General features: G+C 49.4%; 3 protein-coding genes across 3 annotated transcripts in view; 2 read left to right on the forward strand and 1 right to left on the reverse strand.

Annotated features, from left to right (window-relative positions):
* The window catches only part of LOC134434107 (olfactory receptor 14I1-like), a 933-nt gene extending 391 nt beyond the window's left edge, over positions 1-542 (forward strand). The window contains exon 1 of the mRNA XM_063182801.1: positions 1-542. This exon is cut by the window's left edge and continues 391 nt beyond it. Within this exon, the coding sequence (XP_063038871.1) occupies positions 1-542 (542 nt within the window).
* A 31,240-nt stretch (positions 543-31,782) lies between these two features.
* On the forward strand, positions 31,783-32,715 carry LOC134434108 (olfactory receptor 14J1-like). Its single transcript, XM_063182802.1, has one exon. It carries the CDS (start codon positions 31,783-31,785, stop codon positions 32,713-32,715), a length of 933 nt encoding a protein of 310 aa, XP_063038872.1.
* Positions 32,716-42,363: 9,648 nt separating this feature from the next.
* Positions 42,364-53,271, reverse strand: LOC134434109 (olfactory receptor 14C36-like; the record flags this gene model as incomplete). The annotated part of the gene is made up of 2 exons (XM_063182803.1): positions 42,364-42,378; positions 52,807-53,271. Coding segments are annotated over 2 exons (480 nt in total), but the record flags the coding sequence as incomplete, so codon positions are not given.
* Positions 53,272-71,439: the final 18,168 nt, after the last annotated feature.

Genomic DNA, 71,439 nt, shown 5'->3' on the forward strand with positions numbered 1-71,439 from the left:
GGACCCTCCTGGGCAGCAGAGCTTGTGCCCACATGGCAGCAGCTGCCTGGGCCAGTGCCCTTCTCACTGCTCTCATCCACACAGCCAATACATTTTCTTTGCCCCTGTGCCATGGCAATGTCCTGGGCCAGTTCTTCTGTGAAATCCCACAGATCCTCAAGCTCTCCTGCTCACGTTCAAACTACAGGGAACTTGTGCACATTGCAGTTAGTTCCTGTTTAGCACTTTGCTGTTTTGCGTTCATTGTTTTCTCCTATGTGCAGGTTTTCAGGGCTGTGATGAGGATCCCCTCTGAGCATGGACGGCACAAAGCCTTTTCCACCTGCCTCCCTCACCTGGCCGTGGTCTCTCTGTTCCTCAGAACTGCTGTGTTTGCTCACCTGAAGCCCTCCTCCATGTCCTTCCCATCCCTGGATCTGGCCCTGTCAGTTCTGTACTCAGTGGTGCCTCCAGCCCTGAACCCCCTCATCTACAGCCTGAGGAACCAGGAGCTCAAGGCTGCAGTGTGGAGACTGATGACTGGATGGTTCCAGAAACAATAAACGGCTGTAAAATTCTTGTCAATCATTTGCAATAAAAGTCATCTTTCATACTACTTGTTTGTTTAATTTTGGACGATGTGTTTCTTTGTTTCACTTTTTTTCATATTGTCCACAAAGAAATGTCATTCCTTGTACCATTTCTCATTGTGTTTCTATCCAAATTCCCTGTAGCCCCAGACTGTGTCAATGATGGGCCGCGCTCTGGGTGACTTTAAAGGAAATGAAGGATCTCCCAGCAGAGTTTTCACCAGAGGTGCCCCTCTTGCTGCCTTCTCTGGAGCTGCAGCAGCAATGTCTCTGTGCAGAGCTGGGGTAGATCAATGCTGGCCCAGCATCTGTGCCCAGCAGCAGCAGCACTTGGTGTTGCCAGTCCTGCTGCCGTGGCCCTGCCCTGCTGCCCTGGTGGCCCTGGTGTTGCTGCAGGGCCTGAGTGCTCTCAGGGCCGGGCACAGTCCTGGGGGTGGCAGTGCCGGGGCTGCAGCAGGGACAGGCCATGGGCACGGCTGGGGCAGCGCTGACGCCTCAGCCCAGGGCCTGGAGGCTCCAGGCTCCTTGCCCAGGCTCTCTCAAGAACACGGCCAGGCCAATGCTCAGCACAGAAAACCCCCGTGAGCAGCCCCAGGCTGGCCGTGGGCAGGCTGGGGGCAAACAGCATGGCTGGGGCTCTGCAAGGGCCCTGGGGTAGACGGGAAGGAGCAGCAGAGCAGGGGCTGATCCATCCTCAGTGCACTGGACAGCCCAGGGCAGCGTCCCAGAGCATCCTGATGGAGCTGCCAACAACAATCCCCCTCTGCAGCCCTGGCCTCTCCTCCAGCTCACACAGGTGCCCCATCCTTGCAGGCACAGACACGGCAGCACTGGCTCAGCAGCCCCTGTTTGCATTGCATGCAGGAGGCAGGAGCACCCCCATGCTGTTGGTGTGGGGACATGAGCCTGAGGGAGCACAAATGCCATGAGGCCCTGGGAGGTTCCTGTCCCACTGCAGACGCGGTTGCTCAGAGCCAGGGCTGCCTGGAAGCCACCCCCAAACTTCCCTGAGCATTTCCTTGGCTTCATCCTTGTTTTCTTTATTCTTCCTGCTACAAATTTCTTCCCATTGCCCACTCCAGTGGGCCCAGAACTGGACACAGCCCTTGAGGTGCTGCCCAACCAGTGCCCAGCACAGGGGAAGAATCCCTGCCCTGCTCCTGCTGGCCACACCATTCCTGATCCAGGCCAGGAGCCATTGGCCTTCTTGCCCACCTGGGCACACTGCTGCCTCATGTCCAGCCTGCTGTCCATCAGTCCCTGCAGGTCCCTTTCTGCCTGGCTGCTGTCCAGCCACTCTGTCCCAGCCTGTAGCACTGCAAGGGTTGTTGTGGCCAAAGTGCAGGAGTCAGCACTTGGTCTTGTTCAACCTCACTGTGTTCGATTTGGGCCCTGGATCCAGCCTGTCCAGGGCTCTTTGCATAGCCCTCCTATGCTCCAGTAGATCAACTCTCACACCCAGCTTGGTGTCATCTGCAAATTTGCTGATGCTGGACTCAGTCCCCTCATGCAGATCATCAGTGCAGACATTGAAATCCACGCTGGCTGGCTCTGACCCCTCGGCCATCCTGTGGGTGCCCTGTGATGGCACTCAAAGTGATCTGTTCCATAACCTTGCCGGGCACCCAGGTCAGGCTGACAGGCCTGGAGTTCCCCAGCTCCTCCTTCCAGCCCTTCTTGGGGATGGGCTCACATTGGCACCTCCAGTGCTCTGGAACCTCCCTGCTGAGCCAGAACTGATGGTGAATGGTGGAGAGCAGCTTGGGGAGCTCATCCACAGCTCCCTCATCCCCCTGGGATGGATCCCATCTGCTCCCAGAGACACCTGTGAGCATCTGAGTGACTCAGCAGGTCCCCAGCTGCTTCCTCCTGAAATACAGGGGGCTGTTCTGCTCCCTGTGCCCATCCACATGCTCAGGAGAACTCTTTTCCTGAGGACAACCTGTCTGATTTTTGAAAATTAAGACAAGGAAGCGGTTAGGTACCTCAGCCTTTCCCTCATATTTGTAAACCATATGTCCCCTAATAATGAATGGATATTGGCCTTGTACCTCCTTTTGCTATTAATGTATTTATAGAAACATTTTTATTATCCTTCACAGAAATGGCCTGGTTAAGCCTTAAGCTTTCACCTCTCTAACTTTCTTTCTGCATGACCTAACAACATCCTTACACATTTCCTGAGTTACCTGCCTCTCTGTCCAAAGGTGATGCACCTTCTTTTTTTTCCCCAAGTTCCTGCAAAAGGCCCATCACGTACAGAACGTCACCTGTTGCCTAAGGTACACCTCACACGAGAAAAATACAAGAGTCTATAAAGTAAAAGAGGGAAAGCAATCTAGTAAGGTAAAAGAAGAAGAAGAGGCTGAGAAGGCTGACAAAAACTGGGATCCCCTTGACCACTTACTTCCTCCTACCCTTGCAGTACCTCAAATCCTTCCTCCAATTCCTCTTGCTGTGGACGCAGTTCCTTCTCCTCTCCCAGCCGTCATTCCTTTACCACCTCCTAACCCAGTTATACCTCCACCACCTTCCCCTCAACCCTCTGCTCACTCTCTTTACCCTTCACTACTGTTCCCTTACCTCAACCATTTCATGCACCCCAATTCACCAGCAAGTTCCTGCTCTGCCTCCCCCAGCACAAATGAGAAGCCAAACAACATCTCAGAATCTCATGCCCAAGAGTGAAGTTACCCAGTCAGCCTCCACAGCTGATGTTGTAACACCTGGTCCAAAGTGGGTAAAGTGGAAAAATTGTTCCCCCTCAGAGAAGTTCCCATGTGCAGGGTGGCCAGTGAGATTGGCCAGTAGGAATAGTAAATCAAATAATCCATTTTTAGCCCCCAATATTTATACATGGGGAGAATTGAACTCCACCTTTAACATCCTATTTTCCCCAGAAAAGACTCAATTAATAAGAACTGCAGGAATGAAAATTTGGGAGCAAGACAACCAACCCAGGCCCCCAGGTGACAAAAGAAATGCTTTTAGTGGAGCCTAGCTGGGACTCTAATCAAGAAGAGGGGAGAAGGAACATGAGAGATTACAGGTCCCTGATGACCAGAGGGATAAAACAATCAGTCCCTAGAGGGAGTAATACCAGGTTAGCGTTTGATGGCACCCAGGAAAAAGATGAGACCCCAGCACCATGGCTTAATAGGCTAAAGCAAAACTTCCAGATTTACTCTAATGTTGACCCAGACAGCCCAGAAGGCCAATCTTGGGTTCCCTGCAGTCGGGGATGACCCCAAGAATCCTTTTTTCTCAGCCTGATGTTTCCAAGAAGGAGTCTGAATTCTTTGGCTCTGGTTTCCAAGGTTGTTTATTGTTTCTTATCTATAACATTTTTTCTCTGGCCTGCCGAGATGCTTTTAGCAGGTCAGACAGAGGCACACTCCCCATCCCAGGGCTGGTGTCTACATTTTATACTATGAACTACGTGTACTTTATTTATCATCATTTCCCAATACCTATCACCTATGTTAGACAGTCTACTTCTACTCTAAACCAATCCTAAAATGCCACCACCACCAAGAACATGGAGACTAAGAAGAAGAAGGAAGAAGAATAGGACAACCCCCAAGTCCCTCCATCTTGCCTCCTAGACCTCTATATAAAAATCCCCAAAATACCATTTTATACCATGTGACAGATTCATTATCATTCTACTTAAATTTTGTGACTTGTAATTCTTCATACAAGGGTGGTAATTTGCTCCATGGGTTAAGATCAAAATCCCAGGCGTCTTTGGCTTCCTGCCAGGACTCCCCAGCCCCCTGCCAGGGATCCCCAGCCCCCTGCCAGGGGCACATGTCCTCCAGGGCACCCAGAGGTGTGTCCTGGGTTCCGACAGGCCAAGTCCTTCTCAAGGTACAATTTGTCACTACATCCTGGCAAGATATCAGATGAAAGTTAGAAAGAATAGAGGACTGGCAAGAAAAAAGTATTAATGAACTGCTGTGAGAAGCCATAACAGTATATATAGGAAGAGAAGAAGAAAAGACAAAAAATAAAAATTAAATTATGGAAGCCATGGCCAGTGAAAGTGTGGGAGCCAGTAGAAATACACGCCAGTAGAACCACTTAGAAGAGACAAAGGTTTTATTGGACCAAAAGGGGCAAGGTCTCTACTCAGTGACAAATATTGTTATTACTGTGGAGAGAAAGGACACCTAAAGAGAAATTGTAAGAAACTCCAATTAGATGAAGCCATAGCCTGGGAGCAAGAAACTCTAGAGAAAAACTTAAGAAGAGATGAGAAGTATGCGGAATAGGTTCTATGCCCTGGAGAATTTAATGTATCATCTAGAAGAGCCCTTTGTAAATTTCGAGATTGGTCCCCAGAATGATGAATTTGAATTTTTAGTTGATACCAGAGCAGACAAGTCATGTGTGACTAAAATACCAACAGGAATCACAGTTGGTAAAAATGTCTGCAAAGAATGAGGGGCCAAAGGAGAACCATTTGAGGCCCAGATTATAGAAGATGTAGAAATTAGATGAAATTCAAGAGAGTGTTGAGCTAAGTTCATTTACATCCCCAAGTTAGGTTGTAATTTATTAGGACATGATTTACAAATCAAATTGAGAACTGGAGTAATGCCAAAAGAAGGAAAAATGGTAGTACAAATAATTGGTCTTAACAAAGGGAGACATAGATGAAATCAACCCAAATGTGTGAGCAGAGGAGGGAAAATTGGTTGTTTGAATAGTTCACCAGTAGAAGTAGAGCTGCAGAAAGACATCTCCCCCATTTGGGTAAGGCGGTATCCAATTTCCCCAGAGGGAAAGAAAGGACCAGCCCCAGTAACTGACCAGCTATTAAAGGAAGGATTCAAGCACCATGCATGTCTCCACATAATACTCCCATACTAGCGTTGAGAAAAGCTGATGGAAGGTATCAATTACTACAAGATTCAAGAGAAGTTAATAAAAGAACGGTTGCGAGGCATCCGGTAGTACAAAACCCGTATACATCGTTTGAAGCCAAGTACCTGAGGAGCATGCATGGGTCTCTGTCATGGATTTAAAGGATGACTTCTGGGCATGTCCCCTGGCTGAAGAGTGCCAGAACTGGTTTGCCTTTGAATGGGAAGACATTTAAAAGAAAAGAAAACAGCAACGAAGGTGGACACATCTTCCCTAGGGGTTTAAAGAACCCCCAACCTCTTTGGCAAGCTTTAGAAGAAGTCTTAGAACACTTTAAACCTGAGAATGGGGTGCCTATTTTACAATATATTGATGATTTACTAGTATCTGGGTGAGAACAAGACAAAGTTAGAAGTTCTAACATACTAGCATCTAAATTTCTTAGGGGAAAAAAGGCCTAAAAGTATCACAAAAGAAACTGCAATTTGTGGAACAAGAAGTAACATATCTAGGACATATAATGGGCCAAGGGTATAAAAGGTCAAGCCCCAAGAGAATTTTGGGAATTCCGTCCATCCCTGCCCCAAAGACCAAAAGAGATGTTAGAAAATTACTAGGTTTATTTGGGTATTGCAGATTATGGCTTGATCAGTATACTAAAAGTGTTAAATTTCCATATGACAAATTGATAGACTCAGAGCCTGCAACCTGGACCTCAAATGACGAGGAACAGCTTCGGAATCAGAAAACTAAATTGTCTTCTGCCCCTGTACTGAGCCTACCAGACCTTATAAAGAACTTTGACCTATTGGTAAACGTGGAAGAGGGGATAGCTTGCAGAGTCCTTACACGGGATTGGGGAGGATGCAGGAAGCGGTCGCATCTCTCTCCAAGTTACCAGATCCAGTAGCCAGAGGGTGGCCAGCCTGTGTGCACGTGATAGAGGCAACAGCCACCCCAACAGAAGACACACAGAAACTAACCTGAAAGGGGAAGATCCAGGTTCATACCCCACACAATGTGAAAGATGTTTTAAGTCACAAGCCCCTCAGTGGCTAACCGACGCCCAAATACTAAACCATGAAGTCATCTTATGTTGTGGTGTGCTGTATTGTCCCATTTTGGCCTTCCAGGTCACTTTCCCAGGTGTGCCTATACTCTCTCCCTTCCCTCTTACCCCCATGCTGAGTGAGTCCTGTCAATCAGACTTAACATTCCAGCAAGGCGTCGTGTGGTTGGTCAAGTTCAAAGGATGCCACTCAGGCCCAGGGGTCATTGGCCTGTCTGGGTGTCATCTTCCCCTGAGACCCTGCCCCTCTCACCTGGTTGGTGGCTCACCTGTACCTCCCCTCCCCCTATCCCTGAGCTTAAAAAGGTCATGAGACCATGCGGTCCCTATTCTGTTGGAGCAGTTGCTCACGTTCAGACCTCTGTAACCATGGAATAAACCTCTGGACATTAAACCCTCCAGCAGAATCCATCTCCTTTTTCTCTTCACCATCGCCTGAAGCTATCCTCCTGAGGTAAACCGGGTTCCTTACAAGCCTGGACTTGTTCAGTGCCCAGCTGCAACCACCAGCAAGCCAAGGTATCTCTGGGGTGATACACCGCAGTTGCTGCCTTTGGCCCAGCAGCGAGGGTCAGACTGGCCCAGGCACAATCTAACTGGTAATATTGGGAGCCTTTTTTTCCAATAATCTTAATAAGTACCAAGGGCCTCGAATTAGTCACTTCAAAATGTTTAAATCCAGCCCAGTTCCTCATGGGAGAGCTGTAAACAGACCTGGATCGTGATTGTTTGGAAATTATTGAAATGCAGACTAAAGTGAGAGAAGATTTAGAAGATGAGCCCTTCCCATATGGGAGAATTTTATTTACAGGTGGATCATCACAAATGGTAGCCAGTAAACAGGTCTCAGGGTGTTCAATCATAAATGGGCAGAACATGCAAGTTGAGGAAATGGGAAAGCTACCCTCAAATTGATCTGCCCAGTGCTGTGAAATCTATGCCCTGAAGAGGCAGCTAGATTTACTAGAAAAAGATAAAGGAGCAATCTATACTGACTCCCAGTACACATTCAGAATTGTCCATACATTTGGAAAAATATGGGAAGAACAGGGGTACCTAAATTCTAAAGGCAAAAATTTAATACATTAAGAGATAAGAAAATTAGTACTAGAGTTCCTAAGGAAACCAATAGAGATAGCCAAAGGTCACATAGAAGGTCATCACAAAGGGGACACCCTTGAAATAAAGGGAAATCATTTAGCTGATCAAGTAGCAAAAGAAGTAGCCTTGGACCAAGGTAGACCAATTAAAATTCTTAAGATAGAGGGAACAACTAGTAGAGAAAGAAAAGAGGAAAGACCCATCTTTGACGAGAAAGAATTAAGAGAGTTAGAAAAGATGAGAGGACAGCAAAAAGAAAATGGAGAATGGTGGACCCCTGATGGATGGCAAATTTTAAATAAAGCTCTAGCCCGAAAGGTGATGACAGAATTATATGAGTTGACCCATTGGGGAATACAAGGATTATGTGACCCCTTTCCAAGGGATCAAATGTGCATAGGAGTACGTACCATAGCAAAGGCAGTTACCAAGGGATGTTTAACTTGCCAAAAAATCAATCAGAAATTAATGAGAAGAGTACTGTCTGATCTGGGGGAAGAGAGTTGGCCTTGCGGCCGTTCCAAAGCGTGCAGGTAGACATCACAGAAATGTCCCCTGTCCAGGGACACAGACACTTATTAGTGACCGTGGATCACCTCACCCATTGGGTAGAGGCATTCCTGACCAAAACAGAGACAGCCCAAGCAGCCACAAAAGCAATTCTAGAAAACATCATTCCCCAATATGGGTTGATAAATAATGTCGATTCTGACCGAGGTCCACATTTTGCTGCCCAAGACTTAAAACAAGTTGTTGAAGCCCTGGGAATGAAATGGAGGTTGCACAACCCATTGGCATCCCCAGAGCTCCAGAAGAGTAGAAAGAATGAATAAAACCATCAAAAACACGTTAACTAAATTAGTTACAGAAACCCAGATGAATCGGCTTAAATGTCTACCCTTAGCACTGTTACAAATTAGAACAAGGCCTCGAACAGGTATAAGAGTCTCACCTTATGAAATGATGGTTAGACTCCCCTTCTTGATAACCTCATAGAGCATAGGAATTTATCCAGAAGGAGAGACAGCCACCCAAAAATATCTAAAGGCTACAGGAAATATGTTAGAAGATCTTAGGAAAAAGGGCTTTCTCCCTCAAACCTCTCCCTTAGACACTAAGGGACATAACATCAATCCAGGGGACTGGGTGTTAGTTAAATCATGGAACTCTGCACCTTTAACCTCTAAGTTTGAAGGCCCTTTTTAGGTCCTACTCACCACCAATACAGCCATACAGACCCAAGAGAAGGGGTAGACACATATAACCCAGACTAAAGGACCTGCACCACCTCCCACTGAAGAGTCCAAACCAACCACATCCCCTACTAAGTCTTCTAATGAATGGATTGTGACCAGTCACGGAGACATCCTAAAGCTAACCCTCCAGAGGAGACCTAAAGACTATTAGAGAGTGTTAATAGTCAAAAACTTGTTAAGAACTGTTTAAATAAACAAAACTTGTTAGGAACTGTTAAAAATTGCAGTTAATGTTATTTATATTTTACTTTTGAGTTTGACAAGTAGATACTTTTCTGTTGCATTTATTATTAGTTAGTGTTTATTAATGAATGTACAGGTTTTAGTTTGTGTTGGAGCCTTTGTTTGTTTCAGCGTATATTGTGATTTTATAGGATTAGGCATAAGAGTAAATAACTCGTTATTTGTTTGGAGTATTTTTTCTATCATTTTGGATACCGATAATTCTTAAAGTCATCTGACCATTGAGTTCAAGGTTTTTAGGTCATGTTTTTGTGTGAAAAAGTTTAAATATCCCAGTTAACTCCAATCTTAGTGTACAAATCAATCTCCTATAAAACATCCATCAGGGCAAAAATAAATTAGTAAAGAAAAGTCAAATGTGTTGACACTGAGAGAATAAAAACTCTGTACTAAAACCAACGAGCTCTTCTGTAGGAGAAATGCATAACCAGGAGGCAAGGCTGGGTGAGTCTACAGTCTGCCTAAAAACAGCCACTCCAATCACTGGGTGCAGCTCAGTAGTTGTAGAGTTTAGGGGAATGCCTCATACCAGACTCCTGGGAATGCTCTTAGTGATCTTACTGGTTAACATCACGCTGGGAAGTCAGAAGAGCCCATGTGCTAAATGTTACTACCCCCTTTACAGAGGGGAAGAAACCAGATCTTTAATACGAGTACATACAAATTTAAACTTAAACTGTGTCAACCTCTCTCTGTTAGCAACCTGTCTAGGGGAAGGGAAGACTTATTGGATTTCACAAAATACAGCCACTTACCAGCAAGGACAGCCTGGGGAGTGTCCTATAGGAGATGCTTGGCTTTGCTTTGAACGTAAGTCCAATCAAAAAGGCACAGCAGACTTAATAAAAGAGAAAGAAGTAACAACATCAGTAAATGAGAAAGAAGACCTAGAAACATCTCCTGGGATAAACTTGTTCATAGATTTAGTGGAAAAGATCAGGAAAGAGTTACATTTAACTAATTGCTGGATCTGTGGAAATACACAAATGGCCAAAGTCTGGCCTTGGGAAGGGATCAGCTTAAGACCAATAGAAATCTTAAAATGGACACAAACAAAAAAAAAGGTACCAACTATTGGACAAAGAGGAAAAGAATGGTAGGAATTAAAGTTAAAAATAATTGGAGAAGAGTAGTGTATATCTAGGAAAGGGAAAATGTATAAAATGTATAAATTTATAAAACCCGAGAAGGAGAAATATCCTGTAAGAGATATTTAAAAATAAAATATCCAGTAGCTGGGTAGGTCGCTAGAGAACCCAATAAATACTGGAAGTATTATTTATTATTTATTTATTGGATAAGTAAATATTATTATTTATTAAATAATTAATAATATCATTTTAATTTATGTTAAATTTTTATAAAAAACTAATATTATTTTAAAATATTAATTATTAAACAATAAGTAATATTAATTTCTTAAAATAATATTTCTTTATAATAATATTTTCATAATAATATTATATTTTCATATCATATTACATATAAAATAATTATAATCAATATAAAATCTATATTATATTATATTATATTATATTATATTATATTATATTATATTATATTATATTATATTATATAACATATTATATATAATATATATGGTACTATATATTATGTATTATATATTATATAGTATGATATTAATATATAATATATTATAATATTAATAATCATATTTGAAAATAATAAATTTAACACTGAAAATCCATTGGGAAGAAAGAAACGGGGTGTATCTACCGAGAAGGTTCTACACTCCAGGAGTGTACTGGAAAAGGAATAAATAAAGGAATAAATAAAGGAATACATAAAGGAATAAATAAAGGAATACATAAAGGAATAAATAAAGGAATAAAAGGAATAAACTCATTCTGGGGAGTGAGGAAATATCCAAATACTGGGAATTTCCAATGACTCTCATTGATGCTTCCTGGAAAGCTTCAGAAAACCTGCTTTGGATATGTAGGAATGTGGCTTACACTGAATTACCCGGGGAGTGGAGCAGCACTTGCCCTATCGGAATTATTAAACCGTCATTTTTCTTACTCCCAAAAGAGTCTGGATCGAACCTAGGGGTCCCAGTATATGTTGATTTGAACAAATCTAGCTGATGAAAAAGAAACTTAATTGAAATTGGAAGAACACAGACACAGAAAAACACAGTATGGAACACCCAGGAAATAATTTGCACTTATGGGCCGGCAACCTGGGCTCAAGATGGGTCCTGGGGACACCGGACCCCAATTTATACGGGGTTAAATCGGATTCTGAGATTACAGGCAGTACTCGAGATGGTATCGAACCGAGCCTCTCTAGCTTTAGACCACATAAATGACCAACTATCCCAGACTAGAACTGTAGTGTATCAAATCAGACTAGCAGTAGATTATTTATTAGCTGATGATGGAGGCACATGTGGAAAATTTAACTCCTCTGAGTGCTGCTTAGAAATAGATGACCGCAGTGAAGTCATTAGAAATATCTCAAAGGAAATCTGGAAGTTAGCTTATGTTGGAACAAAAGAGTGGACCCCTACATTTGATACCAGCTGGTGGGACAATTTCTGGTCATTAAAAGGAAACTGGTGGGGAAAAAAAACCTTTTTCATCTTATGTGAAATTGCTGGCTTGATCCTCCTACCTTGCATGCTCCCCTGTATAATCCGAGTTGTAGCATCTGCTGTACAAGCAAGTGTAATGATACCAAAAGAGCTTAATAAAAAAGAAGTAAAAGTAATCATGATAATGAATGATCAAGAATGTGAAGATGCCAAGCAAATTTACAATCAATATTAAAAATTGTACTTTCAAGAAGAAGTAATTGCTAAATGATGCAGGCTTGAGCCCAACTGAACAATTAGAGGGGGAAATTGTAGAGAATCAATTGTTAAAGGAGTTGATATAAAGTTCATTGTTAAAGGAGTTAATATAAAGTTCCAATGTTATTTATAGATTGTTTCTTGAATGTTTAATAGTTATGTCAAGTTCCAATGCTAGTTAAAGGATTTATAATTATGCAAATCCCCTCACTGTCAGGTGTTCCCCCCACTGCTCCTGTCAGCGTTCAGAAGCGCATAATCACGAGAATGATTCTATGCAGGTGCTTTTATTGAAGAGCTCTGGGTGTCAGGGGTACAAACCCAAATCTGTCTCCGACATGCATTCGGGATGAACATGTTTTTATATTCTATCATTATATAACTTCCATGTTCATTATTAAACTTATATTGTTGTATTGTATACATAGATTTCAGCCAAGCATGGGCTCATCGTGACCCCCCCCCTCAAACATCTAACATAGTTTCTCATGATTCTTTGTATGATTATACAATAATTGTATTTAATTACTAAACAATCATCACATCTAACAATTATATCTTTTATCATATACTGCTTACACAGGTGCAAATTCACATGATCTGGCAAACACAAAGCCTAACATTTCCAGAGTCTATTTTTAACGTTTTTCTACGGCCCCACTATGTCTAGCTTCTTTCTAATTCCCTGAATTTTATGATTTTAGAATCTTTTACTATCATTCCCACTCCCATCTAAGATGTTGAACCACCCAACACCATAAAGAAGAGGACTGTGTCGGATAATAACCAAATATGAAAATCCCAGAAGACATAACAGAAAAGAATGACCTAATGAAAACACCTAGAACAACAAGCCACCATGCAAATGAAGAATTAAAATAACACTTCTAACCAGAGAAAACATAACACAACATCAGGACCATGGTCAGAGCTTTTTGCCTTTGTCACCCTAACCAGAGCAGGCCAAGAGCAGCACAGGGACCATGGACCTGAAGCCAACAGTGCCTACCCAGAGACTCTTGAAAGGAGAGAAAACCCAGCCAAGCCAGGCCTTGCTCAGCACTGCAGTTCCCTGCTCAGAGCCTTGGGCTCCCTGCAATCCTGCCCTCAAGGATCTGCTCTCACCAGGCCCTGGGCAGCCTTTGGCACTCCCTGCCCTCCCTGGTGCCCAGCCATGCTCCAAGGCACTTGGAGTTTTGCTGCTGACTCCTTGAGCAGCTTCTCCATCCTTCTCTGCGTGCCTGAGGCTCCTGGAGCCAGCCCCAAATCCAGCGTGGGGCTGATTAAAATACAGAAAGCCCTCAGGAGCTCTTTGTCTCCCTTCCACTGTTTTTGAGTCTCCGGGGCTTGTGCAGTGCTTGGAGTCAGTTTGGAGTTCCTTTCAGGAGGAAGATTACAAAGTGCACATCATGATTTTTCTTTTCAGTCAACGGAATATGATTTTTTGTTTTCATTTCAGAGAAGAAGGGACAGAAGCATTTCCCAGGTGATCTTGATGCTGAATGTCTCCTTAGGAGGTCTGGGCAGGGAGAAGAATGAGCCCCTTGCAGGCTGACCCTGTTTGGACAAGCTGCTCCTCACCTCAAACCTCACTATGTCTGACATGGCCCACCAGGGACTGACATCTCAAAACACATAAAAAAATGAAAGTATTTTTCCTTCTTAAAAAAAATTTAATTAAGTAACAAAATTATATTTATATTATTCTAATTATGATAGAATTATTCAATATTTTACTACCTAATTTTTATATTTATATTTAAAAATCAATACAATTTTAGCAAACAAAAAAATTATTTCTCATTAGTTCAAAGTAAATACAATACCGTTCATTAATTAATTAAGCTTTATTGGCTATTTATTTCTTCCTCTTTATGGTAACTAATAATATTTGTAGTCCTTTTGGCACCATTTTTATAAACTTTTTCTCTAATAGGGTCAAGGGGCAGCACTTTGGTGTCCCTCGAGACATTTCTGGGGCCCAATTGGGGCAGTTTTGGGTCTGGGGAGGGAATTCAGAGAGAACTTGAGGGTCTGGAGGACACTTGGGGGAGCCGGGTGGGCATTTGGAGGGGCACTCAGAGATTCTGAAGGACAGTTCGGGGCGCGGGGCAGCACTTGGGTGTCCAGGGGGGCCCCTGGAGGTCAGGGAGGGGAATGTGGCACCCTTCGGGGTCCGGGCGGGTCATTGGGGGACTCCAACGGGGCGCTCAGGGGAGCAAGGGGTGATAGGAATTTTAAGCACGGGTATCGAAGAGTTAAACGGGGTCGCGGAGCATCACGGGAGTTCTAGGCGCAGATGCAGTGGCTCTCGGTGAGGCGCGGAGCATGATGGGAGCTGTAGTCCCGGAAGTGTTTCAAACACGATGTTTGGGGGTCCCGGAAGGCTCCTGGAGCACTCTTTTGTGTCCAAGCCGTGACTTGACGACCTCGGGGGAACTTAAATGGTTCGGGAGCACTTGCAAGGATCTCTGGGTGTTCCAACCGGGCTCCTTAGAGCGCGGGACACGGCAGGATTTTTTGGCGCGGGACTGTGTTCTGAGGGGCTCTGGGGCCGCGGGAGATGAGAGGAGATGAATTCCCAGAAGTGACTGTACCGGGCATCTGTGGGGTTGGGAGCACTCAGGGGATCCGGGGACGCTTTTGTCCGGAATGGGCACTGAGGGGGCACTGAAGGATATTGGAGGGTCTGGCAGACACTTAGGGAACAGATGGGGGCGGATCCCGGGGTTCTGTGGAGCGTGGGACCTGACGGGCTTGTAGTCCCGGCTGCAATGGTGCTATACTTGGCCACGGTGCATGATGGGAGTTGTAGTCAAAAATAAAAGATGGCGTCCATCGAGGTACCGCCCCCAGGCCCGGATTTCTGGCACTGATAGGCTGCTGGAAGTGATGGGAGGGAGCCTCGGCAAATGGTTTGGGGAGGAGGCGGGAACAGCCCATGCACCAGCCTCCACTCCATCCCAGTACAGCCCATCTCAACCCAAGTAGAACCCAGTACAACCCCAGTACCCCTCCAGTCCCTCCCAGTACAGCCCAGTCCCTCCCAATACACCTGAGTTTCTTCCCTATCCCTTTCAGTTTCCCCCCAATGTCATGCACAGGATGCACCAGTGTCCCCAGCCTTCCCCACAATGTCCCCGGTGTCCCCAGTATCCCTAAGTATCACTCTCAGTATATCCTGGTACCTGCCAGTATGTCCCAGTGTACCCTCAGTGTCCATCCCAATCCACCCAGATTCCCCCTCAACATTCTTCCAGTCCTCCCCAGTATCACTCCCAGTATGTCCCAGTGTCTCCCACAGCGTTCCCAGTGTCCCCAGTATGTCCCAGTCCTCCCCAGTGTTTCCAAGGACAGTTTCATTTCTCACAGTGGCCGTGGTAGCTAAACCCAGCAGTGGGGTCAGTGCAGTGCCCATGGCCACAGCCCCTTGCAGGGGCCCAGTGCAGCTTGGGCTGATGATCCACCCTCACAGCTGGCCCAGGGCAGCTCTGCAGTGCCTTTGGTGGCACCTGGGGCTGGCACACACCTGAGCAGTGTGTCTGTTTGCAGTGGGGACACTCAGGAAGTTCAGATTGCTTCAAAAAATCCCCAAAAAGTGAAAACCCCTCTTAGGCTGAGTGCAGCCAGCTCTGCAAGCACAGCAGGGCCCAGGGCAGTGAGGACAGACAGGATGGGGCTGGGCAATGTGGAGCAAGGTTGTCCACACTGGGTCAGAGCTCCAGGCACAGCTTCTGTGAGCAGGCCAGAGCTGCTGAGGAGAGACCCTGGGTCAATATCAATCACAGAATGCTGCAATCACCTCTGCTCTAAAGAGAAATTTAATAAAAGACACCCTTTAAAATAGGAATGTGTGTTTTTTTACAAGGTGTTAGAAATCCTTCTCCATAACCGGACTTGGAAAATTTTAATAACTCTCTCAGGGCTTTGCTGTTGTTTACATCAGACTCAGTCCCTGAGATGTCTTCAAAAAACTTCTCACAAACTCAAAGTTAAATGTAGACTCCAAAGTTTCTTCAAGTTTTAATGGCTTCCACTGAGGGACACGACTGGAAAGTGTCCCCAGGTTCCAGTTAGAGCAGAACACTGGAGGCAGTGATGACAGCTGGGGACAAACCAGGCAAAGGTGTCTCTGGTGCTGAGCAAACCTGGATGTGTTTCAGGAATGCAAAGGGCCAAGGCCTGAGCCCCAGCCCCTGGCCAGGCAGATCCTGTCCCTCCCTCCTTGCTCAGGGCTCTTCTTGGGATGGGCACTGGCATGTGGGGATGTGCAATGGCAAGGGCAGGAGCATGGGGCGGCCCCTGCCAGGCTGCTGAGCAGGGACAAGGAGGCAATGAGGCCCCAGGCCTGCAAGGGTCACTTGTCTCCTGCTCCTGCCTCAGGCCCAGGCCCAGCAGCCATGGCCAAAGTGCTGCCCAAGTTGGCTCTGGCAGGGCCAACTGGTAGAATTACATGTCCATGTGAGATTGAGGGTTATGCCTCCTAGACCTCATGCCTGAATAAATGATACCCTCTGAAATAGCAAATGAGTGTTAAGGAGCCTTATTCTGATATTTAAGAGATTTGCTGACAGCGGGGCCTCATAGAAGCAAGGAGTCAGCTGTGACACTGCAAACTCAAGGAACAAAGGGTCCATTATGACACAGCAGAACTCCATCGAACCAAAATCCATTTTGTTACATTGGGGCCACATTGACCCAATGCTCCATGGTGATATTGCAGATCCAAGGAGACCATTCTGACCCTGAGAAACCTCTTGGAACCCGGGGTCCATTGTGACACAGCAAGGCCTGGTGGAACCATGGGTCCATTGTGACACTGCAGAACCTCACAGAACCAAGGTGACCATGTTTTACTGTGGAACCTCATGGAACAAAGGGTCCATGGTGACACTGCAGAACCAAGGAGACTGCTGCTGGCAGTGTGAGAGCTCATGGAACCAGAAGTCCATTATGACACAGCAAGGCCTCATGGAACCATGGAGGCAATTTTTACGCTTGGAGGACTTGTGAAACAAAAGGGCCATTGTGGTATTTCAGAGCGTTGTGGAGCCAAGGGGACCATAATGATGCCGTGGGGCTCTGTGAAACCAATGGTCTGTTGTGACACGACAAGGCCTTATGGGATCATGGAGACCATTGTGACACTACAAGGCCTCATGGATCAAAGGGTCCACTTTGACACTCTGGAGTCTTGGCAGGCCAAGGGGCAATTGTCACACTGTGGCACACTGTGGAACCAAGGAGTCCGCTTTGACACTGCAGGGTCCCATGGAACTAAGGATCCATGGAACAGTGGAGGACCCCATGGAACCAGAGGTCCACTGTGACATTGAGGGGCCTCATGGAATCCTGGAGGCCATGATGGCACTTGGAGGCCTTATTGAATCACGGGACTGTGCAGGGCCTCATAGAACCAAGGAGACCCATCTGATACTGTGAGTCCCCATGGAACCAAGGAGCCATTGTGACACTGTGGCACCAAGGAGACCCCTGTGACACTGCAAGGCCTCATGGAAGCAAGGGACCATTGTGACACTGTGGAGCCCCATGGAAACAAGAGGCCAGTGTGACACATCTGGGCCTGATGGAACCAGGGACCCCATATGACACCACTACTGTGACACTGCAGGGCCCCATGGATCCCAGGGAACAGGGAACAGGTCTGGTTGGCTTGGCCTGACTGGTCCCATTGCCCTTGGCATGTCAAGGGTCTCTTCTCATGTATCCCTGAAACCCTGGGGCTCTGGGCTTTCCTTCAAATGGAAAAGAACTGCCATTCTCATTCAAGCATCCATGGCCAAAATGGGATTCCCCCTGCAACCTTCCCAATATGCAGGGATTGCTCCCAGACAAAAGCTGCCATTACCAACAAGTCTGGCTGCCTTTGGCTTCCTGAGAGCTGGGTCTCCCCTGCCTTTAAACACTGGGGCTCAGTGCTTTCCTTCCTATGGAAAAGAAACATCCTTCTCAAGGTGCCCATGGCTGAAATTGGGATTCCACCTCCAAAAGTCCTATATCGAATAGTTGCTCCTATACAAAAGCTGCCCTTACAGACAGGTCTCGTTGGCCTTGGCCTCCTGAGGGCCAGCTCTCACCTGTCTTCCAAACACAGGGACTCTGTGCTTTCCTTCCTGTGGAAAAGAACTGGCCTTGTCTTCTGGGCAGAAATGGCTGAAATTGGGATTCAACATTCAAAATTCTGAATATCCAAGTGTTGCACCCAGACAAAGCTGCCAGGACAGGCAGTGCGTCTGTCCAGAGGCCTTTGTCTCTGGTAACTGCAGTTCATCACCCCTAAAACACTGGGGTAACATGATTTCCTTCCTGTTGAGATCATGTTGACAGTGTGGGGACCCTGTGGAACCAACGGAGATCATGTTGACAGTGTGGGGACCCTGTGGAACCAAGGGACCGTTGTGACATTATAGGTATCATCAATACCAGAGACCACTGTGATACTGTGGGACCTTGTGGCACCAAGGCCATCCCTGTGGCTCTGCTGTGCCGCATCGTCCCAAGGGCCCAGTGTGAAGCAGCAGGGCTTTGTGGAACCAAGAGGCCATTGCTGCATTTCAGGGCCTCGTGGAACCCAAGGGCCGTTGTGATCCTGCAGGGCACTGTGGATCCATGGAGAACATTGTGGAATTGCAAGACTCCATGGAATCATGGAGACCATTGTGACACTGTGGGGCCTCATGGAACCAAAGGGCCACTGTGACCCTGCAGGGCCTCATGGAAGCGCGAGGCCATTGTGACACTGCAGAAGCAAGGAGAACATTGTGACACTGCAGGGCCTCATGGAAACAAGAAGACATGGAACATGTCTGGCTGGTTTTGCCTCCCAGGGCCACTGGACAGGTCCAGCTGAACTTGGAATGTTGAGGGCTACCTCTTATCAGCTCTGGAAGCACTGTGGCTCTGTGCTTTCCTTCCTATGGAAAAGCACCAACCTTCTTTCCAGGTGCCCATGGCCAAAATTGATACTCTCTCTGAAAAATTCCCTATTGGCAAGGGTTCTCCCACACAAAAGCTGCCAGGACAGAGAGCTCTGGCTGGCCTTGGCCTCTGGTGGTCACCTCTCATCTCAAGGAAGGCCTGAGGAAAGTATTTGAACAGGTTTGACCTCTGGAATATCAATGAGTCTCTCCTACTCTGAAAAAACTCAGATGATCTCCTGATCATGGGTCTCCTTTTTTTTTCTCATGGTCTATCATGCATGAAATATTTTTTTTAGCTAAAAATTATAATTCTTATCCCTCTACCAGTGTTATCTGACACAAATCACCTCCTCTATATATGGATCCAGGTCTCCTGTACAGGCAAACAAAAGAATGTAGCAGGAATGATTTATCTCTGCTCCCACCTGTCCCATCTCTCTGGGACTTGGGGCTCACAAGCTCAGCTCCCACCCAGAGAACTTACAGACCCTGGGCTGCTCTTCTTGGCCCCTGCACACTCAGCCAGGCTGAGATGGACACTGATGGTTTCTGGGCCAGGCTCTCTGGGCCCAGCCCAGCTCCCTGCAAGCTCTGCCAGCTGCCCTGAGCTCTGGACAGCACCGAGGGCCTCTCCCCAGCCCAGCCCAGCCCAGCTGGCTCTGGCCCCACAGCTCTGCTCAGGCCAGGCTGCTCTGGGCACTGCCCCATGGCCTCAGCCCCTGGCAAGGGCACAGCAGCAGCTGCAGCTGCCACAGGACTCAGCCCCAGCCATGGGGGAAGGTGCTGGGCCAAGGCAAAGGAGGCTCCCTGGCTGCCCTGCTCCCCTTGGGCTGAGGTGCTGAGAGCTCTGCAGCCCCTGCTGCCATCCCATCTGCCCAGGGCAGCAAAAGAGCCCCGGCCCTGGGGCCCTCAAGAGCTGCTCCTGCTCCAGGACCAGGGCCACTCCCAAAGCTGGGGCAGACACAAAACTGTGCCCATTTCTGTTCATTCCTGCCCGGATCAGGATAGATCCTCAGCACCTTGGAGGTTTGGTGATGAAATTTACTTTTCCAGAGGCCTCTTCTTTCTTGAGCTCTTCAGTTGAGAAATTCAGTGAAAAAGGCTCATAAACATTTGTTCAAAACACCCAAACAAGACAAGCCCATGGGAATAATTCAAGTCTTGAATTCTTCGGTGGTTAATTAGAAAGATTCCAGAATTGTATTCAAAGTAAATCTACGACATTGAAAACAATGAATAGAGAATAGTTTTGTCCTGTTTAGTTTTCTTTTCCCCTTTTTAAAATGCTATCAGCAATCCCCAGTTGATATTGATCCCCAGCCCCTCCCCATGCAGTCTGAACAGATATGAAAATCAAGACCCTTCATGGCTGACAATCAGTCACACTTTGTCCCTACCCTCACCCCACCATTTCCCCCATCCAACCACTGGCACTCAGAGCAGCTGAGGAATGGAGTCACATCCAGGGCTGTCCCCAGGGCTCAGGTCAGTGAAATCTCTTTATTGCTGATCTGGATGAGGCCATCGAGGGCACCCTCAGCCAGTTCCCAGGTGAGCCCAAGCTGGGTGGGAGTGTGGCTGTGCTGGAGGGCAGGAAGCTCTGCAGATACATCTGGACAGGATGGAGCCATGGGCCCAGGACAATGGGATGAGGTTCACCAAGGCCAAGGGCCACATCCTGCCCTGGGCTCACAACCACCCCAAATCCATGGCTGTGCCCTGCTCCTGATCCTCACAGCCTGTCCTGTTTCCTTCATCCCTGCATTGCCAGGGACTCTCTGCTCAGGGGACGGAGGGAGGTGCAGGTGCCACCACTGGAGTGGGAACCAGAACTCACCAGGTTTGTGTCCTTTGGGGGTCAGGAACTCATCAGACTCAGAGGCACAGGAAGTTTCTCTTCATGGTGAAGAGACTCTGGTTGAACAGGATATAATTCAATAACGACCATGCTCTTCCCTGAGCCATATGCAATGTCCCAGCAGTGTCTGACATGTCCACCATACACAAGTGATTTCCATACTAAAATTAATTTTAGAAAAATATGGTTCTGTGATAGATATAAATAGAGTTAAGTTGTTGTATCAGGATCCTCGTCTGGAAGTGGGGATAAAACAGCCTGAACAATTCCTGATTTGCAAAGCTCTCAGTGGTGGATGGAGAAGGGAAGTCAGGCTGCTTTTAGTGTTGAGGAAATGCTGAAACCAGCCTGACTCATTTCATCTCCTCATGCCCTGGCTGATCTCCCCTCTTTTCCCTTCCACCCATTGGCTTTTGTCTCCCCCAGGCCCCCTGTGAAGAGCCTGGCTCTGTGTTCTCCATCCCCTCCTCGCTGGCACTGCCAGGCTGGCATGAGGAGCCCCTCAGCCTTCCCTGCTCAGGGCTGGACCAGCCCAGCTCCCTCAGCCTCTGCTCACAGCCCAAGGGCTCCAGCCCCACCTTGGAGGCCCTTCCCAGACCCTGCTCCAGCTGCCAGACATCTTTCCTGCCCTGGCCAACCCAATCCAGGCTACAGTGACCTGGATAATCCACGTCCTTGATGTCCTGGTCACACAGCCCTTTCACAGACATTTCTCCACAGAAATCCTTTCTTTCAGATTTCTGCATCTTCAGGAGGCCAGAGGCCTCCGAAGAGAAGGCAAACAATTATTATCAGCTGCTGTGGAATGCAACAGGGACACCTTGATTGGCTCATTTCCTATGTTTATAATTAAGGGCCAATCACCAGTGCAAGCTAGGGGACTTATTCCTTGGCCACAACTTTGTTATAGATTCTTTCTATTCTTTTCTTAGCTAGTCTAGCTGCTCTGCAAACCTCTCTCTATATTCTATTTAGTATAATAACAATGTATTATATATAATATCATAATAAATAAGCCTTCTGATCAAGAAACAAGATTCACAGTCTCTCTCTCACCAGCAGCGCCCACTCAGGCGCGGTAACCCCTCGTGTAAGAGCAAAAATTAATCTAATAAGACCAGAGGAGCAAATTGCTGCACTGGGTAAAAATCCTGTATGTGTAGCATTTGATGGTTGCTTTGAAGTGACCACAGAAGTGGATTCAAGCCAGGAGCTGAAGAACTGAAGATCCTGATTTGGACAGAGTTCACAGCCAAGGCTGACCACAACAGAACCTTCTTCTGAAAAACCTTCAGGAAACATGGTAGACAAGAGCAGCATACCTGCAGAGCTGGCCAGAGCAAGCTGGACTTTTGAAAAAGGTACTGTTCACTTTTCTATCCCTGAGGGTTCAACTGCGATAAAATTATGGCTGTTTATATGGGGGAGATACACTTTGAAGTACGTGGTTCGTTTTACTCCTTCAGAGAAGAAATTCATGGCCCTCTGGAAACATTGGTGCAGGGAAGACGGTTTCCTTTTGTCAGAAACAGATATCTATGAATTCTTTCGATGGGCTAAGCTTTTTGGGTTCTTTACTGATGTCCTGTACGCTTTAGATTCTTTTGTCTGGGAGTGCATGGACTCGATTATCCAGCGCGTCTACAGTCAGGGCGCGTGTTGCCTTCCATCTACCCAGCATTTATAAAGCTTTTCCCAGTCCTGAAGCGCAGAGCAGCTTGTTTTCAATGGATCTCTAATTGTTATAGCCAGGCTCCGTTTCCACCGCCCTTGTCAGAAGACCCCGTGGGTGATGAATTTGGGCTTTTTCCCCCCCCCTGCTTCGCGGCGGGGGGGCTGAAACTTCGCGGCGCGAAGAAGTTTTTTTTACTCTTGCTCCGGATCATGCTCAGATGGAGTTTTCTCCTTCCCCCCCTTCTCTCTCTCCGGGGAGATGGGAGTGGCTGCTCAAGCCACAGCCGGCCTCTCAGACTCCGCCTTCAGACATGGGGGCGGCACCGGTCTCTGAGGTTTCCTCCACGGCCCTGCCAGAGCCGTCACTCCAGGAGGTCCCGCCCGCGGTTTCACCGGCCTCCCTGCCCCCGCCAGAGCCTGTGTCGGAGAAGGCAGAAGAGACAGCACTTTCGGCGATTGACCTGTTGCTAAGCAACAGCGACGCTCCGCCGCTTCTCCCGGCTCCGCTGCTGCCTGTTTGCGCTGCGACGGAGACTGCGACTGCGCCTCCGCAGCGGACCCCAGAGTCAGTGGCAGAAAACCGTGCTGAACCTGCGGGACCCTCGGAGCAGCCCGCGGCATATCCCACGATCAGCACGGTTCCCTCCCCAGTTCCGGCTCCCCCCTCGCTGCTTCCACTGGCCATCCCAGTGGCTCTGCCGTTGTCGGAGGCTCTGCCCTCCGTGTGGGCATCAGAGACTGCCCTGGAACCGGCTGCTTGTTCTAGCTCGGACCATCCCGGACTGGCTACTCTAAGCCACACAATGTATTTTTAGACAGTGACTGTGCTCTGTCCAACTGGACAAACCAGATGCAGAAGTGACTAATTCTGTCAGCAGGAAATTCAGCTGGCACAAGGGGGTGGTGGGAACCAGCTCTGCACTGGAGATCTTACAGGAAAGCAGAGATTCTCCTGCAGTGGGGGATCATGGAAAGGCTGGGATACGCCATGGAATACGGCTCCCCAGCATGATGTGTGCAAAGCAGGGGTCCCCCTGGCGGGGGGTCTCTCCTTCCGTGGAGCGGGGGCTGCCCGCCAGCTGACTGTTGCGGCAGTCCAGCTGCCTGTTTTTAAGATCAGCATTCTCGGCGGTTTGGGGGGTGGTTTTTCGGGGATTGTCCCATGGAGGCCGCCGCCTCTCTTGTGCCCTAGTGGCATGGGGGGCAGGTGCATCCAGAGAGTTCTGCCTCTGATCCCCAGCCCGGAGGGGATGGGGATGATGCCACGGGGCGGATGAGAGACAAACCCGATGCATTGCAGAGGGAGAGGGCACAGTTGGAGGAGACCATAACTGGTTTGCTGTGGGAAACAAACATTTCCAGACCCCAGATGGGATTTCTGGGGAATGCTTCTATTTCCCGGTTGCTGGCATGCCTCAGTGGTTTTGGGGAAAGGAAGCATCTGACTACCCGTGCTGCCATTGTGCTGGCAGCAGGGTTCAGGCCTGTGGATATGCAGAGCCTTCCTTATGGGTTTGGCCTAGGACGTTGGGCTCAGATGGTTCCTGGGCCAGGGTCATCACTTGGCCTCCTTGTGTTTTTGGGGATTCTGGTTTTTCCTACCGGTCCTGGTCCCCCTTTGTGAGCCAGTTTTGGGGTTCCTGGTCCAGCATGGGCCAGGGCCCCCAGGGCCTTTCCTTCTCTGGCACTCCTCTGCCTGGCTGCTGCTCTTTTGTTTTCGATCAAAAAAAAAAAAAAAAAAAAAAATTAAAATTAAATAAAAAAGATTGAAAATAGCGGGCAGCAGCTCTGAAGCACTGAAAGGCCAGAAAGGACATTTCAAAACTGTACAAATTGTTTTAAATTGTTTAAAATTGTATTAAGACTGTCAATGGTTTTTGATAACTATTGATGGAACTCTTTTGCAGAAGTCTGTTTCAGGACGAAAAGGACTCTCAGGTATTCCAAGGGAAACAACTTCAGCTCTTGGACTGTTCCTGAAACTCAGCTGCATAGACTTGAATTCTCTTTGCATTGTTTCTTGCAATTTTCTTATATTGTAGGATTGTTGTAGTGAATTATTAGTATTCTATATTTTATAGGTGAAGGAATTTCCTGTTCATTCCACATCAGCATTTTTCTTTTATTTTATACAATTTAGAAAGGTGAGATGTCGCAGACATTTCTCCACAGAAATCCTTTCTTTCAGATTTCTGCGTCTTCGTGAGGCCAGAGGCCTCCGAAGAGAAGGTAAACAATTATTATCAGCTGCTGTGGAATGCAACAAGGACACCTTGATTGGCTCATTTCCTATGTTTATAATTAAGGGCCAATCACCAGTGTCAGCTAGGGGACTGAGTCCTTGGCCACAACTTTGTTATAGATTCTTTCTATTCTTTTCTTAGCTAGTCTAGCTGCTCTGCAAACCTCTCTCTATATTCTATTTAGTATAGTAATAATGTATTATATATAATATCATAATAAATAAGCCTTCTGATTCAAGAAACAAGATTCACAGTCTCTCTCTCACCAGCAGCGCCCACTCAGGCGCGGTAATACAGCCCAGCCCCCTGTCCCTGTGTCAGGTTTTGGGGTTGATCTTGTGGAACATCCTTGGGGGAGGCTGCAGCTCCATGTGGACCAGGGGGATACCAGGGGATAGGGACTCTGCTCGGCATGGACACATTGAACCTCTGGGGGGAAACTGTGAGGGGGACTAAGGCAGAGTGACCAACCCCGTGACCTCACACAGCCCTCCTGTGATATCACAGCCTTCTCTGTGATGTCATATCCTGCTCTGGGAGTCACAGCTGATGTCAGCCTGCTTTGTGATGTCACACAGCTTCACTGTGATGTCACATCCCACTCCCTGATGTCATGGCCCACTCTGTGATGTCACTCTGCCACCCTCTATGATGTCAGAATCTCCCCTGGGATGTCACAGCCTGCTCTTTAATGTCCCAACTTACCCTGTGATGTCACAGCCCACCCTGTGATGTCACAAATCTGTCCTGTGATGTCAAAGCTTGCGCTCTGATGTCACAGCTGGCTTTGTGATGTCACACAGTCCCTTCTATTTTGTCTTACCTGATCAATGACCCCACAGAACCTACTCTGTGATGTCATAACCTACTCTGTGATGTCACTGCTCACTCTGTGACCTCACTCAACCCATTCTGTGATGTCACACAGCCTCTTGCTGGCATCACAGCTGCTCTGTGCCTCTCTCATCACAGACAGAGTGGTGCCTCAATGACACAGCCCCTCTGTGACACCACAGCTGTTCCCTGAGGTCACTGTCCCCTCTCTGGGACATCCCCCGGTGTCACTTTGGGGCAGGGGGGACAGGTGGCCTCCAGGCACATTTGGGCTCCTGTTCATGCAGCCCCCAGTGCCGGAGGTTCCCAGCAGCTCCCACAGGCTGCAGAACCTCTGTGCCACCCCCGACAGCCACGAGTGTCCATCCTGATCCTGGCAGAGCTGGCGCCACTTGGAATCCCAGCCCGAGAGCAGCTGTGGAGCGGCCGTTGGGCTCAGCAGGGTGGGGACCCCTGGGAGCCCCCAGACCTGCCTGCCCCGCAGGTGCCCGCGGCAGCCCCAGGGCTGTGTCCGTGCCCGTGTCACCGTCCCCCCAGGTGTCCGTGGCAGCCCCAGTGCTGTGCCCATGCCCGTGCCTGAGTCACCATCCCCTGGGTGACCCCAGCAGCCCCAGGGCCGGGACCGTGTCACCGTCCCCCGGGTGCCGGGGCTGCACTTCTCTCCTGGGGACAGAGCCCTGCACGGTCCCGGCCCCCCAAACCTTCGGGGGTGCTGTGGGGGTCTCACCTGGATGCAGACGCTCAGCAGAGCCCCCCTGTGCCCACTCCTGTGCCCACCCCTGTGCCCACCCCTGTACCCATCCCTCACCACGGTGTCCCCAAGTGCTGCAGATCCCGCGGTGCCCAGGGGGCGGGATGGGAACCTGCCCCTCCTGGAGGGATTGTGTCCCTTCCCTTCCCCTGTCACCTCCGGTCAGGGCTGCTCAGGGCGTCCCGGCTCTCGTTTGCCACGGCCCTAGGAGCCGGGCAAGGGCCATCTCCCTGCAGAAGGAGTGCTGAGCATTCGCCCTCAGCCGGGGCTGGTCATGGAGGAGAGCCACGGAGGAACGAGCCTCCCACAGCCGGGGAACTCCCCCTCCTGTGCTGGGCCGGGGGGCAGCCCCACGGTCCCCTGAGCCCTGCTCAGGCCAGGCTGATCTGGGCACTACCCCACGGCCTCAGCCCCTGCAAGCGCATAGCAGCAGCTGCAGCTCCCAATGGGGCCATTGTGGTACTCCACACAGTCCCATGGTCTCGGAGTGTTGGGGAGTAGGACAGTCGGGACAGATGGAGACAAAAGATTTCTGAAGCCAGGTCAGGGAACTTGCAGTTTATTGCAGAGGGTCTGCGTGCCTAGGCCCTACTTGGAGCTGCCAGCCACAGCTCAGAGCAGGCCCAAGGGGTAGATAGAGTGAGAGGGTAAGAGAGTAAAAGGGTAAGAAAGGAAAAGCATAAGAGAGTGCGGTTCCCTTTACAATACAATAAATCTTCTGTGTTGAATATTCTATTTCTCACTAACCAATCTAGTACAATATACAAATCCTATAGCGCTTACATACAGCCTATAAGAATCATTACATTACCATACTGTGTTACATTTTAAACCCTAAATACTCCTCTTTGGGCCCATTCTGCCAAGCTGGAAGGGTCTGCTCTTACCCTTGGACCTGACTGCAAGCAGAGGGTATTGTTTCATCAAAAGGGGATTACCTTCAGTCTGGCCACACTTATTGTTTCCAGTTTTTTAGTAACTAAGGTATCTCAAAGCCTGCTTTCATATCGATCTCTCTTATAGTTTCTATATTCTTTTACCAGACAATAATATTTATAAGTCGTTCCTGTATCATCTTCCCCAACACCATGGAACCAAGGAAACCATTTTGACACTGCAAGGCCTCATGGAAGCAAGGGGCCATTGTACCAAAGGGGACCCAGAGAGACCACTGTGATATCACTGGACTTGGGGAAACAAAGATCTGTTGTGATACTACAGGCCCTCATGGAACCACGGGGCGATTGTGATGCTGCAGGGCCCCAAGGATCCAAGAACATGGAAAAGTTCTGGTTGGCTTGGCTTGACTGGTCCAGCTGAACTTGGCATGTTGAAGGTTGCTTCTCATCTGCCCCTAAAACCCTGGAGTTCTGTGCTTTCCTTCCTGTGGGAAAGAACTCTCCCACTCCTCCAGGCATTCATGGCTGAAAGTGGGATTCTACATCCAAATTCAATTATATTGAAGCATGATTCCTCTATGAAACCTGCTAGAACAGACAGCTCTGGGCGACCTTGATGTCACAGACATCTTTTCATTAAAATCCTTTCATTAGGATTTTTCCTGCTGAAGCTGAGAAGTTTCAGCAACAAAGTGTAAACAATGGTTATCTGCTGCTGTGGAATGCAACACGTGGATCCGTGATTAGCCTCCTTTAGATGTTTAGATTTACTGACCACTTATGGCAGAGCTGGGTCTTGCTCTCTGCTGAAACACAGCCCTTTGTTATTCATTCCTTTTCTATTCTTAGCTTAGCCAGCCTTCTGAGAATTTTTCCTTCTATTTCTTTTTAGTATAGTCATAATGTAATATATATCATAAAATACTAAATCAAGTCTTCTGAACATGAGGTCAACATTCTCGCCTCTCTCTTCATCCTGCAACCCTTGTGACCACTGTGACACCTTGATATCTTGGGGGCTACCTCTCATCTGCCTTAAAAATAATGGGGGGCCAAGCTTGCCTTTCCATGGAAAAATCATCTTTCAAGTGCAGGTGTCCATAGCCAAAATTGGGAATCCGCCTCCAAAATTCTTTATTTCCTAGGATAGCTCCCAGACAAAAGCTGCCAAGACTGTCTAGGTTCCCTTGGCTTCCTGAGGGCCAGCTCTCATCTGCCTGTGAAACACTGGGGCTCTGTACTTTCCTTCCTATGGAAAAGAACTGTCCTTCTTGTCCAGGTGCCCATGGACAAAACTGGGATTTGGCCTCCCAAAGTTCATCTACCCAAGGACTGCTCCCAAACAAAAGCTGCCAAGACAAACAGGTATGGCTGTCCTTGGCCTCCTTGGGGCTGCCTCTAATCAGCCTTTGAAACACTGGGGCTCTGCCCTTTCCTTCCTGTGGAGAAGAACTGCCATTCTGTTCCAAGCAATCTGGGCTTAAATTGAATTCCACCTCTCAAAACTCCCCAAATATCCAAAGGTAGCTTTCAAACAAAAGCTGCAAGGACAGACAGGTCTGGCTTGCCTTGGCCTCTGGTGACTGCCTCTGATCTGCCTTCAAAATCCTGGGGCTCTGGGGGTTCCTTCCTGTAGAAAAGAACGGTCCTTCTTGTCCAGGTACCTATGGCCTCAGGCACATGAGCACTGTACAGGGACAGAGGAGCTCTGTGCTCAGTGGAGTGGGGACTGAGGACAGCAGAGGAGAGCCCTGGGAGGGACTGAAGGGCGCTTTCGGAGATGGTGGATCCTTTTAACATAATAGTAAACCAGGAGAAAAAAGGAAAAAATTAATGTAAAATGCCACTGGGGAGATCTGGACTGGACACAAGGACAAAGGAATTTCCCTTGCAGGGACGGGCTGTTGTGCAATACATCCTCCAGAAGGAGTCTGGGTCAGCCCAAGGCTTTGTGTGGGCAGGCAGAGGCAGGCAGAAGGCAGAGCTGGCAGCAAAGGAAGGGCCCAGTCAGGTGGGGCAGCCGGGGGATGCCGACAGCCTGCAGGGACAGAGGCACAGGGCAGGGACACCGTAGGACAGCCTGGGCTGCGCAGGGCACAGGGATGGGCAGCAGCTGCAAGACAGCCCTGCCAGAGCCAACCTGCGCAGCACTTTGGCCATGGCTGCTGGGCCTGGGCCTGAGGCAGGAGCAGGAGACAAGTGACCCTTGCAGGGCTGGGGCCTCATTGCCTCCTTGTCCCTGCTCAGCAGCCTGGCAGGGGCTGCCCCGTGCTCCTGCCCTTGCCATTGCACATCCCCACATGCCAGTGCCCATCCCGGGAAGAGCCCTGAGCAAGGAGGGAGGGACAGGATCTGCCTGGCCAGGGGCTGGGGCTCAGGCCTTAGCCCTTTGCATTCCTGAAACACATCCAGGTTTGCTCAGCACCAGAGACACCTTGGCCTTGTTTGTCTCCAGCTGTCATCACTGCCTCCAGTGTTCTCTAACTGGAATTTGGGGACACTTTCTGAGTTGTGTACTTCAGTGGGACCCATTAAAACTTGAAGAAACTTTGGAGTCTAAATTTAATTTTGAGTTCTTGAGAAGTTTTTTGAAGACACTCTCATGGACTGAGTCTGATGTAAACAACACCAAATCCCCAAGAGGCTCATTAAGGTCCTTGCGCTGTGTCTGTGCTGCTGAGCTTTAAAGGAACAGCTCTTCCCAGGACCTGCTCCTCTCCCAGCCCAGCAGGGCTGAGGGCTCTGCCTGCAGGCACTGAGGGGACAGGAGCCAGGCAGAGACAGGCTGAAGGAAACCAGGATTTGGAAGACATTGAGCTGAGACTTCAGCTGGGGAAACATTTTCACAGCCCTGTGCATGGTGAGTGTGTGGGTGCAGGGCAATGTCCCCTGTGCTCCGGGAGGGATCTCCTGAAGCCAGCACACCCCACAGCCTGGGGGATGTGTCAGGAGGACTCTCCCAGTTTCTCTGTGGCACAGGAGCAGGAGGAGGAGGATGTGCTGCAGAGCAGGGCTGCCCTGGGCACCATCACAGGGAGAGGGCAGGACGGCTCCTGCTGCCAGGGACGGCTGCAGGGGGTGAAGCTGGGGCTGCAGCCAGGGCTGCTCAGAGCTCCAGCTCATGCCCAGCTCATTTCTGAGGGGAATTTTCATGAACTCATTCAGGGCTGGGGTTTCCTGCTTGGGTCTCTGCTTTGCTGAATCTGTGCTCCCACTTTTCCCGAGCTCAGCTTGGTGGCAATGGAAACTCAGCTGTGCAGGGCACAGCAGGGGCTGAGGCTCCTAAACCATCACAGTGAGGATTCCTGGAGCCCTCAGCAATTGCCTGCACCTGCCCAGCCTCAAGATCCATGCAGCATAACCTTTCCATGGTGCCCAGGCTGGGGGAGCTGTTCTTTAATCCCTGCAGGGCCCAGCAGCTGCAGGGCAGGGCTGGCCCAGGGGCTGGGCTGGGCTCTGGCAGCTCTGGCAGGGAAGGAGGCCAGGGCCACAGGAGCAGCTGGGGCTGGGACAGCTCCAGCAGCAGAGCTGTGGGCAGGGAGAGAGGGAGGCAGTGCTGAGGGAAGCCCTGCTGCAGGGCAGATGTGGCACCTGCGGGCCTGCCCTGCAGGGCACACACTGCCCTGAGCAGCACAGCCCTTATGTCCCCTCGCAGCCAGCACAGCCATTGGCCCGGGGGCTCAGGGCCCTCAGTCCCTCCTGGGCCAGCAGAGCAGCCCCAGAGATGAAGGGAATCTCTGCGGCCCTGTGCCCAATCCTTGCTGACCAGGCCCTGAGGGCCACTGTCCTGCCCTGCTGCTGCCTGGCAGGGGCAGGGCAGGGCAGGCCAGGGAAAGGCTTTTCCTCAGGCCCGGCTCTCTCTCCTTGCCTTGCCCAGGTGCTGCTGGCATTGCTGAGGGGCTCTCTGCAATGGCAGTTCCAGCTGCAGGGCCAGGCCCAGCCCTTGGGCTCCTCCTGTGCAGGCTGAGCACAGCAATGGGGTGTCCTAGCTCCCTGTGCTCGGGGAGCTCTGGGCAGGGCAGCCTGGGAGGCTGGAAATGAGCCCACTGTCCTGACTCTGGGAAAGGCAGGAGCCACTTTGTGTGCCAGGGATCCTCTGCTCTCAGCAGTGTCTCCTGGCTGTCCAGGCTAACGCAGGAGTGGATCTCAGAAAGTTGCAAGTGCAGGGCAGCTGGAATAGGAGAGAGGGACAGAGCAGGTCCCCTCAGTGCACACTAAGACTTAGACAATCCTTCTGCCTCCCTGGACTCTCTGTTCTCCCGTGGTGCAGCAGAATTTTTCATTCTGCCTTCTGTTATCCCCATCCCTTCACCCAGGCAGCTCTTCTGCTTTAGGGTAACATTCTTTATCCAAGTCCAAACAGCAGGACTGGCCCCTGCTCTCACTGTTGCCCTGCACTGACTTGGGATCAGGGCTGACTCCCAGCTGTCCTGCAGGTCAAGGTCCAGCTCCTCACACAACATTGGCCAGCAGCAATCAGGTCTCCAGCAACAAAAGTGAAGGAAGATCTCTGAGACATGGACAGGGCGAGGTGCTCTCGCCCTGTCCGTGTGGGTGGAAAGGGTCTATGAGAAAGGGCTTTGACTTTTCTGAGACAAATCTCCCCTCAATTATCACTATCATTCCTTCTTCAAAAGGTTCCAATGTCCAGAGGCAGCAAATGTCCAACAGCAGCTCCATCAGCCACTTCCTCCTGCTGGCATTGGCAGACACGCGGCAGCTGCAGCTCCTGCACTTCTGCCTCTTGCTGGGCATCTCCCTGGCTGCCCTCCTGGCCAACAGCCTCATCATCAGCGCCGTAGCCTGCGGCCACCACCTGCACATGCCCATGTTCTTCTTCCTGCTCAACCTGGCCCTCAGCGACCTGGGCTCCATCTGCACCACTGTCCCCAAAGCCATGCACAATTCCCTCTGGGACACCAGGGACATCTCCTACTCAGGATGTGCTGCTCAGGTTTTCTTCTTTCTTTTCTTTATCACAGCAGAGTTTTCCCTCCTGACCGTCATGTGTTATGACCGCTACGTGTCCATCTGCAAACCCCTGCACTATGGGACCCTCCTGGGCAGCAGAGCTTGTGCCCACATGGCAGCAGCTGCCTGGGCCAGTGGCTTTCTCACTGCTCTGCTGCACACAGCCAATACATTTTCCCTGCCCCTGTGCCATGGGAATGTCCTGGGCCAGTTCTTCTGTGAAATTCCACACATCCTCAAGCTCTCCTTCTCACACTCCACCTTCAGAAAAATTGGGATTTCATTGCTTGCTGTCAGTTTAGCCTTTGGTTGTTTTCTGTTCATTGTTTTCTCCTATGTGCAGATCCTCAGGGCTGTGTTGAGGATTCCCTCTGTGCAGGGATGGCACAAAGCCTTTTCCACCTGCCTCCCTCACCTGGCCGTGGTCTCCCTGTTCCTCAGCACTGCAGGTTTTGCTTACATGAAACCACTTTCGGTCTCTTCCCCAGCCTTGGATCTGGCAGTGTCAGTTCTGTACTCGGTGGTGCCTCCAGCCCTGAACCCCCTCATTTACAGCCTGAGGAACCAGGAGCTCAAGGCGGCGGTGTGGACACTGGTGACTGGACAGTTTCAGAAACATTAAACTTCTTGCCATTTTCTGCAAGTCATTGTAATATGAGTAATCTGTAAAAATTCTTTTTCTTTTTGGTTGTGAGTGTTTTTTCCCTTTGTTTTAGTCCATTAATCTTGTTCACAAAATAGAACCCTTGTTTGTGCCATTTCTTAGTTTTGTCTCTTGCTGTGGCCCCAAACTGTGTCAGTGAGGAGCTGTGCTCCAGTGGCTTTCAATGAACTAAAGGATCTCCCAGCAAAGTTTTCACCGGAGATCCCCTTTTGTTTTCTCTGGAGCTGCAGCATAAATGTCTGTGTGCAGAGCTGGGGGCAGATCAGTGCTGGCACAGAAGCCCTGCACCTGCTGGCCACACCATTCCTCATCCAGGCCAGGAGCCATTGGCCTTCTTGCCCACCTGGGCACACTGCTGCCTCATGCCCAGCCTGCTGTCCATCAGTCCCTGCAGGTCCCTTTCTGCCTGGCTGCTCTCCAGCCACTCTGTCCCCAGCCTGTAGTGCTGCAGGGGTTGTTGTGGCCAAAGTGCAGGACCTGGCACTTGGACTTGTTCAACCTCACCTTGTTGGATTTGGGCCCTGGATCCAGCCTGTCCAGGGCCCGCTGCAGAGCCCTCCTACCCTCCAGCAGATCCACACTCACACCCAGTTTGGTGTCATCTGCAAATTTGCTGATCTTGGACACAATCCCCTCATCCAGACCATTCCATGCAGGCATTGAAATCCACACTGGCTTTCTCTGAACCCTCGGCCATCCTGTGGGTGCCCTGTGATGGAACTCAAGGGGATCTGTTCCATAACCTTGCCAGGCACCCAGGTCAGGCTGACAGGCCTGGAGTTCCCCAGATCCCCCTTCCAGCCCTTTTTGGGGATGGGCTTACACTGGCACCTCCAGTCCTCTGGGACCTCCCTGCTGAGCCAGGACTGATGGTAAATGATGGAGAGCAGCTTGGGGAGCTCATCCACAGCTCCCTCATCCCCCTGGGATGGATCTCATCTGCTCCCAGAGACACCTGTGAGCATGGGAGTGGCTCAGCATGTGCCCAGCTGCTTCCTCCTGGATAACAGGGGGCTGTTCTGCTGCCTCTGACCATCTAATGCTCAGGAGAACACTTGTCCTGAGGAAGACCTGTCTTATTTTTGACAATTGAGATACACAAAGTGTTAAGCAGCTCAGCCTTCTCCTTATCCTTAGTTACTCTATTCCCCAGAGCATCCACTATTGAGTAGGGGTTCTCCTTATTCCTCCTTTTGCTATTAGTTTATTTATAAAGGTTTTTCTTTATTTCTTTTTGCAGAAGTGGCCAGGTGAAGCTCTAATTGAGCTTTCATCTCTCCACTTTTCTTTGTGCATGACCAAACAACATCCTTAAACACTTCCTGATTTGCCTGACCTATTTTTTCTGAGTTCCCACAAAACCCTCATGCCCAGCCAGGACAATAATTTTCCTCTCTGCTTCAACTTTGGCACAGAGGGACAGGCTGCTCCTTCCCCCTTAAGATTACTTTCTTGAGGTGTGTCCATCCTTCCTGGACACCTTTGTTTTTAAGGGTTGTTTCCCTTAAAAAATCAGTACCTGATTCAGTACTCTCCAAATCTGCATCTAGAATAGGCCAAGGTTTGCCCTGCATAATTCCAGTGTAGACATTCTGTTTATGTGCCTTTTTCTTTCAGAGGATTTTGTAAACTTGATTATTTCATGGTCACTCTGTCCCAGGCAGCCTCCGACCACCACATCTCCCACCAGCCCTTCACTGTTTATAAACAGCAAGAGACAGAGCTTTCCTTGGCAGTGGAAGTGTCACCCAAAATTCAGCAAAATATTAAAACTCCATAACCGCAATGTAGCATTGATAAGCAGCATTCTTTATTTGGCCAGATGCCCGGGTGGATAGCTCCTCCCAAAGCTGTGCATGCTGAGTGCTGGAAAGTTTCTGTTTATATTCTGTATTTTGCATACAAATTCATTGATTGTCCTGGACTAAACACACATATGATAATCATTTCCCTAAAATCATTAACATATTTCCCCTCCCCTTTACCCATGCATTCTCCTGTCCTGGGGGTCTCTCTGGTGGTCCCTGGTGCTCATGGACCCCCAATGTTCCCGTGGGTCTGGCTGAGCTGGCAGGACACTGAGGCTGGTGAATTTCAGTTCCCCTTCTCACACAATGGGCATTGTGTGGTTTCCGTAGGCCTGGGGTTTTGGAGAACCAGCATTGTGTGTGCTCACCTGGTGTAGACAATTTATCATTTGGTGACATGAGGTCACAGAGTGGGCTATGACATCACAGAGTGGGTTGCATGAGGTCATCGAGCAGCTACGACTGCCTGAGGTGCATCATAGACTGCCTCTGTGACATCACAGCACCAGCTGTGACATCACAGCACAGAGGACTGACATCACAAAGCAGACTATGACATCACAGAGTTGGCTGTGAAATCAGAGACCAACTGTGTGAAAATAGCTAATGAGTTGTGACATCACAGAGTCGGCTGTGACATCATGGAGGGGGCGGCTGTGTGACATCACATGAGAGCTATGTGAGGTCACTGGGTTGGTCACTCTGCTCCAGCTCCCCCTCACAGTTTCCCCCCAGAAGTCCAAAGCTGTTCATGCCCAGCAGGGTCCCCTATCCCCTGGTATCCTCTGGTCCACCTGGAGATGCAGCCGACCAAAGGATGTTCCACAAGATCAACCCCAAACCTGACACAGGGAAAAGGGACTGGGCTGTGTGACCAGGACATCAAGGACAGGGATTATCCAGGTTACTGAGGCCTGGGTTGGTGTTCCCAGGGCAGGAAAGATGTCTGGCAGCTGGAGCAGGGTCTGGGAAGGGCCTCCAGGGTAGGGCTGGAGCCCTTGGGCTGTGAGCAGAGGCTGAGGGAGCTGGGCTGGTCCAGCCTGGAGTAGGGAAGGCTGAGGGGCTCCTCATGCCAGCCTGGAAGTGCCAGTGAGGAGGGGATGGAGAACACAGAGCCAGGCTCTTGACAGGGGGCTGGGGGGAGACAAAAGCCAATGGGTGGAAGGGGAAAGAGGGGAGATCAGCAAGGACAGGATGAGATGAAATGTGTCAGGCTGGTTTCAGCATTTCCTCAACACTAAAAGCAGCCTGACCTCCCTTCTCCATCCACCACTGACAGCTTTGCAAATCAGGAATTGTTCAGGCCATTTAATCCCCACTTTAGGATGAGCATCCTGATACAAAAAATTTAATTCTATTTACATCTATCGCAGAACCATATTTTTCTAAAAATAATTTTAGTATGGAAATTACTTGTGGATGGTGGACATGTCAGACGCTGCTGGGACGATGCACATAGCTCAGGGAAGAGCATGGTTGTTATTGAATTGTGTCCTCTTCAAACATGGTCTGTTGGCCATGAAAAGAACCTTCTTGTGCCTCTGAGTCCCACCAGTTCCTGACCCACAAAGGACACAAACGTGATGAGTTCTGGTTCCCACTCCAGTGATGGCACCTGCACCTCCCTCCATCCCCAGAGCAGAGATCCCTTGTCCCACGGAGTCCCTGGCAATGAAGGGATGAAGGAAACAGGACAGGCTGTGGGGATCAGACACAGGGCACAGCCATGGATTTGGGGTGGTTATGAGCCCAGGTCAGGACATGGTCCTTGGCCTTGGTGAACCTCATCCCATTGTCCTGGGCCCATGGATGGCTCCAGCCCGGCCAGATCCCTCTGCAGAGCTTCCTGCTCTCCAGCACAGCCACACTGCCACCCAGCTTGGGCTCACCTGGGAACTGGCTGAGGGTGCCCTGGATGGCCTCATCCAGATCAGCAATAAAGAGATTTCACTGACCTGGCCCCAGTCCTGAGCCCTGGGGACAGCCCTGGATGTGACTCCATTCCTCAGCTGCTCTGAGTGCCAGTGGTTGGATGGGGGAAATGGTGGGGTGAGGGTAGGGACAAAGTGTGACTGATTGTCAGCCATGAAGGGTCTTGATTTTCATATCTGTTCAGACTGCATGGGGAGGGGCTGGGGATCAATATCAACTGGGGATTGCTGATACTGATCTATAAACAGGGAAACTATAAAGGACAAAAGAATTCTCTCTTCATTGTTTTCAATATAGTAGATTCACTTTGAAGACACTTCTGAAATCTGTCCAATTAACCACAGAAGAACTGATGATTTGAATTATTCCCATGGGCTTTTGTTGTTTGGGTGTTTTGAACAAATCTTTATGAGCCTTTGTCACTGAATTTCTCAAATGAGAAGCTCAAGAAAGAAGAGGCCTCTGGAAAAGTAAAATTCATCACCAACCTGTAAGTGGCTGCAAATCCATCCTAATCAGAGCAGCAATGAACAGAAATGGGCACAGCTGGCTGGCCCAACTTTGGCATGGGCCCTGGGCCTGGAGCAGGAGCAGCTCTTGAGGGCCCCAGGGCCGGGGCTCTTTTGCTGCCCTGGGCAGATGGGATGGCAGCAGGGGCTGCAGAGCTCTCAGCATCTCCTGCAGAGGAGAGCAGGGCAGCCAGGGAGCCTCCTTTGGCCTTGGCCAAGCACCTTCCCCCATGGCTGGGGCTGAGTCCTGTGGCAGCTGCAGCTGCTGCTGTGCCCTTGCCAGGGGCTGAGGCCGTGGGGCAGTGGCCAGAGCAGCCTGGCCTGAGCAGAGCTGTGGGGCCAGAGCTGGCTGTGCTGGGCTGGGGAGAGGCCTTTGGTGCTGCCCAGAGCTCAGGGCAGCTGGCAGAGCTTGCAGGGAGCTGGGCTGGGCTCTGAGAACTTGGCCCAGAAACCATCAGTGTTCATCTCAGCCTGGCTGAGTGTGCAGGGGCCAAGAAGAGCAGCCCAGGGTCTGAAAGTTCTGTGGGTGGGAGCTGATCTTGGGAGCCATTGATCTCTGCCAAGTGCTGGGGCTGCACCTCCAGCTCCAGAGGAGATGGGACAGATGGGAGCAGGGACAAATAATTCCTGCTGGATTCTTTCTTGTTTTTTCTTGTAGAGGTGACCTGGATCCATATGTAGAGGAGGTGTTTTGTTTCAGATAATACTGGTAGAGTGAGAAGAATAATATTCTTTAGCTGATAATAATATTTCATGCATAATACACACTGAGGAAAAAAAGACATATGATCAGAACAGCATCTGAGTTTTTCAGAGGATGAGAGAACTATTGATGTTGTAGTCGCAAACCTGTTCAAATACTTTCCTCAGGCCTTCCTCGAGATGAGAGGTGACAACCAGAGGCCAAGGTGAGCCAGAGCTCTCTATCCTGGCAGCTTTTGTCTGGGCGAACCCTTGCATATAGGGAATTTTTCAGGGGGAGTATCAATTTTGGCCTTGGGCACTTAGACTGATGGTTCTTTTCCATAGGAAGGAAAGCACAGAGCCTCAGTTCTTCAAGAACTGATGAGAATCAGCCCCCAGTATTTCAAGATCAGCTGGACCTGTCAGGTGGCCCCTGGGAGGCTAAACCGGCCAGATCTGTTCAATCTCCCCTTGCTTCCAGGTGGCCCTACAGTATCACAATGTTCTCCTTGTTTCTATTGTGTCACAATGACCTCATGCTTCCATGAGGCCCTGCAGGGTAAATATGGCCCTTTGGTTCCATGGGGCCACAGTGTCACAATGGTCTCCATGATTCCATGGGGCCTTGCAATTCCACAATGCTCTCCAAGGATCCACGGTGCCCTGCAGGATCACAACGGCCTGTTACCAGGCTTGCAAGGGTTCCTCACAGGTGAAGAGAGAGACGAGAATCTTGACTTCATGATCAGAAGGCTGGATTTATTAATTTATTATATATGTTACATTGAGATGATACTAAAAGGAATAGAGAGCAAAGTTCAGAAGCTGCTATGCTAAGGATAGAAAAAGGAATGAATCAACAACGAGGTCTCTCTGATCTGTCCCAGAGAGAGCTTGGCCCCTGATTGGCCCTTAATTGTAAACATGGAACATGGGTCAATCACAGGTGCACCTTTTACATTCCACAGCAGCAGATAACCATTGTTTACATTCTCTTTCTGGGGCCTCAGCTTTCCAGAAGAGGGAAAAATCCTAAAAAAAGGATTTTTCACAAAAGATATCTGTGACAATGGCCCTTTGGTTCCATGAGGCCCTGAAATGCAGCAATGGCCTCTTGGTTCTACAAAGCCCTGCTGCTTCACACTGGCCCCTTGGGACCATGCTGGCCAACAGAGCCACAGTGATGGCCTTGGTGCCACGAGGCCCCACATTGTCACAGTGGCACCTTCATTTCATATTTGAAATTTTATATGTGGAATCCCAATTTCAGTCATTTTTGCCTGGAGAAGAAGGTCAGTTCTTTTCCACAGAAAGGAAAGCACAGAGCCCTTGTGTTTGGAAGGCAGGTGAGACCCGGCCCTCAGGAGGACAAGGGGTGCCAGACTCGTTGGTAATGGCAGCTTTTCTCTGGGAGCAATCCCCGGATATTGGGAATTTTGGAGAGGGACTCCTGTTTTGGCCGTAGATGCTTGAATGAGAAGGGCAGTTTTTTTCCATTTGAAAGTCAGCTCAGACCCCAGGGTTTCAGGGGTACATGAGAAGAGACGCTCAACATGCCGAGGGCAGTTGGACCAGTCAGGCTAAGCCAACCAGACCTGTTCCCTGTTCCTTTGGATTCATGGGGCCCTGCAGTGTCACAGCAGTGGTGTCATATTGCATCTGTGGTCCCATGAGGCCCAGATGTGTCACACTGGCCCCTGGTTTCCATGGGGCTCCACAGTGTCACAATGGTCCCTTGCTTCCATGAGGCCTTGCAGTGTCACAGGGGTCTCCTTGGTGCCGCAGTGTCACAATAGACTTCCATGGGGACTCACAATGTCAGAAGGGTCTCCTTGGTTCCATGAGGCCCTGCAGAGCCCCTTGATTCAACGACGCCTCCAAGTGTCATCATAGCCTCCAGGATTCCATGAGGCCTCTCAATGTCACAATGAACCATTGGTTCCATGGGGTCCTGCACTGTTCCATGGATCCTTAGTTCCATGGGGCCCTGGAGCATTACAATGGACTCCTTGGTTCCATAGTGCCACACAGTGTGACAACTGACCCTTGGCCTGCCAGACTCCAGAGTGTCACAATAATTCCTTGCTTCCATGAGGCCTTGCAGTGTCACAATGGTCTCCATGATTCCATAAGACCTTGCAGTGTCACCACAGACCATTGGTTTCATGGAGTCCCACAGTGTCACTATGGTCCCCTTGGCTCCACAAGGCCCTGAAGTGCCACAATGGCCCTTTGGTTCCACAAGGCCTCCAAGTGTAAAAATGGCCTCCATGGTTCCATGAGGCCCTGCTGTGTCACAATGGACCTTTGGTTCCATGATGCCCCAGAGTGTCACAATGGTAGACTTGGTCCCACGGTGTCAGAATGAACCCTTCATCCCATGGACACCCACAGTGTTCCCTGCAGTCCCCTTGATTCCACCAGGCCCTGCCATGCTCTACAGGCCCCTTGGTTCCAGTGGATCCCAAAGTGTCAGAACAGTCTCTATTATTCCATAAGGCCCCACAATGTCCCTGTGCTCCCCTTGGTTCCACAGGGCCCTACAGTGGAACAATGGATTCTTGGTTCCATGAGGTTCCTCAGTCCCAATGGTCTCCTTGGATCCGCAGTGTCACAGTGGCCCCTTGGCTCCGTGTGGCCACGCTGTTTCACAATGGCTCATGGTTCCATGAGGCCACACAGTTTAACAAGGGACCCTTGGCTCCATGAGGCCTTGCTGTGTCATAATGGACTTCTGGTTCCATGAGCTCTCACACTGCCAGTAGCAGTCTCCTTGGTTCTGCAGTGTCACCATGGACCCTTTGTTCCATGAGGTTCCACAGTAGAACACGGTCACCTTGGTTCCATGAGGTTCTGCAATTTAACAACGGACCCATGGTTCCACCAGGCTGTGCTGTGTCAGAATGGCCCCTTCGTTCCAAAAGGTTTCTCGGGGTCAGAATGGTCTCCTTGGATCCGCACTATAACAACGGACCTTTGGTTCAATGTGGCCCCAATGTGCCAAAATGGATTTTGGTTCCATGGTGTTCTGCTGTGTCACAATGGACACTTTGTTCCATGAGTGTGCTCAGTGTAACAGTTGACTCCTTGTTCTGTGAGGCCTCCTCATCACCAAATCTCCAAAATACCAGAATAAGACCCATTAACACTAATTTGCTTTTTAAGAGGGGATCATTTATTCAGGCCTGAGGTCTAGTGAGGGATAACTTCTAACCTTATGTGGACATATTATTCTACCAGCATCAGTAAGTGTGTATTACAATTTACTCATTTCCATAAAACCCACCCCAAGTTCCCAGATTCAGTCCTTCAATTTTTTGTCGCTACATTTTTCAGCCAGATGTCTTTCTCTTCCAACCATCCTTGCTGGGAAAGCAGCCCCTGCATGCCTTGTTCCTGTGCTAAAAGTTCACAGGCACAGTAAAAATTAAATTAATCCTTTTGATATCAAGGCCAAGGCTTTGTGTGGCGAGGCAGAGGCAGGCAGAAGGCAGAGTTGGGTGCAAAGGAAGGGCCCCGCCAGGTGGGGCAGCCGGGGGATGCCGACAGCCTGCAGGGACAGAGGCGCAGGGCAGGGACACCGTGGGACAGCCTGGGCGGCACAGGGCACAGGGATGGGCAGCAGCTGCAAGACAGCCCTGCCAGAGCCAACCTGCGCAGCACTTTGGCCATGGCTGCTGGGCCTGGGCCTGAGGCCATGACGGGACAAGTGACCCTTGCAGGGCTGGGGCCTCATTGCCTCCTTGTCCCTGCTCAGCAGCCTGGCAGGGGCTGCCCCATGCTCCTGCCCTTGCCATTGCCCATCCCCACATGCCAGTGCCCATCCTGGGACGAGCCCTGAGCAAGGAGGGAGGGACAGGATCTGCCTGGCCAGGGCCTGGGGCTCAGGCCTTGGCCCTTTGCATTCCTCAAACACATCCAGGTGTGCTCAGCATCAGAGACACCTTTGCCTTGTTTGTCCCCAGCTATCATCACTGCTTCCAGTGTTCTGCTCTAACTGGAACCTGGGGACACTTTGTCAGTCTTGTGCCTCACAGGGATCTATTTAAAGTACAAGAATCTTCAGTGTTTCAATCTCACTTTGAGTTCTTGAAAACATTTTTGAGCCCTCTCTGAGGGACTGGGTCTGATGCAAAGAGCACCAAAGCCCCAGAGGGTCAATAAAGTCCCTGTGCTCTGTCTGTGCTGCTGAGCTGGGCCAGGCTCCTGGCCCAGAGGCAGCTCCTGGCAAGGGCAGCGCTGCAGAGAGACAGCTCTGGCCAGGAGCAGCTCCTGTGCACAGCCCAGCAGGGCTGGGGCACTGCCAGAGCCCCTCAGGGACACCAGCAGGGCACAGACAGAGCTCACAGGGGCTCAGCCCTGGCAGGGGCTGTGGGATGGCCCAGAGGGGACTGTGTCACAGCAGCATCTCTGTGGCTGTGTCATAGAGGCACAGAGCAGCTGGGATGTCAGCAAGGGGCTGTGTGACAGCACAGAGTAGGCTGTGAGATCATGGTATGACTGTGTGGCATTAAAGAGTGGGCTTTGAGGTCAAAGTGTGTGCTGTGACATTACAGAGTGGCAGTATCACATCACAGAGAGGCTTTTGTGGCATCACTGAGAGGATTATGACATGACAAAGTTGGCTGTGACATCATAGAGTAGGGTGTGAGGCCATAGAGCAGATCCTACCGTTATGGAGGGTGTATCTGTGATGTCAGAGAGTGGGTTGTGACATCACTGGGTAGCGGTGTAAAATCATAGAACAGGCTGTGACATCACAGAACAGACAGTGACATCACATTGTAATTTTTTGACATCAGCATCTTCTGTGTCATCACAGGATGCTGTGTGACATCACAGGGGCTGTGTGACATCACAGGGCCTGTGTGAGGTCACTGGGGAGGTCACTCTGCCCCGGCCCCCTCACCGCTCCCCCCAGAGCAGTCCAACCCTGCTCGTGCACAGCGGGGTCCCCTGTCCCTCCGGGTCCCCCTGCCCCCGGCCCCGCAGCCTCCCCCAGAGGATGTTCCACGAGATCGACCCCAGAGCCTGAATCGGGGACGGGGGGCCAGGCCCTGGGGGTGGGACAGGGGGACAGGGACCCCCCGGCAGTGTCCCTGTGTCCCCCAGGGCCAGAGCCTGGGCCAGGGCTCCTTCACCCTGTTATGAACGAGGGCTTGAGAGCGCTGAAAAAATCCCCAGCAAGGGAGCAGCAAAAACCAGATTTAATATTAAGGGACAGCAGCACAAAGTTCCTTGGCAAGAGTCACTCTGCTCCTGGCTGGACACTTCAGGCACATCAAGGAAACAAAGCAACAACAAAACCAAACAAAACCCAGGCAATCAAGCCAGAAATTAACCCAGAACTGTCCCTGTGTGTGTGTGTGTGTGAGACCACAAGGACAGTGAGGGCAAGGATAAATGGAATATGGCCTAATAGCTTAACAGGACTTAACTGATACCTTAGACTTCAGCATTAAGCAAAAGAACAGCACTTAACACTATTAAACCTAACTTACAATCAATGACTTAATGATGTAATAGTGGAATAACACTAAAAATTATTCAATTTCATTTATAATTTATATTAAATTTAACAACTTAGCAAAAGAACAACTCTTCGGAACATTTAACTTAGCTTGCCACTAATGACTTAACCTCACTTATAGCACTGACTGACTCAGCTATCCAAGGCCCTCCAACCCCTCCGAGAGCAGCATTTCTGCCACATTTCCCCAGCACAGGCACTCCTGTGTGCACACAGACACAAAAAGCCAGTGCCAGGCACCTGTGAGAAATTCCCCTGAGGGCACGGAATGCTCCCTGAGGATCTTTGGTATCTCCCCAGCGGGCAAAGGGCTGAGCCTGGAGGAGTGGGGGGATCAGCCCAGGCTCCGTCGTTGTTGGGAATCCCCAAGTGCAGCAAATGGGAAAGTTCCCGGCTGGGAGAGGCCCCACTCAGAGGGAGTGGCTGGCCCAGGAGAGCTCCAAGGGCTCCTTTTGGAGCGCTGTTTGTAGGGCCCCAAGAGAGGGGCTTCAGTCCCAGCAATGGCTCATCCTGGCCGCACTTGGCACCAACAGCTTTCTTTGACACTGTGAGAACAGGGATGTTGTGCCATGGAGGGAACAAAAACAGTTCCCAGGGCTGCTCCTAAAGGAACCAGGAGCTGGTTGGGCAGCAGCAGTGCCTGGAGCAGACAGTGTTTGTGATGAGCTGCAGAGGGGCTGAGCCCAGGGGCTGCTGGCTAAGGCCGAGGGACAAGGAGCATTTCTCAGCTGGCAGGGCGGCCTGAGAAGGGGAGGGGGGAATGTAGAAGCACAGGGCCCATGGAACCAAGGGACCATTGTGACACTGTGGGGCCCTGTGAGACCAAGGGACGATTGTGACACTGTGGGGCCCTGTGAGACCAGGGGACCATTTTGACACTGTGGGGCCCTGTGAGACCACGGGACCGCTGTGACACTGTGGGACCTCATGGAATCATGGAGAGCATTGTGACATTGCTGAGCCTCATGGAACCACGGGGACTGTGCTGACACTGTGTGGCTCCATGAAATGTAGGATTCATTGTGACACTGAGAGGCGCCATCAAACCAAGGGTCCATTGTGGCAGTGCAGGGAGTCCTCAAACTGTGGAGACCGTTATGACACTTTGGGGTGTCATGGAACCAAGGGACAATTGTGACACTGCAAGACTCCATGGAGCCAAGGGTCCAAACTGTGACATTGCAGGGCCTCATGGAACCGTGGAGATACCATTAGGACACTTCACAGCCTCATGGAATGAAGGAGACCATTGTGACACTGAGGGGCACCATGGAATCATGGAGACCATTGTGACACTTTGAGGCCCCATGGACTAACCAAAGCATTGTTTCACTGTGAGACCTGATGTCACAGCCTGTTCTATGATTTTACTGTGTGTCAGTGAGACCATTGTGACCCTGGAGGTCGCCACAGAACGAAGAGGACCATTTTGATACTGTGGGGCCTCATGAAACCAAGAGGTCTTTGTGACATTGCAGGGCTGCCTGGAACCAAAGGTCCAGTGTGACATTGCAGGCCCTCATATCATCAATGGTCCATTGTGACATTGCAGGCCTCGTGGAACAGAGGAGTCACGCGACATTGTGGGGCCTGGGGAACCATGGAGACCACTGTGACACTGCAAGTTCTCATGGAATCAGTGGAACCATTGTGAGACTTCAGGGCCTTGTGGAGCCCAGGGGACATTGTGACACTGCTGGACCCCATGGAAAAAAGACACCAATGTGTCATTGACATTTTTTCATAAAAATCCTTTCTTTGGGATTTTTCCTCTTCTGGGAAGCTGAGGCTCCAAAAGAAGAATGTAAACAATTGTTATCTGCTGCTGTGGAATGTAGCAGGTGCACCTATGATTGGCCCATGGTCCATGTTTACAATTAAGGGCCAATCAGGACAATTCACAGAGAGCTCTCTTGTTTATTGCTATTCCTATTCTTTTCTTAGCTTAGCAGCTTCTGAACTTTTCTCTCTATTCCTTTTAGTATAGTCATAATGTATTATATATCATGAATTAATAAATCCAGCCTTCTGATCATGAAGCCAAGATTCTCATCCATCTCTTCACCCCTGAGGAACACTTGCAAAGCCATGTAACAACATTGTCGCACTGCGGGGCCTCATGGATCCAAGGCACCATTGTGACACTATGGGGCCCCACAAAACCAAGGGATGATGGAACAGGTCTTGCTGGTTTGGCCTCCCAGGGGCCGCCTGACTGGTCCAGCTGACCTTGGAACATTAAGACTCTCTTGTCATCTGCTTCTGAAACACTGGTACTCCGTGCTTTCCTTCCCAATGGAAAAGAACTGTTCTTTTCCGCCAGGCACCCATGGCCTGAATTGGGATTTCACCTCCAAATTTCCCTATATCCAGAGATTGTTCCAATAGGAATATTGCCAGGACAAGTCTAGCTGCCAGTGGTTTCATGAGGGTCACTTCCCATCTGTCCCCAAAATACTGGGGAAGGCTCCATGCTTTCCTTCCTGTGGAAAGAACTGTCCTGCTTCTCCAGGTGCCCATGGCCAAGACTGGCCTTCCACCTCCAAAATTCCTTCAATTCAAAGAGTGCTCCCAGACAAAATCTGCCCTTATTGACAAGTCTGCCAGGCCTTGGCCTTGTGAGGCTCTCAGCTGCCTTCCAAACACTGGAGCCCTGTGTTTTCCTTCCTGTGGAATAGAACTGTCCTTCTCCTCCAGGCACCCAAGGACAGAATTGGGATTTCACCTCCAACATTCCCTGTTGTGAGAGACTGGAGGAGACTGTTGGCTCAAAACACTTTTGCACAGGGGAGGAAGGGGCAGGTCCAGCCTTGCCCTGCCCTGGAACTCCAATGCTGCTGTGCCCTGGAACCCCAATCCCCCCAGAGCCTCTATCCCAGCCCCGCAGTGGCTGCCAGTCCCTGGCACAGCACAGGCAATGCTCCACAGCCACCTCTGCAGCCCCAGCCCAGCTCCTGAGGGACCAAATGAGCCCAAGTCCCACCAGGGGGAAGGACGCAGGGAAACCAAGGGGTATTGAAGACTGACCACAAGGCAAGCACACATCTTGACCTTACCTCCTCTTGGAATTTCCATCTGAACACTCCTGGAATCCAGGAGTTGGTAGCAGTGTGGGTGCTTCTGTATATGTTTTTTGTTTTTATCTTTCTGTGTATATTTCTTCTATTTCTGTTCTCTTGCAAATCTTGAGTAACTTAAAACTGCACAGGCTTAGAGTTTGTGAAGGTGAATGGTCCAATTTAAAGCTTTGATAAGTGGTTTTTTTTTTCATTGAATGTCATATTAAACCATTTGCCAAGTTTCCATAATTTTCTAATATAACTAGTAAAAGTTGTCTTGTTCTTTTGAGCTCCTGATGATCTCTTGTCAGAATTTCTGCACTGCGTCCAACTCAGAGGAAACAAACAATTGCAATTCCTTTTAAATCTCTCATTGAGAAAGTTTTTTAGTGGATGGAGTCAGGGCTTGTGTGTCCTGCTTGGCCCAGCCCAGGCAGGGCTTTCCCAGCCACATTCCACACTCCATTTCCCAGCTGGAGCCGCTGCTGCCTCTGAGTTGTGCTGCCCCAGCCCCAGGGACGCTCTCCTTGTCTGCCCATTCCCCCACGGTCTCTGGGCAGGGATGGCCTCAGTGGGGGCTGCTGACATCCTCAGCAACTTGGAGGCTGCTGCTGAATTTTCCTGCTGCAGAGGCTTGTTCAGCCTTCAGCTCTTCAGTTCAGGAATTCAGTGTCCCTGGGCTCATTGACATTCAGAACACCTTAACAACCAAAGCCTCTGGGAATAATTTGATTTCAGTTTCCAAATCTTGTGTGGTTAAAAAGAGAGCTTTCAGAAGTGTGTTCAACTAAATATGTTCTATTTAAAAATACTGTGAGAAAACATTTTGTAGGACCTGTTTAGTTTTGGGGTTTTTTTTCCCCTGTTAATAGCTATCTCCACTTGACATTGAAACCAAGTACCTCCTCATGCAGTTTGAAGATATAAAAATCAACACCACTCATGGCTGACAATCAATCAGACTCTGTCCCTATCCCCACCCCACCATTTCCCCCATCCAAGCCCTGGCACTCAGAGCAGCCTTGTGCAAATCTGAGCTCCCTCCAGCCCAGGCTGCACCTGCAGCTTTCAGCTCCTTGGCTCCAACTCCCACCTGCTTTCCTTGGAGAAGGAGCTGCCCGAGACACAGAGGGATGTTCATTTCTTGCCAGCCAACAAAGCCAGGGGAAGGCACAGCTCCATCATATGCAGAAGTCATTCTTGTCCCTGGATCTATCCCACACCTGATCCCCACAGCCTCTCCTGTTTCCTTCATTCCTCCATTGCCAGGGACTTTCTGGTACTAGGGAGCTCTGCTCTGGCTATGGAGGAGGGTGGAAGTACCACCACTGGAGTGAGAAGCACAGCTCATCAGGTTTCTGTCCTTTGGGGGTCAGGAACTGATGAGACTCAGAGGCACAGAAAGTTTCTCTTCTTGGCCAACAGACCACAGTGGAACAGGACACAATTTAATAACAATCGCACTCTTCCGTGAGGTATGTGCAATGTCCCAGCAGCGTCTGGTGAGTCCACCATTCGCACATGATTTCCATACTAAAATTAATTTCAGACAAACATGGTTCTGTGGTAGATATAAACACAATTAAATTCTTGTATCAGGATGCTTGTCCTGGAGTGGGTGCAGAGCAGCTCGAACAATTCCTGATTTGCAAAGCTGTCAGTGGTGGATGGAGAAGGGAAGTCAGGCTGCTCTTGGTGGTGAGGAAATGCTGAAACCAGCCTGACTCATTTCATCTCCTCCTGTCCTGGCTGATCTCCCCTCTTTCCCCTTCCACCCATTGGCTTTTGTCTACCACCAGACTCCCTGTCAAGAGCCTGGCTCTGTGTTCTCCATCCCCTCCTCGCTGGCACTGCCAGGCTGGCATGAGGAGCCCCTCAGCCTTCCCTGCTCCAGGCTGGACCAGCCCAGCTCCCTCAGCCTCTGCTCACAGCCCAAGGGCTCCAGCCCCACCTTGGAGGCCCTTCCCAGACCCTGCTCCAGCTGCCAGACATCTTTCCTGCCCTGGCCATCACAAACCAGGCCACAGTGACCTGGATAACCCACGTCCTTGATGTCCTGGTCACACAGCCTTGGCCCCTTGTCCCCATGTCAGGCTCTGGGGTGGATCCTGTGGAACATCCTTTGGTGGAGGCTGTGGCTCCTGGTGGGCCGGGGGGATCCTGGGGGACAGGGACCCTGCTGGGCATGGACAGAATTGGACTTGTTGGGAGAAATTGTGAGGGGGAGCTGGGGCAGAGTGACCAACCTAGTGAACTGACAGAGCACTGCTGGGATGTCACACAGCCCCTCTGGGATGTCACAGCCTGCTCTGAGATGTCACAGCCCAGTCTCTAATGTCACACCGCTGGTCACTGATGTCACAGCCAACTCTGTGATATCATAATCTGCTCTGTGATATCGGACCTCTGCCCTGTGTTTTCACAGCTGGCTCTGTGATGTCATAGAGGAAGTCTATGATGTCATAGCTTCTCCATGACCTCACCTACCCCACTCTGTGATGTAGTAGCCTACTCTGTGACCTCATGTAACCAGATGATAAATTGTCTCCGCCAGGTGAACTCACACCTGGAGCTTCTTCTCCACAACCCCAGGCCTATGGAAGCCACACAATGCCCATTGTGTGAGAAGGGGAAGTGGAAGTTCAGCAGCCTCAGTGTCCTGCCAGCTCAGCCAGACCCACTGGAACATTGGGGTCCACGACCACCAGGGACCACCAGAGAGACCCCCAGTTTCTGGAAGAACACATGGATAAATGGGAGGGGAAATATGTTATTGGTTTTGGGGAAATTATTATCATACATATGTGTAGTCTAGGACAATCAATGAATATGTGTGCAAAATACAGAATAGAAACAGAAACTTTCCTGCACTCAGCCTGCAGGGCTTTGGGAGGAGCTGCCCCCCATGCATCCAGCTGAATAAAGAATGCTGCTTCTTAATGCTACATTGGTGTTAAGGAGTTTTCTATTTTACTGAATTTTGGGTAACCCTCCCACTGGCAAGGAAAGCTCTGTCTGCTGCTGTTCACAAACAGAGAAGGGCTGGTGGCAGATGTGGGGCTCAGAGGCAGCCTGGGGCACAGTGATCATGAAATAATCAAGTGTTCAATGTTCTGTGAAAGAAGGAGGGACAGCAACAAAACTTCTGCACAGGAATTAGGAAGAGCAGACTTTGATCTATTTAGGATGCTGATGTGTGGAGTACTAAATTTGGTACTGATTTTTTTAGGGGACACAGGCCTTAAAAACCAAGGGATCCAGGAAGGATGGACACATTTCAAGAAAGTAATCTTAAGGGGGAAGGAGCAGCCTGTCCCAGTGTGGCAAAAGATGAGCTAGTGAGGAAAATTACTGGCCTGGCTGCCCATGGAGCTTTTGTGCAAACTCAGGGGAAAAAAGAGAGTGCATCAACTTTGGACAGAAGGTCAGGCAACTTAAGAAATGTTTAAGGATCTTGCTAGGTCATGCAGAAAGAAAAGCTGAGAGGTGAAAGATCAATTAGAGCTTAACCTGGCTACTTTTGTGCAAAATAGTAGTAAATGTTTCTACAAATAAATTTTTAGCAAAATATGGGATAAGGAGCACCTCTACTCTTTTTTTGACTCAGTGTAGAATATAGTAACTAAAGATAAGGAAAGGCTGAGATGTTTAATACCTTGTATGTCTCAATGTTCAATATTAGGGCAGGCTGTTCTCAGGACAAGTGCTCTCCTGAGCTGGTAGGTGGGCACAGGGAGCAGAACAGACCCTGTAATCCAGGAGGAAGCAGCTGGTGACCTGCTGAGCCACTCAGATGCTCACAGGTGTGTGGGATCAGATGGAATCCATCCTAGTGGGATGAGGGAGCTGGGGCATGAGCTCCCCAAGCTGCTCTCCATCATTTACCATCAGTGCTGGCTCAGCAGGGAGCTCCCAGAGGACTGGAGGTGCCAGTGTGAGCCCATCCCCAAGAAGGGCTGGAAGGAGGATCTGGGGAACTCCAGGCCTGTCAGCCTGACCTGGGTGCCCAGCAAGGTTATGGAACAGATCACCTTGAGTGCCATCACAGGGCACCCATGGGATGGCCAAGGGATCAGAGCCAGCCAGCGTGGATTTAGGGGTGGCAGGTCCTGCCTGGACAACCTGGTCTGCTTTTATGACCAGATGACCCACCTATGGATGCAGGAAAGGCTCTGGATGTTGTGTGCCTGGACTTCAAAGCCTTTAAAACCATGAGCTACAGAATTGCCTGGAAAAGCTGCAGCCCATGGCTTGGACATGTTCACCCTTCCCAGGGTAAAGAGCTGGCTGGAGGCTGGGCCCAGAGAGTGGTGGGGATTGTGCTGCACCCAGCTGGTGTCCAGGCACTGGTGGTGTCCCCCAGGGATCTGTGCTGGGCCCAGTCCTGTTTAATATCTTCACTGATGATCTGGGTGAGGGGATTGAGTCCACCATTCACAAATTGCAGATGGCACCAAGCTGGGTGTGAGTGTGGATCTGCTGGAGGGCAGGACAAGAAGACACAGCCTTAAGCTGCACCAGGGGAGGTTCAGGCTGGGCAATAGGAAGAAGTTCTGCACAGAAAGGGTAAGTGGGAATTGGAATGGGCTGGCCAGGGGGGAGGTGGCAGAGTCACTGTCCCTCTCCAGTGGCACTTAGTGCCATGATCTGGGTGACAAGGGAATATGAGGGTATTGGTTGGGCTTGATGATCCCAAAGGTCTTTTCCAGCCTATTTGATTCTGTCATTCTGTGATAATTGGGACGCTCTGGGGCCATTGTGACACTCAGGGCCTCATGGAACTAAGAGGACCATGGTGACACCGTGCAGGCCCACAGAACCAGGGGTCCACTGTGGTGCTCTGGGGCCAAATGGAGCCAGGGAGTGCGCCGTGACACTCGGGGTCCTCGTGGAACTACAGAGGCCATTGTGGCACTGCAGGGCCTTGTGTAACCAAGGGGTTTCACCATTTTGACACTGCAAAATCAAGGAGACCATTGGGACACTCCACGGCCTTTCTGACACTGCGGGGGCCCAAGGAACCAAGGGGCTCCTGTGAAACTGCAGCACCAACGAGAACATTGTCACACTGTGTAGCCCCATGGAACCAAGGAGACCATTGCCATATTTGGGGCGCCATGGAACCAAGGACATCTTTGCAGATGTCACCAAACTGGGTGTGAGTGTTGATCTGCTGGAGGGTAGGAGGGCTCTGCACAGAGCCTGGGACAGGCTGGATCCAGGGCCCAAATCAAAAAGGTGGGGTTTAGGAAGACCAAGTGGTGTTTTCTGCACTTTGGCCACAACAACCCCTGCAGCGCTACAGGCTAGGGACAGAGTGACTGGAGAGCAGCCAGGCAGAAAGGGACATGCAGAGACTGATGGACAGCAGGCTGGGCATGAGCCAGCAGTGTGCCCAGGTGGGCAAGAAGGCCAATGGCTCCTGGCCTGGATGAGGAATGGTGTAGCCAGCAGGAGCAGGGCAGTGATTCTTCCCCTGTGCTCAGCACTGGTTGGGCAGCACCTCAAGTGCTGTGTCCAGTTGTGGGCCCCCTGGGGTTAGCAATTACAATAAATGTGAAGCAGAGGGTGCAAAGAAAGCAAATGTGAGGCAGAGGAAATGCTCAGGGCTGTTTGGGGGCAGCTGCCAGGCAACCCTGGCTCTGAGCAAAAGCGTCTGCAGTGGGATAGGAAACTCCCAGCTGATGGAAACAAACTTTCTGGCTGACTGCAGTGGCCAGCGCACTGGAGATAGATCAACCCCTGCTCTGCTGCTCCTTCCCGTTTGCCCGAGGGCCCTTGCAGAGCCCCAGCCATGCTGTTTGCCACCACCCGGCCCACGGCCAGCCTGGGGCTGCTCACGGAGCTTTTCTGTGCTGAGCATTGGCCTGGGTGTGTTCTTGAGAGAGCCTGGGCAAGGAGCCTGGAGCCCGCAGGCCCTGGGCTGAGGCGTCAGCGCTGCCCCAGCAGTGCCCATGGCCTGTCCCTGCTGCAGCCCCGGCACTGCCACCCCCAGGGCTGTGCCCGGTCCCGAGAGCACTCAGGCCCTACAGCAACACCAGGGCCACCAGGGCAGCAGGGCAGGGCCACGACAGCAGCACTGGCAACACCAAGTGCTGCTGCTGCTGGGCACAGCTGCTGGGCCAGCACTGATCTGCCCCCAGCTATGCACACAGACATTGCTCCTGCAGCTCCAGAGAAGGCAACAGAAAGGCATATCTGCAGAAAACTCTGCTGGGAGATCCTTTAGAGGCACCAGGGATACAGCCCCTCATTGACACAGTATGTGGCCACAGAGAAGGCAGAAAGAAACAAAATGAGAAATGGCACAAGCCATGATATTTATCTGTGGACAATATGATGAAAGTAAAACAAAGTAAAAAACACCACAACCAAAGCCACAAAAAGTATCTAGGATGACTTTTATTACAAATTATTTGCAGAAAGGGGCCAGCATTTAAATGTTTTTAAAAGCATCCAGTCATCAGTGTCCACACTGCAGCCTTGAGCTCCTGGTTCCTCAGGCTGTAGATGAGGGGGTTCAGGGCTGGAGGCACCACTGAGTACAGAACTGACAGGGCCAGATCCAGGGATGGGGACGAGATGGAGAGGGGCTTCAGGTAGGCATATACTACTGTGGTGAGGAACAGGGAGAGCACGGCCAGGTGAGGGAGGCAGGTAGAAAAGGCTTTGTGCCGTCCCTGCTCAGAGGGGATCCTCAGCACAGCCCTGAAGATCTGCACATAGGAGAAAACAATGAACACAAAACAACCAAATACTAAGAAAATGGAAAACACAATGATTCCAAATTCCCTGATGTAGGAATTTGAGCAGGAGAGCTTGAGAATTGCGGGGATTTCACAGAAGAACTGGCCCAGGGCATTGCCACGGCACAGGGGCAAGGAAAATGTATTGGCTGTGTGCAGCAGTGAATAGAGAAAGCCACTGGCCCAGGCAGCTGCTGCCATGTGGGCACAAGCTCTTCTGCCCAAGAGGGTCCCGTAGTGCAGGGGTTTGCAGATGGACACATAGCGGTCGTAGCACATGACAGTCAGGAGGGAAAATTCTGTTCCAAGGAAAAAGATAATCAGAAAGACCTGTGCAGCACATCCAGTGTAGGAGATGTTCCTGGTGTCCCAGAGGGAATTGTGCATGGCTTTGGGGACAATGGTGCAGATGGAGCCCAGGTCGCTGAGGGCCAGGTTGAGCAGGAAGAAGAACATGGGCGTGTGCAGGTGGTGGCCGCAGGCTACGGCGCTGATGATGAGGCTGTTGGCCAGGAGGGCAGCCAGGGAGATGCCCAGCAAGAGGCAGAAGTGCAGGAGCTGCAGCTGCCGCGTGTCTGCCAATGCCAGCAAGAGGAAGTGGCTGATGAAGCTGCTGTTGGACATTTGTGGTGTCATGGCATGGGGACCTGTTCATGGAGAAAAAGACAGGGAAGTGTTGGAGCAGATATTTGTAACCAAACTCAAAGCCATTTCCCATACACTCTTCTTTGGATCTCTCACAGACCCACTTATCTTTTTAAGAGTTTTGAGGTTTTCTTTTTAAGCTCTCTCTATGTTTCTGCAGGTATTCTAAGATATCAGAAACCCTCAACATTTCTGCTGTCCTCTGGTAGAACAGAGCTTCCCTGAGGCAGATAATGAGTAGAGAGGGGAGATGGTCTGTCATTCTGACCTGTTCAGAGTGTATCTGGGCTTCAAGCTCTCTCACATGGAAGTTGATCACCTTGTCATGCTCCCCCTTAAAATGTCACCAGGTACTGCTGAGAGCAGATGGATCCACCACAGCCCAGCTCCAGATTTGTAGCCAAGGACTCACGTTGCTCACTTCACCCATCCAACAGCATTTTCTGTGTCACAACACCTCTGCCTTTCCCCATCAATCTTAAAACTCAGAATTGCTCTAGGACAGGTTTGCACCCAGGATTGAAGGTCCCAGCTTGGACTGAAATCTCAGGGAGATTTCCAAGTGTCCTTATGATGGCACAGGATTGAGGGAGATGCAGCTCCTTCCCTGGCTGCACTGACAGCATTGCCCAGAGCCGAGCACTGGGGACAGCGGCACCCTGAGACAGCTTTGCCCCCTGCCAGAGCCACCAGGGCCAGGCAGCTGCTCCCAGCCCTGTGCTCTGCAGAGGGAACTGGGCCCAGGGCTGCAGAGCTGCCCCCTGGCTCTGCTGCAGCTCTGCCCGCACAGGAGGGGCTGCACGCCTTGGAGCCCCGGCCCTGAGGGCAGAGGCTTGGCTGGGGCACAGGAGGGAGGGGGCTTGTTCAGAGGGAGGGGCTGCACTGGAGTGGATCCTGTGGGCATCTCTAAACTCTCCCTGCCACAGCATTCCTGGGTTTTGTTTTGTCTCATTGCCTGATTTTCTCCTGCTTCCTGGAGATTTTCCTCCTGCAGGTGTTTCCCTGTTCCTGATCTCTCCCTGTCAGCACTCACAGACCCCAAATCTCTATGCTCTCTCCTTGGCTGTACAGAACCCTGCCTGTTTGCAGGGCACTGGCTGGGGCAGGTTCTGTCTGCAGCTTGGAGAAAGGACAGCTCAGACTGAGCCTGATGGGTCCAGCAAAGGTGATGCTGGTGCTGTCCATGGGCAGAGTGGCTGAAAGCACATTAGGGAACTCCTGTAACCTATTGATAACTAAAAGTAAGAGTTTCAGATGCCTCAGACACTTGTCAAAATTAATAATACAAATTATTAAGCAACCTTTAATATTTATCCCCCTCCCTGCCATTCTACCATAGTAGGAAACTGAATGCAAAATCTTTAGAAATTTCCTAATTTTTGTCGAAATCCTTGTCTCTGAAATATTCCATGACTGATCAGACCCCCTCAGTTTGACAGAGTTTCATGAGCATTTCATCTCCCCTGCACCAGAAATACTCAGAGTTGTACTCACAGAGTCTGTAAGCATTGGGATATTCCAGATTTAGGAGATCATTCCAGGAGCTGCAGCTACATTGTCCTGCAGCCAGAGGTTCCTGTGCCAAGGGCTGGCAGAGATTCTGCCCCAGGCACTTCTCAGGACCTTCCCAGCCCTGACTGATTGAAGCTCTCTGTGCCTCTGTGCTGTGCCCAGGGTGGCTGCAGGCAGTGTCCCAGCCCTGCTGGGCTGGCAGAAGAGCTGCTCATCAAGAGAAATGTGCTTTTGAAGCTCCTCTTGGTTACCAGGAGCTGCCTCTGTTCCAGGCCAGCTCATCAGCATAGACACAGCACAAGGAGTTTAATGAGCCTCTGGGGCTTTGTCCTCAGGCCATGAACATCAGTCCCTGAGAGGCTGCTGAAGAAACCTCTCCAGAACTCCAAGTCAGAATCCAACTCTAAAGTTTCTTGGACTTTTAATGGGTCCCACTGAAGGACACAACTGAGAAAGTGTCCCCAGGCCCCAGGCAGAGCAGAGAGCTGGAGGCAGTGATGACAGATGGGGACAAAGAGAAGGCAAGTCTTGGTGCCCTGGGGCACAGCAGGGTCTATGCCACAAAGGGCTGGGAGGAGACACCTTGTCCTGAGGCCCTGGGGCCTCCTGGCACAGCCCCAGCCAGGCTGGGCACTGTCAGCCCCTTGTCCTGCCCTCAGCAGGCTCCCCTAGCCCACATCCCCGTGGCCTCAAGGATCTGCTGGAAGGAGTCCCTCGGGAGCCTTGCTCAGGAATGGCCTTGGGGGCTCCTTCATGCTCCCTGCAGGGACTGAAGGTTTTTCAAAGGACTTTGGGTTTGGCTTTTGCCTTGGAGTCTCTGAGAGGTTTGTGGGATGATGGCCTCCAATTATCAGCTGTACTTTGTCCCTTGAGATTCTTAGTCACTAGCAACATTCAGTGGGGCTCATTAATGCTTCAAGGTACTTTAGTTATTTTAAGGTACTTGGTGATTTCCTTTTGATACAGACTCGGTGAGAGTTTTGTGCAATCATGGCCCAATTATCTGCTTTAACAAGTCCCTTGAGAGCTTTGTACTGACACTCAATGGGTCTCATTAATGCTTTGAGGTACTGAAGGTTTTTAAGGTACTTTGGATTTTCCTTTCTACACCTACTCTCTGAGAAAATTTTTCTGCAATCCTGGCCTCCAATTCTCTCTTCCAGGAGTCCATGAGGAGCCTGTGCTGCGATGGACCTCAGTGGGACCCATTCATGCCTTGAGACACTTTGGGGTTTTCTTCTGACTTTGACTCCTGGAAAGGTTTGTGCAATCTCCTCTCAGACCCTGATGTTTAAGGGCTCATCTCCAAATGCACCATAGGGGTCATTAGGATCAAGCAAGTCCTGAAAAGCCATGGCTCTGCCTTGATTTCCCTTTGGTCTTTTCCTATTCATCAGGAAGTTTTCCTTTTACAGTTATGGAGAAATATTTCAATGAGCTTCTAAGAAATGTGCAATCCTATTTTAAAGACTGTATTTTATTAATGTTCTCTTTTGAGAAGAGGTGATTGCAGCATGCTGTGCTTCATATTGATGTAGGGCCACTCCTAAGGAGGTCTGGCCAGGTCAGAGAAGTTGTACCTTTAAGCTGACCCAGTGTGGACAACCTTTCCTCACATTCCCTAACCCCTTGTGAGAAATCATTTTCACTTTCAAAAATTTAAATGGTTTATTAAGACCTTATCAAACTACAACCGAAGGGTCTTGATTTTCATATCCTTGATGTGAAATGAGTTCCCTGGTCTGAATCAATAATATTTGCCGTCCCATATTGGGGAATAATTGATTCCAGAAGTGTTTTACTCACAGCATTGGCACTGGCTTTCACACTGGGTACCAGCTCTACCCAATGAGTCATGTGATCTACTATCACTGGCAAAAACTTCCACCGTTGTACCTGGGGGAGCTCAGTAAAGTCTACTTGGATGTTTTGAAAGGGTCTTAAGGCTAGTTCTCAACCTCCTCTGGGTGTTTTCCTCATGATTTTCTTATTCATTTGTTGACATATCATACGCTGTTCAATTACTTGCTTAGCTATTCTGAAAATTCCTTTGCAGCCCTAATCCCTTAGAAATTGATCACTTAGCACTTGTGTACACCAATGTGTTGTTCCATGTATGCCTTCTAGCATTTTCCTGGCAAGGTGTTTATTCAACGTTTGCCTCCCATCTGCGAATCTCCACTTCCCTTCGTTATCTTTCTTGGCTCCTATTTTAAGGAGTTCTTCCTCTTCTGTCCCAGTGAATACAGGGATTTTTTGCATTTCTCTCATGGGTGCTTATACTGTTATTAGCTTTTCTGTCTCTGATTCAGTTGCATTTTAAGCTTCTAAATCAGCTAAATTGTTCCCTCATGCCCACTGAGTTGCTCCTTTTTATGTCCTTTAACATTTACCACTGCTACTTCCTCTGGTAATTGTAAGGTTTCTAACACTTTAATCAGTCCCTTTGCTTGGAATTTAATAGCCCCCTCTCTTCCCAAAATTTTCCAAAGATATGCAAACTATGCCAAAAGCATATTTTCAGTCTGTATCTATTGTTCCCTTTTCTGTGCTAATATTTCCAGAGCTCGTTTTAGGACATACAGCTCCCACGCTTGGGCTGACCAGTTGGAAGGTGACTTTCTCTTTTCTATGGCCACTAACCCTTCATGCACTATAGTGTACCCCGATATCCTGTGCCCCTTTATTACCCATGAAGATCCATCGAGGCACAATCATTTTCCACCTTGGAGTGGTTGATCGGTTAGATTCTCTTCTACTCTAGTTTGATGGTTTATAACCTCTAGGCAATTATGTATTAGTTTCTCATCTATTTCTCCATACAAAAACTGGGCAGGGTTGAGTTGGTTACTCACAATTACCTCTAAACCATTTTGTATTAAGGTGTCTTCATACTTAAGCACTCGGGAGTCAGTGAGCGATTTCTCAGCCTTTTGGCTCAGGATACTCCTTACTGAGTTTCAGATATATATCTTCAATTTTCCCCCAAAAGTGTAATTTTTTGCTTTCTGCTATGAGTAGGGCAGTCACTGCCACAGCCTGAATGCAGCTCGGCCACCCCTGGCTGACAGGGTCTAGTAATTCTGATAAATTGGCCACTGGTTTCCTGGATCCTCCCCAGTCCTGGGCTAGTACTCCGTATGATACCCCTCCTTCTACATCTATAAACAGATAAAAAGGTTTGTCTATGCCAGGAAAACTCATTGCTGGTGCACTGACTAATTTTTACTTTAAAGCTTCAAACTTTTGTTCATCGTCTTTTCCCCACCTAATCTCTTCTTCAACTAACTTTTCATACAAGAACCAGATGGCCTGCATGTATTCTTCAATCCATAGCCTACAATATCCCAACAGGCCTAAAAACCTTCTGACTTCCCTCTTAGTTTTTGGCCATGGGAGTGAGACTACCCCCGTAATTCTCTCAGGGTTCAGCCCCCAGCTCCCTTGACAAATCACATGTCCTAGGAATTTTACTTCCTACTCTACAAGTTGGAGTTTACCTTTTGATACCCAAAGTCCTTGGTCCCTCAGAAAATTTAACAATACTATAGTGGATTCCCAAACTTCTTTTTCTTCCTGTCCTGAGAAAAGCAAATAATTTACACATTGGATGAGCTTTATCTCAGCTTTGATGGAGAAGGGTTGTATTACTTCTCCTAGGGTTTGACCAAAGAGGTTTGGGGATTCAGAAAACCCTTGGGATAACCCAGTCCACCGAAGCTGTTGCTTCCTCCCGGAATCAGGGTACTCCTATTCAAAGGTAAATATATCCCACTTTCCTCTGCCAACGGGTATGCCCAAAAAGCATCTTTTAGGTCTATCACACTGAACCACTGGTGTGCTGGGGGGGATATTACTCAGTAGTGTATAGGGGTTAGGCACTACTGGGTACCGATTACCAGTTCTTTTGTTCACTTCTCTCAAATCTTGGACGAGCCTGTAAGTCCCTTCTGACTTCTTTACTGGTAATATGGGTGTGTTATGGGGAGACATACATGGTTCTAAGGTCCTGTCTCAAGTAGGTCCTGGATCAGTGGTTGTAGTCCTTGTCTCTCCTCCAGGGAGAGTGGATATCGTCGTACCTGAACTGGATGGTTCTCATTAATTATTTTTATTACTATAGGTTTGATGTTTAATTTACCTCACTTTATTGGTTTTGCCCACACCATCTCATGAATTTTGTCCTCATCTTCTTCCCTTAATTGGAGAAGCTTAACCACCCTCTTTCCTTCCTCTGGGAGTACTCCAGTGTCAAACTGCACCTGTAAATCCCATCCTAACAAATTTCACTCTGCTTCTGGAACTAATAGAACATCCCCAATTCCTTTTTTGTTTTTATTTCTTCAAATAAAAAAAGATATCCTTTATAACTGTGGCTTTGAACCCTTTCCCTTCAGCATCTACTACTTGCACAGTATCTTGACCTTTTTTGCACCCCTTTGGGATTCTACCAACACAAATTCTTTCAGCCCCCATGTCTACTAGGAATTCAAATTCTTCCTCCTGGAGATCTATTTTTAAAGTTATCAAGGGCTCCTGGTGGTATCCTGTCCCCAGGAGGTAGAGCCCCTGACACCCCTAGTCTTCCTCTTCTCCTTTTTGCTCAGTCTCATAGACCCTCAGCTCCTTTTCCCTCTGGGGGAAATTCTTTCTGATATGCCCACTCTCTTTACAGTAAAAGCAAACTGGTCGTAGGTTCCCCTGTTTCCCAAACTCTCCTTTTTTTGCCCAGTCCCAAGGAGCTGCATCCCCCCTCCATCTATCTTCCTGTACTCAGAATCCTCCGGCCTTACCAGGGTTGTTCTTTACATGCTGGTTTCCTTCCCTAATGGCAGTTACTGTCATCTTGGCTTTTGCCTTGGCCTTCTCTGCATACCTTAAAAGATTCTCTAACCTCCTTTCTTGCCAACCATCTAACTTTTCTAACCTCTCCATATATCTGGCCAGGCATGAGTGACAAAATTTATCTCTAGTAAGATCAGTCCAGCCACTGTATCAGGGTCAACCCCTGAATATTGCCTCATATTTCTTCTCAATCATTCTAGCCACTCTGTCATGGTTTCTTCCTTCCTTTGCTGCTCATCAAAAGCTTTATGAGCATTTTAATTACATGGAGCTGCCTCTTTGCTACCTCTTATAATCAATGTTCTATATTCCTCCATGTCTTTCTTCCCCCCAGTGCTGTTGTAGTTCCAGGTGGGGTGCACTATGGGCATTTTCAGATCCCCAGGAGGTCCTTGCATATGCTCCCTTTCCCATATCCATATCTCAGCCACTCAGATCATGTTTGTGACGTCTTTCCTCTGATGTGAACTGTCTTTCCTCTGATGTGAACAACAAAATCATTATTGATTGCATCTCCTCCCATGTATAAATATTGGGCCCCAGAAACTGGTCCACTAATCAACTGTTCCACTAATTTAGTAATCCTTTCAATTATTTCTTGAACATTCTCACGTCAAAAGAACTGAGAGGCACAGTTACAAATCTAATTCCTCCCTGCACCTCACACAGTGGTACTTCCCTTAGAGGATACAATCCCACTGCTTGGTTCCCATACACTGATCTACTTTCCTCTCATTGTGCCACCCTGTTTGTGGTGTTTTGACTAGGCCCATCAGGGGGTAGGGGAAGTGCATCTGGGGCTATTGGAGGTGGAGGGGGTAAGTGTTCTAATGGGTTCCATTCTTTATTTTCTGATACCTTAAACATGTTCACCTTTGAGGGTGAACTCTCCCTCCCACAGCAGGCAGCGTAGTCACTCTCTTCCTGATTGAATGGTTTCTTAGTTCTTACATGGATGTTTAATGCCTGACACATCCATCCTTCATCTGACCCATACCTCAGCCAGTATACATGATTGCTCCTAATTTCCCTTCTGGTCCATTCTACCATGCACTAGTGAATCATTTTGAGCTCATCCTTATCTCTGGTATTTGGGTCATATTTCCACCGGGCTAGTTTCCTTCCCAGTGGGCCATCTGGGGGTATAACTATTGGTACCTCTTCAATTTCTACTCCTTCCCTTGGGGATTCTCTATTTGCCCACAGTCCCATCCTGACCGGCCAATCACAGGCCCTCCTCTGACAGAGCCCACCTTTCCAACCACAGGCCCTCCGGACAGAGCCTGCCTCTCTCAGAAGGGAAAAGGAAAGGGGGAGTGGGAAAAAAAGAAACAAGGAAAGAGAAGGAAAGGGAAGAGAGAGAAAAAAACCCAAAAACTGTACTTCTCTTCTGAAAAGTAAAAATAAAAAAACTCACGATCCAAGGGCTTCTGTATCACCGGATTGGTCCCTGCCCTTCCTCTCCTCCTTGGTTCAATGCTCTGGTCCCACGGTCGCACTCTGCTCCCTCTCCCGCCTGGCTCAGCTCGGCTATGACCTGCCCCTGGCCCAAATATCCTCGGCAGCTGCAGTCCCACCCCTGGCCCAACCTGGCTCAGCTTCGGCAGCTCCGCAGGCCCCAATTCAACTCAGCGGCTTCCATCCCTCTTCTGACCCAACTTGGTTTGGCTTCAGTGGCTTTGCCCACCCCAATTCAACTCGGAGGCTCAGCCTGCCCCAATTTGGCTAGGCGGCTGCAGTCCTGCCCCTGGCCTGACTCGGCTCAGCCTCAGCAGCTCAGCCTGCCCCGATTTTGTTCTTCTCAGCAGCCGGCACAGCCTGACCCCTCGGTTTGGCAGCTCCACCCTGACGTGACTTGGTCGCCGGACTGCCCCAATCCCCTTGGCTCAGCAGCACACAAACTGCTGCACCGGCTCCTGGGCGACCCCCTGCAGCAAACCCCTCGGCGGCCACCCCACTCCAGCCCAGCTCCAGTTGGCCCTGTTAATTACAGCGCTGGCTGCGCCCCAGAGGCTGCCCCTGCTCTGAGCGATGCACGAGCCACCGCGACATGTGGAGCTCACCGGCTCCCTCGGTGTGTGCTGGTTGGGAATCCCACCCTGGGTCCCCGTCCTGGCACAAACAGGGTTTCCCTGATGGGTGAACCCAGCTCCCAAGTCCCCACAAACCCTTCAATCCTACATGTCCCACCGGCCATGGGGTCCTTGTCTATGGGATCCCTGCTCTCCTCCCCCGCCATGTGTTCCACTGTTCCTTTTTCCTCTCTACCTTTTTCCTCTCTACCTCCAATATCCTGACACTTCAAGGGACCAGGATGGATCCAGTATATTACTAATGTGAAGCTCACTTTCATACACTGGAATTACAGAGTCACAATCTGGCCAAAAATAGATATGTGGGTGGTGCTCACCCCCCTTCCCCTCTTTTCTTTATCCCAAAGTCTCCTGGTGTCTTTGGGCTTCCAACCTCCAACCATTGGTGGAACTGGGAGAGTCCGATAGACTCTGCCAAATCTGTGGTAGGGGGTGACCCTTTTGAAAACTCCTAAGGACACCAGGTGTATTTCCCAGACGAGTCCCCATTTGTGAGAAATGATGCTCACTTCCAAATATTTAAAAGGATTATTAAAACCCTATCAAAAAGTACAACAGAAGACTGAACACAGAAAATATTACGGCACAGGGAGCAAAGGATTTTTTTCAACCATGTGCTTGTCCACACAATGGATGTTTCGCCTTTTAACCCTTTAGCCCCTCTTGAAAGCTTGCTAATCAACTCTTTCTTCACTGTCCAGTGGTAGAAGTCATTTCCTTACATCTTGATTGGGGGTCAAGTGTTGCCATAGTAAAAAGCCAACCCTCCCAAATACCCCAACTACCAGGAAACAACAAAACAAGGGGGGAGTAAAACATAACTATAAAACTATGAAACTTGTCTTAGGATATCCATAATATGTGCCTTTTAATTGTGAGACTCAACCATCGCATTACTCATCTATATCACAATTATTTCAAAACTGCTTCCTGTTCCACCCTGACTGTCCCTGCAGAGGAACAGGCCATCTTTCATGCACTTCTGCAAGCTCAGGCTTCTCATTTCATGAGGAATTTGGCATGGAAATGGCCATATTAAGATGGAGAAAAGAAGAAGAAATGGATTAGAAATTCTTAGTAAAAATTACCCTTCTTACAGGCAAATTTCACCAAGTCATTCCCTGCATTTCTCCTTTCCAGATTCTTTCAGTCTTCTACTCTGGGAGATGCAGCTTGTTCTGCTGCTTATCATGAACTGATTGTTTTCATGCTCTTGATTTGTACCAGCACAAGAGATGTAGAATCATCTAAACTGAAAACAGAAAGAAACTGCCTCTGGCAACCAATTTTCATGTTCTAGATAACTTTCCAGGTGCCTATGGAGACGCGTGAATGATTATCACACAACTCTCCATTTCTGGCTGCAACTTCTGGAGATTCTTTCTCTGAATTCAGTCAGGGTTGCGTTCCCCAATGAGTCCTGGTACCACCTCCTGTTTTCCAAGGTTGGAACAGTCACAATGAAAACCTCACCAATGGCACAGCTCCCCAGTCCACCAGGAAAAGAAAGGACAAGTTGTCCAGTTCTCCAAACATTTGTCCTGCTTTGCTGCCACAGTCCTGCTGCAGTCACATTGTGGAAAGCCAAGATAAGCTGCAGGTGGTGGCGCATCTTGACAGGAGCTTGACCTCATTCTCCAGGAAAGGTTGTTGGAAAGGGCAGACAGGACTGTGGAGAAGATTCCTGGAAAACTGAACCAGCTTTCCAGAAGTGAAATGAAAATGGAAAGAAACCATCTGAAATGTTTTTTATATTTATTTCTATGCTCCCCTTTTCCATCTTGCACTACTTCTCCATGCCATGAGTTCCAAATGGATCTCACCTCACAGATCGATGACATAGTGAGTTTTAGACACTCTAAAATACCATGAGTTGCACACAGTTTGCCTTCCCCTGTTTTTGTTGGAAAGCAATGCTGGAGCCATCAGTGCAGTGCTTGGGTCGGGCACGAATCCTGCAGGCAGGGAATGTGCCCCGGCAGTGTGTGACCCTCAGCAGGGACAATGCTCAGCAATCCTGCAGGCAGAGAATGTGCCCTGGCAGTGTGTGACCCTCAGCAGGGACAATGCTCAGCAATCCTGCAGACAGGGAATGTGCCCTGGCAGTGTGTGACCCTCAGCAGGGACAATGCTCAGCAGCGTTGCTGTGCTCGGTCCCCATGGAACCATGCCAGGAGCAGCTGCTGAGCTCAGAAGCCATCGCAGCCCCCGCCCTGCCCCAGAGCCCCTTGGCAGGGTGCGCTCCTGCCCTGGCTCTGTGTGCCAGGAGCCGGCAGCGCTGGGTGCAGGGAGCCCAGGGAGGGCACAGAAAGCTGGGTGAGAAATGCTGGGGCACAGCGAGATGGGCGAGTGCAGCTGGCCAGGGCAGAGGAGCAGCACGCACAGCGGGCACAGCCTGCAGGACAGATGGCCAGGGGGAGAAAACAACAAACTTCTCAGGAGGGTGGAGAATAAACTTTTAGTGGCAAACTTCAGAGAATGAGGTACTTGGGAAATTTGAAACAACATGGAATTACAGTAAATCACTTGACAAAGCACTGATTGAGCACACTCTAACCTGTCCAACTTCAAGTCATGCAGATTTTGAGAAGAGGAAGTCAGGAGGAGAGGGAGAGAGATCCACAATCAGCCTTGGATCCAGTGCCATCTCAGCTGCTGTGAGCTCTGGGGCCGTGGGACGTGTCAGTGTCACACCCGTGTCACAGCCTGACCTGCTCTGGTCCCTCTCTCAGGTGGGGTTTTCAGGGTGCCAGGGGCTTGGCAGCCACTTTGGAGTTGGGTCAGAGGCTGCAGTGGCTGGGGTGGAGCAGTGACCACCCCACCTATGCAGAACTCTCCCTGCCCCAAACACAGACTGGAGATGTCTGGGGCCGTTCATCATTTCTCTGCTCTCCAGCACCGAGGCAACGGACTCTGGATACGGCTCTGAGCTCATGCCCAAGGCAACCACCCCTGGCAATAGGGGTCCATGGAGCCATTCCCAGGAAACCCCCAAGAGCTGGGGAGCGCCCAAAAACAGCCTCAGAAACATGAGATACCTCAAAATCTCTTCAGAAATGTGGATTATTAAAAAATTCACTCAGTAATGGGCTCCCCCTCCCTTCATCATTCCCAAACCTTGGCTGCCGCATTCCAGACCCCATCCCACCTCCCCAGTCCCAACCTCAACCCATCCCAACCCTTCCTGGACATCAGCACCCACTTCCCAAGCCATATTTCCCCCATTTTCCACTTCCCGAGCCCCATTCCACCCATCCTGCCCCACCTAATGCCCATCTCAACCCTCCTGATTTGAAGCCATCTTTGCTCAATCCCCTTCCAACCCCATTCCACACCAAAGAGTTGTGGAATCGAGGAATTTTGGAGTGGGATTGCGTAGTTTTCAGTGGCATTAAGGTGACAAATTGAACCCTCTTGTCCCTTTCAGTGCCAAGAAAGGGAGACAAGTACACCAAATACCCTCAAAACCCCCAAATTCGACCAATTATCTCCCTGAATCCCAGATTCCCCTGAAACACAAGTAAAAAGTGAGGCTTTAGATGCCTTTGATTAATTTATTGATTTTTACCACAATTTTCTCTGTTTTAAAGGGATGAAGATGAATCCAAAGAAAATGAGGGCCAAAATAAAAGGATAACCAGCACAGTGTCTTCCCAACGTGGGTCACAGGGAATGTGGATCTCCAGGGCTCTGACCAACGTGGGTCTTCCCATGGGGGATGAAGCTGGAGCGGTGCACGAAGCTCTTCCTGCAGTTGGGGCATTTGCAAGGCTTCCCTTACTGGTGATTCGACTGGTTTTTGGTCAAGTGAGAGCTGCTGGTGAAGCTCTTCCCACACTGGGGGCACTCATAGGGCCTCTCCCCAGTGTGGATGCACAGGTGAACTGGGACCTGTGGCTGAAGCACTTCCCACACTCCCCACACTCTAGGGCCCATTCCCCACTGTGGATCATCTGGTGGCGGATCAGGGTCCTGCTGTGCCTGAAGCTCTTCCCACACTCCAAGCACTTGTGGAGCTTCTCCCTATCGTGAAGCTGCCCATTAACAACCAGCTCTGAGCTCTGGCTGAAGCTCAGCCCACTTTCCTGGCACAGGGTTGGTCTTTTCTCCTCAGAGCACACTGGGCTGGGTTTGCAGCCCCTCCTCCTGTGGGATTTCTGGGGATTTTCCTCCCCATTGGATTCCTGCACTGTGGAGTCCCTCAAAATGGCCTTTCCCATGAGATTCTGCCATGGAGAATTTTCTTCCACGGTCTCCATTCTCAGCTCCTTCTCTGGGGTAGGAAGGAGAAAGAGAGGATGGGATTTGCCTCTGTGCCAGAGGGAAGGGGAAGGAGATCCCCCCAGTGCATCCCCAACAGGACGGCATTGGCAGCAGGGTTGTCCTGCAGCGAGGGGATTTTCTGGGCTGGGAGATGAAGCAGGAGAGAGGGGGAAAAGGGCACTGACTTCCTCCTCACATGCCTGGGTGTCCTGGGGCTCCTTCCTCTTCCTTGAGGTGTCTCCCTCCATCTGGCCAAGTTTTAGGAATGGGATATTCTGTTTTGGGAGCAAAACAAGGGATGAGCACAATGACCTTTCTACTGGTTTGACGGCAAACCTGGGGAGAGTCTCAGCCAGAATTCCAATTCAATAACAAAATAAGGATCAAGGCAATGATACAGAAACACTGCCTTAAACTGACAGAGTCACGATAAAACCTGACACCCAGCTGGGCAGGGTGGTGGAAGCAGTCCCATTAAATGGTGGGTGCAGTCCTGTTGGAGTGATGAACGTGATTCTGTCAGAGCAGTTATCCTGTAGAAGGGTCTGGTCTTCCTCTGAAGGTCCAGTGGTGGTTATGGAGCTCTTGTCCTCTGGGAATCCAGTAGGCAAAGTGCTCCTGGTGCTTCAAGCCTCAGCTTATATCCAGGTAGGAATGCTTGGATCCTCCCCCTGGGCGGAGCATCCCACAATGGGATGATGGAATTTTATCAGTCCTGCAGTGACACTCAATGGCCCATTCACAGAAGATATCTCCCCTGGAGGGCGTTATCAGGGGTGAGTCATGGAAGCAATAAAGAACACTGCCCCACCTGTTTATAACAGTTGATGAAGATGGGGATTGCAAACATGCATTTGGTTACATCTTACATTGTAACCTGAAACAGTGGGGTAATCCCTGCCCAGGGGGTGAACACCACCCCCCTTACCCAAACTGGCTCAGGTGTAAAACCCCCACCCTGGGAAGGCCACACACACAGGGGAAAATTTCACACTTGACCCCCTCCAGGGGAGGTCTCTGTCCCTGTCACGCTTTTTCATCGGCTGGGCGACTTTGCCAAATGTTAGAATAATTTTTCTCTTTGTCCCTGTCACCTTTGTGACAGCTACACTGTTTCCCCCTCCTTTTCATATTCCGTATTGGGCCTAATTTCCACTTTTCTTTTATCAGAATGTGCCAGCAGCTGAGCTGGAGCTGTGCAGGACCAATGGAATTTGGATTTGCCATTGTTGCCCGATTGATAAATGACACAAAACTCAGATAAGTTTCAAGTTTTGTGCGGTGCTTTATTAAGGGCCCGGGGAGCCGGTGGACTAGCGTCCCAAGTCCGAGCCCCCAATTTCACGTATGGGTGCTTCTCTTTTTATACATGCGATTCATAACAAGGTCTCCAAGAAACAGTTCCCCTTGCCTAGCCACAGACCCCTTATAATACATTCCTTAGTTCACAAACAAAATCATAAATCTTCTGCTCATCCTATTCTAAGAGCATTGTATGCTGCCTCCAGACAGGTTAGCATTCTTACTTTCCTACACTAGTTTAAATATTTATTAAATCCCTAAGACTACCTGCTAGGTTACACACAAAACCCAACACACACTTTCAACAGCTACAAAACTGCTTTTAACAAACCAATTCACACACAACTCACTATAATTAAGCATTTTGCTAAATTTCATTTCTTTTCCAACATTTCCTCCCTTTTGAGCATCCTTCAGTCCTGCTGCAAGGATGCTCAATCAACACTATTGACAGTAACATCTTCATAACGAGGTAGGGAGTGTTCTTCATTCTGCCGCCCGCGGGTCATCCCCTTCAGCAACCGGAGAGATCACTTCTTTTCCTTTTCGATCACACCTAAGAGGCATCTATATACAATCCATATAGTCACTAAAAATACTAAAAACATTAGTACATACTGTATAGTAGACGTAATCCAGCCAGACAGGTGAAGCCCCAAAGAATCAAATACTGCTCCTATCCAGTTATGCTGTGCTTCCTTTTCAATTTCCTTGGTTTTTGTTTCCACTTCTGCCAGTTGAGAAATATCTTTCTCAGCTTCAAGTGTAACATTTGGAATGTGTACACAGCAATGATCTATTCTCCTACTCAGGTAACCACAAACTCCATGTTCCTTTAACAGTAGCAAATCCAATCACATTCAATTTTGTAGGGTCATTCTTGATGTAGCTTGCAATTGAAAATTTAGATCTTTAAATCCCTTCTTAGTAGCTGCTGCCAACCTTTCTGTCTGTCCTAACAAATTGTTGAGCATTTCCCTATTTCGATATGTCTTACCAGAGCGAATAATGACTCTAATATCCATCCAAATTGTACTCCTGAGCCAAGCTCATGCCACTGCTCCTCTAGGGATTCTTCCCTCTCTCTGAGTCCTTTCCTTTGGATCAATCTATTCTCTTTCCAGTATGGACACAATGTGGGAACCCCTAGGGTGATTTGTGTTACTGATCCATCTAGACGTAAATGTGTGGTCCACTGTCCATGTCCCAACACCCAGACTAGATTTCCAGGGCTATGCCCAGTAGTATATCTGCAATCTATAAGTCCATCCATGGACTCTCTGCTAACCATGTGATCATACCCCCTACACTCGCATCCCCATTTTAATGCCATTTTCACTGGTACCAATCCAATTCAGTCTTCCGGTGTATCTCATGTAAAAACCTCAGTACAATTCCAATCCTCTTTCTGCGGTCTGAACTCTCGGGAAGATGAAGATGTGATAAGGGCCCTATAATGTGACTGATTCTTTACTCCTGACCATTGGATGCACCATTGTACTTCCCCGAGGTAATTATAGTGTTCCAAAACACTGGGTCCCCATAATGTCTTCCAACTATTCCAGGTGTCAAAATTCTGTGTGACATTCTGACAACTCATCTCATTTCAGTGGGATTTCGTTCTTATTCGTACTGTATTGCATGGCTCATCTATTGGGGTTGCAATTAAACACCTCCTGGTATTTTGAATCCAACCATAATGATTGGGTTTCTTTTCACATTCCTCTCTATTCATAGCCCGAATGGTCATACACAAATCCCTCCATACATCTACTGGTTTGGGAACTGACTGGCAGGACCATGAAACATTCTTGAATGTTTCAAGCATTTTGGTTACTCGTATTATTCCCCAGGGAATTGGTTCACCTGCCGCCTGTGGTAATGGCAGGCAAGCTGTTATTTTAGTCACGTTCTGCATGATCCCAAAACCTCTAATTAATCCTACCACAAAGTTTTCCTGCTCAGTATTTCATTCTATTGTATCATTAGCCTCCCGTCTACTCCTTCTACTGTGTCTCTGTAAGGATAACATCATTCTGTCATGCCTCCACCATGCATTTACTATTCTAGGCTTAGTGACATTCGACCACCCACAACCTTTGCCTTCCTTCTCCCACCAACTGGTCCCATCCTCTATTCTGTCCCAGGTCAGTTCCCTATTTTGCTTCCACCATTTGACCCGAATGTTCTTTTGATATCTTGTTCTTACTAGGAAGGAACAATTTATTCTGAGGGGTGGCCCATCCCACATGTCCACTGCCATTGATACTGGATTAACCTTTATGTTTTCAGCACGATCCCCTGTCCATGGCAAAACCCTCATACTCACTCTTTTGTAATCAAAACTATCCCGTATTTTGACCAAACATGTATATTCCCCTGTATCATTTGTGGTTACCTTGGTAAGATTCAGTACCATGTTTCCATGTTGTTTATCCTGATCCCAACCGACTCCTATCTTGCCTTGGCTTCTTTCAGCCCCCCATTGCCATACTGCAATAACTTCACCGGCCTCAACTTTCTGGCTGTCAAATATAACACAAGTTAATTGAACACCCATCCCTTCCATGACTGTAACCTTTGTTTCTTCAACCTGTACAAGAATAGACCCTTGAACGGGTACTAGTCTCATGATTACTAGCAGTAATATAATTAAGAAGGTGGCTTTGCGTGGAAGATCATCTGGGTTGGAGACACTATCTGGGTTTCCCATTGGAACGGTGCCTTCTTTACCCTGGTGTAATGGATCCAAGCATCCATCCCCTGGACCTTCACCACCGTGTAGGTCGTCATCATCACCTGGTGGGGTCTGCTCTATGATTCCCGTAGCGGATCCGTGATCCACTTCTTGACGTACACCTGGTCCCCAGGCTGAATGTCGTGGACAGAATTCTCCAGTGTGAGCGGTCTATTCCACTGTAACATATTTCTTAAAGAATTCAAGATCTTATTAAGTGACATACCATACTCTGCAATCGCCTGGTCCCCACTCACATGTACCTCCCCTTTTAATACAGTTGCATGATATGGTTTGCCATATAATATCTCATATGGACTTACGTCTACCTTTTCCCTTGGTTTAATTCGAATCCTGAGTAGGGCCAAAGGCAAAGCTTGAGGCCAGTGCAGTTTAGCTTCCTGGCAAATCTTTTTGATTTGTCCTTTAAGGGTTTGATTCATCCTTTCCACCTGCCCACTAGACTGAGGTCTCCAGGGGGTATGCAAATTCCAGGTTATATCTAACAGTCGTGCTAATTCCTGCACTACCCCGGCTATAAAATGCGGACCCCTATCTGATGACAATCCTAAAGGTACTCCAAATCTTGGTATTATTTCTTTTAGCAAGGTTTTTACCACCTCCTTAGCCTGATTAGTTCTACATGGAAAAGCTTCCGGCCACCCTGAGAACGTACATACGTACACTAACAAGTATCTGTATCCCTGTGCCCTAGGCAATTCAGAAAAATCAACTTGCCAGTAATCTCCCGGTTGTGGCCCGACTTGCAACTTTCCCATTTGTATTTGTCTCCTAACTACTGGATTATTTTTCAAACATACCGGGCACATTGCATTAACTCTTTTTGCCATTGTTAACATCTGATTAGAGATTATCTCATTCTTCAAAAATTTTACCAATACTTTTGCCCCCCAATGACATTTATTATATTCTGATTGCAAAATAAATTTCATTATGCAAGTAGGTACCACTATTTGTCCCATTGGTGTAACATACCACCCAAGTTGATTCCTCTGT

Source organism: Melospiza melodia, unplaced genomic scaffold, assembly GCF_035770615.1.
Source record: "Melospiza melodia melodia isolate bMelMel2 unplaced genomic scaffold, bMelMel2.pri scaffold_32, whole genome shotgun sequence".
Lineage (NCBI taxonomy): Eukaryota > Metazoa > Chordata > Aves > Passeriformes > Passerellidae > Melospiza > Melospiza melodia.

Bases quoted from the DNA above. Each gene is read 5' to 3' on its own strand.
- LOC134434108 (XM_063182802.1), top strand. From the start codon at position 31,783: ATGTCCAACAGCAGCTCCATCAGCCACTTCCTCCTGCTGGCATTGGCA.